This window comes from Quercus lobata, chromosome 3 (genome assembly GCF_001633185.2).
Source record: "Quercus lobata isolate SW786 chromosome 3, ValleyOak3.0 Primary Assembly, whole genome shotgun sequence".
In the NCBI taxonomy this organism is placed as follows: domain Eukaryota; kingdom Viridiplantae; phylum Streptophyta; class Magnoliopsida; order Fagales; family Fagaceae; genus Quercus; species Quercus lobata.
Genome location: NC_044906.1, coordinates 720,338 through 773,464, shown reverse-complemented (window position 1 = coordinate 773,464; position 53,127 = coordinate 720,338). Strand labels below are relative to the sequence as shown.

At 34.5% G+C, this 53,127-nt stretch overlaps 3 protein-coding genes and 1 pseudogene across 3 annotated transcripts; 1 reads left to right on the top strand and 3 right to left on the bottom strand.

The window, feature by feature from the left end:
• Positions 1-16,995: 16,995 nt before the first annotated feature.
• On the bottom strand, positions 16,996-18,393 carry LOC115979309 (adhesive plaque matrix protein-like). The gene has a single exon (XM_031101332.1). It carries the CDS (start codon positions 18,302-18,304, stop codon positions 17,066-17,068), a length of 1,239 nt encoding a protein of 412 aa, XP_030957192.1. The 5' UTR covers positions 18,305-18,393; the 3' UTR covers positions 16,996-17,065.
• A 3,850-nt stretch (positions 18,394-22,243) lies between these two features.
• On the bottom strand, positions 22,244-35,111 carry LOC115982816 (acyltransferase-like protein At1g54570, chloroplastic). Its single transcript, XM_031105536.1, has 13 exons — positions 34,332-35,111; positions 34,030-34,081; positions 33,218-33,273; positions 32,141-32,299; positions 31,910-32,014; positions 30,990-31,096; positions 29,967-30,088; positions 29,756-29,864; positions 26,664-26,797; positions 24,328-24,697; positions 23,384-23,497; positions 22,699-22,784; positions 22,244-22,560 (listed from the first exon to the last, which is right to left on the bottom strand). Exons 1-13 carry the CDS (start codon positions 34,747-34,749, stop codon positions 22,260-22,262), a joined length of 2,133 nt encoding a protein of 710 aa, XP_030961396.1. The 5' UTR covers positions 34,750-35,111; the 3' UTR covers positions 22,244-22,259.
• Positions 35,112-38,212: 3,101 nt separating this feature from the next.
• On the top strand, positions 38,213-40,415 carry LOC115979697. The gene is made up of 3 exons (XM_031101761.1): positions 38,213-38,524; positions 38,747-40,319; positions 40,402-40,415. Exons 1-3 carry the CDS (start codon positions 38,213-38,215, stop codon positions 40,413-40,415), a joined length of 1,899 nt encoding a protein of 632 aa, XP_030957621.1.
• Positions 40,416-42,915: 2,500 nt separating this feature from the next.
• LOC115979696 lies at positions 42,916-46,396 on the bottom strand (annotated as a pseudogene).
• Positions 46,397-53,127: the final 6,731 nt, after the last annotated feature.

Genomic DNA, 53,127 nt, shown 5'->3' with positions numbered 1-53,127 from the left:
TTTTTTTTTTTTTTTTTTTTTTTTTTTTTTTTTTTTTTTTTGGGATAAGTAGGATACTATTTTTCCTTTTTGGTTTGTGCGGTTGTTGTTATTATTATTATTATTATTATTAAAGCCATTAATTATACTTGTTATTCTAGTTTGCTAACACATATCCTTGATTTTTTTTTAGGTCATGGAAACCTCCACTAATGAACCCACTGTCCAAACACCAATTGCTACACAAGCTAATGGTGTTATTCCCACCCAAGTCGAAACTTCTGCTGCTACCGAAGTTGAAGCAGCTGCTACTACTGAGTTGCCCATAGTTTCACCATGCAAAGTGAGTATGACAGTTCCTGTTAGTGGTACTTGTAGTGGTAGGAAAAAGTCAATTGTTTGGAGCCATTTTGAAAAAATAAAGTTAGGAGAGGGTGATACTAGTAAAACTAAGGCTATTTGTAATTATTGCCAAAAATTGTATAATGTTGATAGTAAAAGTTGTGGTACTAGTAATTTGTTAGCTCATGTGCCAAATTGTCCCAAGAACCCTAATAGAGAAGATCTAGTTAAAGGGAAGAATACATTAGCCTTTGAACTCAAGAAGGATGGAGAAGATGGGTTCCTGCTTGTGTCAACCACCTTTTCTATCAAGACTTCTAGAAAGGCATTGGCCGAAATTATTATAATTGATGAGTTTCCTTTTAGGTGTATTGAGGGGTATGGGTTTAAGAAATATGTAACTACCTTACAACCTAAGTTTCATTTAAAGGATATCCCATCTCATCAAACTGTGGCTAGAGATGTGATTGGCATTTATAATAGTGAGAGGGAGAAGCTAAGGAAATCCTTGCAGGGTTGTAGGGTGTGTCTCACTACGGACACATGGACTTCTATTCAAAATTTAAATTATATGTGTCTCACATGTCACTTTAATGATGATGCTTGAAAATTGCATAAGAGAATTTTAAATTTTTGTCAAGCTTGAGATGTCTTTGCATGAGTGGTGTATTGATGGGATATTCACTTTGACAATAGATAATGCTAGCTCAAATTTAACATCAATTAAATTTTTGCAAAGGGTGACTAAAGATTGGAATGGGACTGTAACACCCCGACCCAATTTTTATAATTAAACTATGTGTCTAAGTGGTTAAGTATTATTAATATTTTAAGCCACTTACTTTCTAAAACTAATATAAGAGTATTTAATAAGCATATTATTTTATAATGCCATTGAATGAGAATTGTAAAGATTATAAATAATTGAATGGCCATTTGTATTATATATATATACACATACACTAATTATGTACAAAACTATATTAAGTGGTTAAGTTATGAGATATATATATATATATATATATATATAGTCGTTGGTGTTTTAACCATGTATGATGCATGAGATATTATAGTGGAAATTCCACCCACATGCAATCAATTGAAAATCAACACATGTAAAGCCTAGAACCATGCATGATGACAAACCCCATAGACCAAGACTTGGCCATGCAATCACCAAGCTCCACCTCACCTCTTCCTTGACTTTCTCAAACAAATAGAACATCCAAGAAGCTCCTTACTTCTCCATTTCCTACGGGTAAACACCCAAGTCTGAAATTTCAGCTTACTTTTCTCTCTTTTGTCTTAAGGAAAGTGCTTGGAAGCTCTCTTGAGTCTTCCCTCAAGTCCACGGGTTCACACACCAAAAGAAAACTCAATTCTTCTTCATATTCTCTCTAAGGAACCAGAAAACTCTCTCAAGCTCTCTACCATTCTTTCATGAGTGGTTCTATGTTTATTTTTCCCCTCAAGAAACATAAACTTGGCAAGGGCTCTAACTACTCTCCTCTTAGAATCCATGTTTTCCTTTAAATAATTTTAGTAATGGTATTTGTAAGTCTATATATATATATATATATATATGCTGTTTTAGGAAGCTTTGAAGTTGTGTTGGTGATTTGTTGAAGGTAGGTTAGGGTTTTTACTAATTAGTGATTTTATATGATTAAGGAAGTAAGAAAAATTTAGGATGAGTATTTTTGATGCTGCTGCTGGGATTTTGGTTGTGTGTATTGTTACTCTAAATGGTTAAATGACTATGTATAAGTGTTTTATAACATGTCTTATGAGTGTATAAAAATCCCCATATGAAAATACCATTCTTTGATAATTGTTTGTGAATTTACGAGAAAAACGTTGCAAAGCTGTCACTGTGACAGATTCTGTGTTTGTGTATGTTAAATTATGTATTAAATTGTATATAGTGAATTTGGATGCTAGAGAAAATTACTATCAAACCTAAGACACTTGTGGTTGTTATTGAATTGGTCTCACAGCATTTGGATGAACATAAAAATAATGGTTTAATTTATAATTTGCATGAATTTTTGACAGGACAGATTTGAGTATGCTGTGTTTTTAGTAAATCATGGGTCTATTCTTTGACTCCAAAATTTTTATGGTATATACTGGGCATATAGGGGAGTAGTTCTGTAAAATTTCATGACAATTGGATGTGTTTCAGAAGCCCGTTTGTATCTTACAAATGGAGCCTATGCTGCTGGAATAGAACAGTGAATAGTAAGGGACATGCCTAACTTTGTGGATTTAATTCTCAAGTTAGGGTGAATGTTTTGAGCTATAATTTAATATACTTATCTTTTGGTATGTCTCGATCATAGATTAATTTTGTATAACTTGTTTTGAGGCTTAGTACTCAAAGGAAGGGGTTCTAAACCATGAGACGGTTGTACGTATGAAGCTGTTTTGCCCAACGTGTTGTATGTTATCATATGAATGTATATAGTTACATGATCATGCTTAAAAGATTTTATATTTATGCATGCATTATTGCCCTAACCTTAAAGCACCTTTTGAAATAAAGTTAGCTCTTCTAGAGATATGGGATTAATATAAGAATGTTGGTTTCTCTAGGATTTTGTACTTGTTAATGAATGTATTTTTGTTTGTGGAAACCTCGTTGAGGTGGGATTAGGATTTCCTTGATTCTAAGAAATAGGCTTTGAGATGAATGTGTGAGTCTATGAAAAGGAAATTATGGATAGTAATAAGCTTCGATTTATGGTTTAGGTGTTACCAGTATCCAAGTCTAAGCTCCTTCGACTTTAGGCTCTCGGTTCCTCTGCTTTCAGGTAAGGGATAAGTTATATGGGCATTTGGTAAGTCATGAGGTTTTTTTAAAGTATATTATGCGCTAAAATGTTTTTGATTAGAGATATGGCATGTAATCATTATTCTGACAAAGATGTGTTCGTGCATTTTCGAAACTCTATGTATATGATTTGAGCATATTGATGCCATTACTAATTTTTACGAACATGATGTTTAAAGAAAAGAATGGAAATGTTATTATCATGAAATGTCATGCAAAACAAGAAATTTCAGTATGATGTAAAGTATAAAATGTTTTCGGGTTATGTCCTCTGGTGATCTGAACTCTACTAGTAGGGGTTAATTACTAGCTTTCCATGGAAAACGTTATGTGATTGGCCATTAAGTGGGACTGGCTCTGCTGTACCCGCCCCTTGTTGGTTACGACCAACTTGTGGGGGAAGCCAACCTACCCCCATGTTTGGAAGATATGTATTATGATGTAATCCTGGGAATACCTGGCATTGTGGGGAATGCTGGATGCCTAGCACTGTGGTGCTAGAAGCCTCCCAAATAAGTACAGAATTATCAGATAGGGGCTAACCAATAAGTTATTTATGAACAGCTATGTTATGTTATCAATCATGAGAGAATTATTTTGTTTAAATGCATCGTGAAAAGTGAAAACTCTCATGGCAAGAAGAAGTTTCTAATGAAAAGAAAAGCTGTTCATTAAAGATAAAAGTTTCTGAAGTTCTGTTATGCTATAAAGGTAAAGTTCTGATGAAAGTACAAGTTTTGTTTAAAAGTTATCAGATACCTGTTCTTTATGAAATGTTAAGTTTTATGACTATGAAAGTTATAATATTTTTGGAAAGAGGTTTATAAAGAAAGGTTTTCTTATTAGTCAAGATGTTTCTAGCTTAATACAAAGTTGCCGATTATCTAATTTAAGTTAAAATAATTATCTTGTAATGAAAATATATGTATGGCGACTTTGTAGGAAGTGAAAGAAGTTTAATCCGAAAGGTTTTGGTAATATTAAACCGGTAAGAACAAGGAGAACAATTATTTTCTATGATGAGCGTATAAGCTATTATTATGAATAGTATAAAATACTATGCATGAAAAGATATTCTCCTGTTCGAATATTCATAGAATGAAATGATTTGGTTACATGCATCCTTATTAAATTCTCATATATCTTACCTTTACTGAGCTGTGTAGCTCACCCCTTCCACTCTTTCAGTTAGCAGGTTTTATTTTGGAGCAGAGGGAGCCTTAGTTGAGTTTGGAAGGAGTTGGTTTAGTTTTATATGTATAGATCCTAAATTAGCAATTTTATGTTTAGTTTTGTAGCATTTTTTATTTTAGGATCTAATGAAAGTGTATACCTTAAAGTATTAAGAGATGTACTATATGAAATTCCGAATTTGAACAATTGGTGAATTATGTTATTTTTTGGAGTACAATTTAGATGCTCTGAATGTCAAGTGAAAGGTTATATCATTTTAAGTAAAGAAATAAAAATGAAAAGAATGAGGAAAGCTTTTGTAAAAGTTTTCAAAAAGTTAAGTTGGTTCTTGTTAATATCAGGTTTAGGCTTGATATTAGCATGCCGGTCATGGTCACAAATCCGGGTAACTAGGTTTGGGGCGTGACAGGGACAATTTTAGGAAATGAGTTCATGCACATGAGGTGTTGTGCCCATACCCTAAATCTCATTGTGGGGGAGGGTTTGAAAGAGATTGATGCATCTGTTGCTAAGGTGCATGAAGCTATGAGGTATGTGAAGTCCTCACCCAATAGAAATCAAACTTTTAGGAGTTTCATGGAGAGGTTAGGTATGGAGTCCAATAGTCTTCTTTGTCTAGATGTACCTACTGGGTGGAACTCGACCTACCTCATGTTAGAAACTGCTGAAAATTTTGAGAAAGTGTTCCTTCAAATGGATTTTGAAGATGATGGTTATTCATCATACTTTAGGACCAAGGAAGATAGTGGTGGTTTGGGATCTCCTTGTATGAGTGATTTCCAAAATTGTAGGGCATTTGTGACTTTCTTAAGGCTCTTTTATAATGCAGCAAAAAAGTTCTCTAGCTCTTTGTATGTTACTTCAAATGCCTTCCTATGATGAGATCTTTGTTATTCAGGAGAGTATCTCTAATTTAGTTAAATCCCAAAACACTCTCTTGAAAAACATAGCCACAAACATGCAAACTAAATTTGAGAAATATTGGGGGGAAGGGGAGAAAATTATTCCTCTTTTGTATGTGGTTGTGGTTCTTGATCCACAGAAAAAATTGAGGTTTTTGAAGTTTTCTTTGTCTAAGATTTATGGGAATGCAGTGGCAGAAGTGACGGTTGATAAGGTGAAAGATCTTTTATACAAGTCGTATAATTTTTACTCTTCTATTCATTCACCAAATGTGCAAGAACAAAGTGGGAGTGAGAGGACAGAATTGGAAATTGATGCTAGTGATCCATATATGATGGTTCACTCTGATACACTACAAGAAATCTGGGTTTAGGCAGCGTTTTTTTTAGTGACGTTTTTAAATTCGCCACTATAAGTGATATACTGTGACGTTTTATAAAAACGCCACTAAAGAGTGAAATTTTAGCGATATTTTTTTAAAAACGTTGCTGTAACTCAAAACAATAGCGCCGCAAAAAATATAGTTTTAGCAACACATTTTTGGTTTATAGCGACGTTTTTTGAAAATGTCACAATAGTTATTAAGGAAAATGTGCTCTATCTGTTATTAAAAAAGAAATACTATATAGCGACATTTTATAAAGACTCTATAGTGATGTTTTCAAAATGTCGCTATATGTTCTAAACTTTTGGCCACTTTTTTTGGGTTCCCTCACTTTTTTCCCCTTTTTTTTTTCCTTTTAATCAACCACTCTGTGTCCCACTTTTTTCTTTCTTCAGTTAAACTATTCATTGTCCCCTTCTTTTCTTTTTTGTGTTGTTTGTTTCTATTGTTTCTTTGTGACCCACTTTCTCCAACACCACCACACATTTTGCCTTCCACCCACTGCCACCACCATAGCCACCGCGGCCATCATCGATCTCCACTAAGACCCATTGCCACCACCATACTTTTTTCCCTCTTTTTTGTTGTTCAAGTTTCTTCAGAGTGTAAGTCTTTGTTCTTGACTTATGGGTTTGCATTGATTGGGTATTTCTTTAATGGGTCATGGAGTTTTTGGGCTAATTTTTGCTCTTTTTCAGTTTTTGTTGGAATCTTTTTGTTGTTCAAGTTTCTTTACAGTGTTAGTATTTACTTTTAACTTATGAGTTTGCTTTGATTTGGTTTTTCTTTAATGGGTCATGGAGTTTTGTGCTAATTTTTGCTGTTTTTCTATTTTGGTTGGAAATTAGTAGAGAAAGCTCTTATTCAGATTTGGCTTCTTGTGCAAAAGGACTTGAGGATCAAGGGCTAAATCATTGTAAGTATTTCTTTAGAGTGTACATATTTGTTTTTCAATATTATACCTTCTAGCAGTGGCAAGGGATGGATCCTTATCAATAGCTAGGATGCTTCTTCTTTTTTTTCAATATCTACAGCAAAGTGTCTCCTATTAATTATTTTTACACTGGGTGTTTTCCATGCATGTGGAAAAAGTGCCTCCTAATAATTATTTATACACTAGGTGTTTTCCATGCATGTGGAAAAAGTGAAAGCTTGATGAAAACATAACCAAAAGGGGTCCTAGACTTCTAGTTGATGGCAAGTTTAGTCATGATGAACACTATCCAATTCAACAAAAAATATTTTCTAAAAAATCATTTATTGCATTTTCTAATATTTAGTAGAGTAGAAAAATCTAGTCAACAAAAAACTTGTAGTCTAATCATTGAAAAACAAGGGATTTGAGGTGGGGAACATTTTCCTTTTCTTTTCTTTCTTTTTGTTATCAAAAAACACTTTTAACTTTTAAAATTAAAGCTACTAGAGTTAAAATAGTTTCTGTTTTGGAACTATTAAATTAGAAAAAAAAAATTAATAGATTTTGAATGTAGTGGGACAACACTATGCAAATCTTGGTGTACTTAATAGTCAACCACATATACACTATGTGGGACGGTTTTATTAATAAATTAATAGCCACTAGGTGTACTTATTAACATAGTGTTGTCCCACATATACAAGATTTCGAATGTACCCACTATAAGTCTGTTTTGGGACGGTTTTATATGTGGCTGACTACAAGTTAAGAAGTACTATGCAAATCTAGTATTTTTTTTATTATTTCTACTTAATTTTTCTATACTTTGTAGATTTCGATTTTTTTTTTTTTTTTGTTATTAGTTTTGTGGTTTAGCTAACTTGAGATTAATTTTTAAAAAGAGCCCACTGCCCACTAATGTCTACAAGGAGATTCTTCCATTAGATGAGGATTTTTGCTTAAAAATTATATCTTCAATGTGTTATCATTATTCAACATGTGTGTGTGTGTGCGCGCGCGCTTGCTTTAGTTTTGATTTTTTAATTGAATGTAGTAAAAGGCTGTTTGTGACTGTATATAGAGTTGATTTGGAGCACCTATTTCAGTTGAGAAATTTAGGCATAATGGGTAAGTTTTCTTATGTGTAACAAATGACAAAGTTTGGAAACAATTAAACTTCAAATATTATTTGCAAAGTAGTCTTTAATTTTTCTGCCTAATTGTACCAAGTCCCGACTCATTAAATTTTTTTGCAATGATACCCTTATTTGCCTTCCACATCATTTAAGTGTCCTCTTTTATTTTGCAGGTTAACCACTCACTTATTGTGATAAATTTGGAATTTTTATTTTTGGAAAGGTGCGTGCTTCTCTTGAGCATAGTAAGTAATTTTTGCTTAAAAATTTGTACTTGAAATGTTGATGATTGTGTTGGGGTAGATTGTTGAATTGAAGCACGCAGGTGGCTTGCATGGTAGTATAAGGCGGTTTACATTCATATTGGAAGTGTTTATTATTTTTTGAAAATTTGGATGGATATTTTTGAGTTATATTTGTTGATTAATTTTTGGACTTCAATACTTGTAAGTATTTTATATTTATGATTATGATAATTATATTGGGTGGATTGTTGTGTTGGAGCAAGCGGGTGGCTTGCATGGTGTTATAAGGTCATTGTAATTGATATTGGAAGTGTTTATTAAATTTGGAAATTTGGATGGATATGGTTGACACTTGACTGAGTCTTTCTAGCATCTTTTAATGAGAAACAAAACAAGGAATAGAACTACTACCAATTCCAAATAATTATTATTATTAACAAATTTCAATTCAATCAAACAAGAAAATATTGAATATTTCTAACGTATGTGTCTAAATGCAAAACTTATACTAATTACCATGACTACAATTATGAACTAATACTCATTTGTCACAAATTTGCAAAAGTTATAATAATTATAATGACTAACAATTATGAACAAAGATTCGTTTTTCATAAACATCTTTTCTACTATTGAATACTTTGGTTATTTGCAAAACCCACCTCATCCCTAAAATTGAAAAATTATGCCAATAGTAAACTCAGTCAATGCTTCACATTTCAATGTGATGCTACTCATGGATTAGCTAGAAACATTTTTCAAAGAGACGAAGATAATAAAATCTAAATTTAGTGACTAGCTACATTTTTGTATTAGCATCATCGGATAGCGGTAGCTTTATCATATAATTATTGAAACATTCTCTCTATAAATAAAATTTCTTTTTTCTTATTAGTTAAAAAGAATATAAATATTTCTTTTTGAGTTTTTTACCTTTTAGGTTGGGGGGGGGGGGGAATAAGGAAAACATGACTTGAAGTCAAATGGGTACAATTAATCAAAACTTCATCAAATATTCAGCATAATTACATTGCATAATCAAAACAATATCAAGTTGGCTTTAATTCCATTTGTTATTACCTAAGGGAGCGTTATATCTGCATTATGCCCCAAAGCATTAGTTATAATTGGGGCTCATCTTAATCACATGAATAGCCTAAATTGATCTATAGTACACGTTAAATGTGAAACTTAGGACATGTTGGTTTTGCATACACTCGTACAATTCAATCCCCACAACCTGGAGTATCACAGCAACTCTATAACAAATTTTTATTTTTATGCTACCTTGATTTCTTGAACTGTGACTTCCAATTTGATGACACCTCAGCACTACTAGTTACAGATCACGGCTTTAACTATTTCACTGATACATTTATTGGGGAAAAAAAATTTAGTAATTAACAGGTAGCTTGTAAGAATTCACCTTATGAAATCTGGTTTCAATATATAAGGCATCTAGTTCTTTCTCTAGTCTTATGACCTCTATCTAGTTCTTTCTCTCTTTGTGTTCAATTTTTTTTATTTTTTATTGGTGGATTTATTAAATTTGGAAATTGTATTGGAGTTATATTTTTTTGATTAATTTTTGGACTTAATCTTACATTCTATATTTGTGATTATGATAATTGTGTTGGGGTGGATTGTTAAGTTGGAGCAAGCAGGTGGCTTACATAGTGCTATAAGGTGGTTTACATTCATATTGGAAGTGTTTATTATTTTTTGAAAATTTGAATGGATATTTTTGAGTTATATTTGTTGATTAATTTTTGGACTTCAATACTTGTAAGCATTCTATATTTGTGATTATGATAATTGTATTGGGAGGATTGTTGTGTTGGAGCAAGCGGGTGGCTTGCATGGTATTATAAGGCAGTTTACATTCATATTGGGAGTGTTTATTATTTTTTGAACATTTGGATGTTATTGAGTTATGATTGTTGATTACTTTTTAGATTTCAATACTTGTAAGCATTCTATATTGTTATATTGATAATTGTTTTGTGGTCGAGTTTGGTTTAGGCCTTAAACCAACCCGGTCCGACCCATGGACAGGCCTAGGTGAACGACTCTTTTGTAGAGATAACATGGTGGGAGGCTGCTGAGTCAACGACCCAGTCAACATCTTTTTTAGCAACATGCTCACACTTTTGCTCTTCAAGAGAGAGCATCAGAACATCCTCATCAAACATAACTGCTATAGTATTCTTCTTATTATCATTCTTTTCATCTATATCTTCAATTTGTTTTTTATTCAAATGCCAACAGTTTCTTTTTATGTGACCCTTTTTCTCACAATGGAAGTATTCTCTCATCTCTTTAAACTGAGATCTACCTTTTGATTGTGACCTGTCATTAAATTTAGTCAAATCATCAAGCCCTCTGCTTCTATTTCTACCTTTGTTCTCTATGATAAGAGTTTGATCTTGTGCATTATTTATACCCGCATTTCTTTTGCGAACATCTTCACTCAAAATCAAATCTAGAATATCATCATATTTAATTTTGCTTTTTCCTGCAGAATTGTTCACTACCATTCTCATGGCCTCCCAACTGTTTGGCAAAGAAGCCAAAACAATCAATGCACAGATCTCATCATCAAAATCAATTTCCACAAAGAACAATTAATTTGTGATGGTATTAAACTCATTCAGATACTACACCACAAGAGTACCTTCCACCATCTTCAGATTAAACAACTTCTTCATCAGATGCACCTTGTTATTAGTCAAAGGCTTTTCATACATGCTATACAAAGCTTTTATAAGATCTACTGTGGTCTTCTCCTTCACAATGTTGTGTGTAACTAATCTTGTTAGAGCTAATCATATAATTCCTAGCACCTGTTTATCAAGAAGACTTCATTCTTCTTCTTCCATACTATCTGGTTTCTTCCCCAAAAGAGGAAGATGTAATTTCTTCCCATATAGGGAATCTTTGATCTGCATCTTCTAATAGCCAAAGTCAGTGTCATCAAACTTCTCGATTCTTGACGTCTTTCCTTCTTCTCCAACCATTACTCCCAATCAAACTTACACTCTGATATTACTTGTTGGGAAAAATTCTATATAATTGTGAATAAATTTTAGTAAGCACAGCGAAAGCATAACCACACTAAAATACAAAAATTTATGTAGAAAACACTTTCTTCCTTGAAGGGAAAAATCACAGGACAAACTCTGAATAATTTCACTATATTAAATAGAAATTGCGATACTTAGAGATACAACTTGAGTAAAAAAAAAAAACTCACTTTTTCTCACTGCTCTTTTCCTCACTGTGTATCTCTCACAATATTCTCTTGCTCTCTCTATTTTCCTCTTCTCTTTTGCTCACTCTCACTCACGCAGTTCTTCAAGACCATACCAGTCCTCACACTCTAGGACTTTTCCTCACCCTTCTACACCAAATGGCCGAATGGCCTCATTTATTTATTATTCAACTTTTCTTTTTTTTCTTCTCTAGCTTGTAGGACACGCACATGACAATTGATACATCCTTCATATATATGGCTTGACTTTTGCACATAAAAGCTAACTTTATTTACTTCTTGACAAGCTTTTCTCACAAACTCATTTAATGAGCTTTGACAAAGAGTGTGGGCTAGACTTATGGGTGTCAACACCAACACAATGAGGGTGAGAGTTGGAACCTTAAGGCATACAATCACCAGTAAACATAATACAAAACTAAGTTGAGTTTGGAGCCCACAGACCAAAATAGTAGCTCTATCCTATTCAGTTTTTGCACGTATTACTCAGAGAAAAGTCATTCTTTAGAAACACTGCTTGATTTAGTGTCTGTTTGGCAAATATTATTTTTGCCAACTTATTTTACTAATAAGCTTATGTTTGCTACTATTAATGGGTCTCATTACACTTTTTGGTACTATATATGAGTCCTACTGTATTATTTTAGCTAACTTTTACGTAGGTATATGGTTTTTTCTAAGTGTTTTCTAAATTGTCAGACCGTATGCCTTCCCAATCCATCCAACAACCAATTAGTGAAGGATGAGGAGGCACAAATCTTTTATAGCATTCGATTGCAAACCAAGCCCATTGGTATTGGAGCGAATTGTGAAATCCCTCACAATGTGGCTCCAACAACTTGAACCTATGACCTTGGCTCTGATATCACTTGTCGGACCGTGTACCTTACCGATCCATCCAACGACCAATTGGTGAAGGATGAGGGGGCACAAATCTTTTATAGCATTCGATTGCAGACCAAGCCCTTTGGTATTGGATCGAATCGTGAAATCCCTCACATAAATGACTAGATATTAATAGATAGTTTGTGTTAAATTAACGATTCTCTCAAAAACTTAGATTATTAGAAAATAGTGAATTTAATTACTTAACAATAATTTTAATACTCTTCTTCACATGCGAGCCTAAACTTCCCTTTAATAAGTGGGTCCTAAACTCTCCCTTAATAAGTGAGGCCCAAGACTTTGGATCTTCAATTCTGTTCTGATACCAAAATTAATTACTAATTCTCTCAAAACTTAAGCTATTATGAAAAAGTGAATTTGATCACTTAACCATAATTCTAACACTTAGCTTCACATATGGGCCTAAAATCTTAAACTTTTGGGACAATTGATAAAATAACATGGTATTAGAGTAGGAGATCTTGGGTTCAAACTTTGTCTCCTCCACCTACTCCTCATTTTTAAATTCTAATGGTTGGACTTCACCTATTAAAAGGGAGTTTGAACCAAAACTTAAGGATAAGTATTAGAAGCATATGGTTAAAAGGGGGAATAAACAATCAATAAGAGAGGGAGATTTGTTTTATATTCTCTCGGGTGACAAGGTGGATGGTGGACACTTTTATATCATCCTATAGAAAAATTGAATGATTTATTAAGAGTTCATGTCTTCAAGTTGCGTACACCACTTTCAATACAGTCTACTAGCCTAAAAGCAGGATACGCCTATTATGGCTGGGAATTGCAAAATGGTCTTGAGTCTTGAGGAATGAGTTGTTGGGCTTAATACAATATGCCAGTCATATTAGTTGAGATTGGGAATTTGGACACAGGAGACCGGTACAAAGTGAAGTGTCTACCATAGATAAAGATGGTCCTAAATATTGACACACACATGAAAGAGCCTTTACTAACTAATTATTGATAATTTATAGGCTCAGGCCAATGAGTTAAACCCGTACCCAACCCATTCTTCACGGTTGGGTTTTGAGTTGACGCATTTTTCACGGGTAAGAAATCCCTTTGTCAATAATTAGTTTTTCAATTCCCTTTAGATTCGAAAAGATTGGCAAGTTTAGGTCTAATTTTTTTTTTTTTCAAAACTAGAGACTGGATGTTGACATTTTTAAGGCCAGCCCAAACTGTTACCGGAAGAGATGTCCATTCTATCAAGGCACAGCGGTTGGGAGAGAAAGATTCGGACCTATATGATTATATTTTTACAAACTTTTTTTTTTTTTTTTGGCCATGAACAGAAAATTGTTTTTAAATTCACAATAATTTAACACTGTGTAAGAATATTATGAAACATGTTTCGAAATAATTATTAAAATTATCATTCACAAATCTAAATTCCATCTTATGGGTAATGGGCTATAAGCCTAAATTTTAATTTCAAGTTAAATGAAATAAGTTTATTTCAAGGTTAAAATTATATTTTCTAGATTTGGTAATGTACAAACAACCACTTATGTGACACTAAATACATCTTTAAAAATTTATAATATTTAATCTAAACAATAAAATAGATCCACTTCAAAAATGAGAGAATCCTACAATAGAATTACGACTTTTGGTTTTTGTTGTGATAATCTACAGTGCTTGCCCATTGCACCCATTACAAAGATGATTTTAACTAGAAAGATGACACAAGACAGGACAATGGATCATATTTGGACTCTATTCAACAGGTTTGAGTCATAATTGAGTTGATATCAAAAAATTCAGAATTTCAACAAGTAAAAATTGTCTTTTAGACTCATGGCGAGTCAACTCAATATTAAGTCAAACCACAATTTATCTATTTTATTTCCTAAACAATAAAAATAGATTAATCGGTTAATTTGTAATAATAAAATATCAAATATCCTAGTTATTAGGTGGTCTATTATTAGATCAATATAAATCATGACCATTCAAGTCAAATAAATACAACAAATTACAACAAAAATGAGAAGTATATATTGAATAATCACAAAAATATAGTTGTAAAAAAGGAGAATCATATCAAAATTGATTTTTCTTTTCTTTTTATGTATCATATATTACATAAGTTGTTACATACTTAGGATACATTTAATAAACTATTTTATCAATACCAAATTAAAAAATCTAACTAAATAAATGTCAAGGGTCTTATAACTGAATTGACACCTCTTCATTCACAATATTTAGGAATCTAGGGAGGAAATGGTTCGAATTACAAGGTTGGCAATATATTATAATTATTTATAAAAAAATAAAAACAAAAACTACCATTTTAAAAAACAAAAAACAAAACAAAACAAAACAAAGCAAAACAAAAACTAAGTCAACTAGAAAAGTATTTATAATATCAACAATCAAATTGATAATGCTAAAAAGTGTTCTTAACATACATATCAATTTTTATACCAATCATATATTATTTTAATATTTGATACGTAAACTCATCTTTTATATATTATTTTTAACTACAAAAACTTAAATCTATATATATCTAAAAGCTAAGACATAAAATTTAATGTTGCTATATTCTTGTTGAACCACCTTATCAGCCACGTCATACTTTAAAAAAAAAAAAAAATTCCTTTATGATTTTTCTATTTTATTTTATATAAAATAATCAAATATAGTTCATGAACAAACCGGTTAATGCTTACTATTCAACATGTTACTATTCATTTGTTTTAAATGCAAATATTTTACTATTCAGCTACCCAAACTGATTTCAACTTTTCGTTTTCTTCTTTTAATTTGAAGTAATTGTTAAAAATGAATAATGTATTATCTTTTTAATGGATATATGCACATGTTTGATTATTCATTAAATATGTTAATATTCATTAGATACAAATGTTTGATTATATTCAACTACCCAAATTAATTTCAAATTTTCGTTTTCTTCTTTCTAATTTCAAGTAATTGTTAAAATTGAATATTTAAACTTTTCATCTTCCTATTCTTAAAAAATAAAAAAATAAAAACTCTTCTTCTCTTCCTCCAACCTTTCCCCTCTCTCTTTACCTCTTTATCTCCCTACTACTCTTTACTTTACCGTTAAACTTCCTTTATCATTTCCTCTTTCTTATATTTTGACTCTTCTTCTTCCCATCTTATTTTTTATAAATTTGATATCACTTGTTCCATTCAATCCATATTTTTTCTACACAAAAATTGTGAGTACTCTCTCTCTCTCTCTCTCTCTCTCTCTCTCTCTCTCTCTCTCAATTTTTGTTCTTTCTTATAACTCTAATTTAGGTTGATGGTTTTTTTATTTAAATTTTTTGTGTTGTATTTTTCAAATTTCCCATCACAAATCACTCTTATAGCTTTGGTTGAATTTTAGCTTGGGTTAATATGTAGTTTTTAAAAAAAAAAAAAAATAGAAATTTGAGTTTATACATGGCTATGAATTTGAATGTGCCTACCAATGGACTTTCACTAAACAAAGATATATTTATAATGTTTTTAGCTTCATATACTTCTTTGGTAATCTGAATTTGAGAAAGAGAAAATAGTAGGCAAAGGATGTATGATCTTTTATAATCCCCTATGTCTTGATGAAAGTGGAGGGCCTATTAGTCTCCCTTCTACTGGAATTTTGTATAGAAAACATTTTGCTATAAGTTCCTTGACTTTTTTTTTTTTTTGGTCATTTTATTACAAATAATTAGTATCTCCACCATCAAATTTTTAGTTAATTTGAACTTTCTTAGTAAGCTTTTACTTTGCTTAGTTGATCATCTTTACTGAAAATGCCAAAAAGAGAATAAGATAAAATATAATTTACTCTAGAGCATCATTAAACTATTATTGTTTTTATGTATAGATACTTAAGGAATTTTTTCTTTTTGCATTTTATTTTATTTTATATTTTCACTTTATGATATATGATTTATTGATAATGGTCTATTGTATAGTTATTTTTATTTACTTTTTCACTTAGTTTCAATTGCGAGGAAAAAAGAGATGTGGATCTATGTTTTGTATAAAACCGTACCCATTTTTTTTAATATTTACACTTTCTCCAACATTTCTCATTCCTTTCACATTTTCATCTCCTCACTACCATCTACCTTAATATCACTCTTCATCTTTCCATTTCTCTTCATTTATTTTGTTTCTTCTTAGTCTTATCATCTTATTATAAAATTTTCATTATCTTTTCTATGCTATATTTCTCTTCATTTATGAAATAACTCTAAAATAATTATCATGCGCAACGCGCGAGTCTGCAACTAGTCATAAACAAAGTATACTTAGTTACAACTTGGTCTAATAGTTCTCACACTATCAATTTTTTTTAAAAAAAATTATTGCATTGTGTTTTCATACATATCTCACCATATATAATACCTGACTACAAAAAACTTCTAATTTAAAACATAATTTGAAATAACACATACTGAACTTTTAAAAATATGCAATCTAATATATTAATTCAATAATTATCTAATAAAAAATAATCATATCAAATTTTCCCGTATATCGCGCGAATCTGCTACTAGTTTAAATAATTTATGACGACATGTCTATTGATCTTTTATCACTTTAAAATTTTACAAACATAGAAAATATAAGAAGATAATGCAATCTAACATTGGATTTGTCAATTCGTATCTAATTAAAAAATATTAAGGGATATTACTTAAAGTTACACTAAATATAACTTGAATTGAACCATTTACACGCGTACACATAATGCTCAAATGATTTGTGTGCATAAGAAAAAAGATTCATAGATGAAAGCGGTAAGTCTATTAGACATGCATTTTACTAAACCTTATTTTAATATCGGAGGTAATACAACATACTTATAAAGCCACATAATAGTAATTGGGTAAATATTAGGGAAAATAGACTGATAGAAATATAGAATAGACGGATATCTCCAAACAAACCTTCCCAGCTAGAAGCATATATTGACTTGAGGCTCAATCAATTTTTGCACCACCATACCGCCTTGCAGCTTCCTTACTGTCAATGGTTGTTGAGACTGGTACTGTGTACCGAGAAGGAGGAGTAGAGAGATATAAAGGTTTCAATGCATCCTTCAAATTATCCACAGCTGTGCCAATATCAGTGGTGGGTTTGCCAAGAGTGGCATCAGGATGAGTTGGTGGTGGTGTAGACCATGTAGCACGACTTGGCCTAACCCAGCCTCCGGTATTGATCATTGCTGGTTCCATAGCATTGCCATTCTTCTGGTGGTAGTCATCATTATTCTCGTTCCGAATGGTATTTCCACTCGGCTTGAGCCAGTCTTTGTTGCCAGAGTTATTGTAGTCACCAGAGCCAGTATTGCCATTATTCTGCCTGTTTGACAGAGGAGCTAGGGGCCAGTTTGATACACCTGGAGGGCTAACCCTTCTGGGTCGGCTAGCTTCAGTCTGAACATTGGTGATGAAATCCTCAACTTCTCGCGGGCGATCGTGAGCATATTTATTATCTTTCATTGGCTCGACCTTACCATATTCTTTTACAGGCTCATTCTTGTATGTATAGTCTTTCATAGGCTCAGCCTTATATCCATAGTCATTTGCTGGCTTATATGTATAGTCTCTCATAGGCTCAGTCTTATATGTGTAGTCTTTCATAGGTTCAGCCTTGTATCCATAGTCCTTCACTGGCTCGGCCTTATATCCGTAGTTCTTCATTGGCTCGGTCTTGTATCCGTATTCTTTGACTGGCTCAGGCTTATATCCGTAATCTTTCATTGGCTCGGTCTTGTATCCGTATTCTTTGACTGGCTCGGGCTTGTATCCATACTCTTTCACTGGCTCTGGCTTGTATCCATACAGTTTCACTGGCTCTGGCTTATATCCATAGTCTTTGACTGGCTCGGCTCTATATCCATTCTCTTTGATTGGCTCGACCTTGTATCCATAGTCTTTCACTGGCCCAACTTTTGGTGGGGAGCTATTTCTGTATTGTATGACCAAAGGTACACGGACGTGCTCAACAGCCGTCTCAACTTTTGTAACATAGCCCTGTGCAGTGTAATTGGGAGTTGCCAACATGATTGGCATTTTCCTCCCCTCAGCATCGACGATGACAGGCCGGCTCAAATTATCAGATTCAGAGACATAGCTTTTTTTGATCCATTCATCAGAACGAGGTGGAACTCCACTGTAGGTCGAGTTTCCTCTATAAGCATAACCATACCCGGCCATCACTAACTTTTGAGTGGAAGCTTTGTTTTGTCAAAGAACTCTTTGGACTTCTCTCTCTGCTTCTATAGTTGTCACTTGATCATAACTCATCCTTAAATAGAGAAACAATGTTCCTACTTGCATGATAATTGATAATGGTACTAGATTCAACTATACTGCGAGTGGGAAAAGTGTATACTGTTTCTCATGCACCTTGAGATTCCTTTCATGTCGTTCCATAAATGACAAAGCGTTGAAGAATCATATTCTGGCCATCTATTGATTGTGGTCTCCACTAGCTAGCTTTCCCTAGAATAAGATCTTGTTTCTTCAGGGAATAGTTGGTTTTGCTGTCTGTGCAGACTGCCTCATGAGTCACATCCACCTTAAGAGAATAAATAAAAGTGAGAGAATGTTCATGAAACCTAATGTGAACCCTTCCTTTTCAGCACAAGGCAAGAATCAGAAAATTTGATGCCCAATGAGGATGAGAGTTGGAACATAAAGGCATACAGTCACCAGTAAACATATTACACATCTTAGTTGAGTGTGAACCTGCATACCAGAACTAGCCCTATTCTATGTTGTTCCACCACGTATAACTCAGAAGGAAAGTCATTCACTAGAAACGCTGCCTGATTTAACTGTGAAAATTAAGCACTTCCTGCTGTAATTGCCCAAGAACATGCTGCTCATGTTGGAAACTCCATGATTTGTGTTTATACAGTTTCCTACTATATCTCTGAATATAATTTTTCGTCATTTAGAAAACTTAACCGGCTAGAACGTTTTCTATATTGTTTTTCTTCTATTGATACAAAATTTCAATCACAAGTTAACATAGACTTGACATACATTTTGGTTGTTTCACTGCTGGAATTGGGAGCCAAGCTGCATGGGCGGCTCTAGTTATAGTTCAGGGGGTTCAAATGAACCCCCTAAGCTGGGCCAAAAAAAAATTTATATATAATTTTCTAAATTTTTTTTATTTGACCCTCTTAAAATAAAATTTTGAACCCTCATAAACCTAAATATTTTTTTTAAGCGGATCTAAAATAAACTTGAATATGATCATCTTGACAATATTTTGGTCTTTTTAAACAAAAAAAATATATATATATATATATATACCAATTTGATCTAAAATAGCGGGAAAAACTAGTAAGCCTAACAATAAAAGTATAAATTTGTTCATCTTAAATCTTTAAAAAAAATAACTCATTTAGATCCGAACAAATTTGAAATAAACTAAAAAAATAAAATTTTATTATATTTAGATTTCGTTTGGAGTTAACTTAAGAACAATAATTAATAAATTTATTATATTTAAAATAATAGATGATTTCAAAGATTTAATTTTAGCAAGAATAATTAGTATGTTCATTGTATTAAGCAACAATATGCAATGAACTTATAGTTTGTCTTATATGAGAAACATCATGTTCATAACACTTTAATAACAAATCCTAAGTGGCAGATTGTTATTGATTGTTACTGATTGACAAAAAAGTAATTTCAAGAGTGAGTTTAAATTAAAATAATAACAACTTATCATCTAAGATTTATTGGGAAAGTGAAGTAAAAATGTTGTGAACGTAGCATTTCTCATCTTTTATTCTCTTCTTAGTACCTATTATGGACAAATTTATAATAAGAAAATCACATAGACCACAAAATTCATTTTTTATTATAAAAAAAAAAACACATCTTACCGACTCCTCTAAAAATATATTCAGGAATTGTCACTGCCAAGCTGGCTGTTCTCCACCCATGTCACTGGAACTAAGTTACCTGGTCATTTCTCCAAAAGATCTATCAAAGATCAATTCTACACTTTTCTGAAGAATCATATTCTGCATACTCATTGATTTTGACCTCCATTACCTACATGACCTATGGTACATGAACAAATCATCCCTTCTTTCTCTCCGAACAAATCGTCCCTTCTTTCTCTCTAATCTAGTTTTACCAAGAGATCTATTAAGGATCAATTCTACACTTCTCTGAAGAATCATATTCTGCAGACTAATTGAATTTGAACTCCATGACCTACATGAACAAATTGTCCCCTCTTTAGTCAAATTAGTTTTGTACGTGATGTGCTCTCAGCAAAGCCAGATTAAAAATAAGGTCCTTTATAACACCTTTTTTGGGTGTTCACTTTTTTTTGGCCAGCTATGCATCATTCTTTTTCAAGGCTATTGCTGACAAATCATTGTGTGGCACAGACGGTTCACTTTGTTCTGCATGAGCATCTATGCATACAAAAAACACAATGACACCTGATTACAGTGACCAAAAGCTAGCAACAGTAAATTTTGCAAGCTTTATTCCAGTATATCTCATGATAGAATAGCAGAAAGAAACTCTAGTAATGAAACTATTCTTCGCTCATATAAGTGTACTTTTTCTTTTAAATATCTAGGGGAAAAATTAAACAATTTAATTTGAAAAAACACCCTCCTGAACACCATAACAGCTCTATTTTGGTGCCTCTGTCTGATCTAAGGTAGACAAGAAATGTGCCGTAGGCATGAGTAATTGAATTATAAATTGGGATTTCATTTTGAGCTCCATCTGGCTCATGAAGCAGCAATTAGCTTTGTTAAGGAAACATTTCGTCAAAGTAATGAATAGGAACTCTAGGAATAGGGGTTTCAGGAAGACGTTTTAACCTTCATATATATCCTTTTCTTAACAGATCTGCAACAAGCTTTACAGAACAATGATGAACTTTAGAGTTGTAGCGACAAAGTAATCGACATAACTCTCAATACAACTCTAGTTTCTTACTTTGAAAGGATCTAACTTTGTATTAAATTGTCTATTTGAGACAATTAACCCAACTTTTGGCCGAACCTAAGACTCTTGATTTGAACAAATATTGCCCTTGAACTTTGACAAGAGTTCCATTAGGTTGAACTTTGGACTTGTGAATTGAACAATTAACCCCTGCATAGGTTTTGACAAATCAAACCTTCTACTTCTATTTTACGTTCAAGACTCACATGACGTTCACAAGGTTTCTATCACATCATCAATAATTTTGCAATGTTATTATTACCATATACACATTAAGTTATTAAATCTGTTTCGCTTTAACAGAAAATACTAACAATAGCTTTGATTTGTCATAAATATAATGTGCAGGGTTAAACATGCAAATTGAAAATTCAAGAACCATATTGAGACTCAGGTCAAAGTTTAAAGATGGCACAGTAAAAACCCTCCATCTTTTAACTTCATTTATTCCAAGTAATGGAATTTTGCCCATCTTCCATTAATCAACCTTTTGAAAACTTTAAAATAAATAAATAAATCCGGTTTGCCTCACATAATTTTCTCTCATCCATTCTCTTTCTTAACTTGAATATGCTTTCATGGATTCATATATGATTTTCTGGGAAAGAAGTGCAACTATTGGTAAACTCATTCAATAAACCCCAGCTTTCAAATCAATAATTGTAAACACCTAGACATGATGTTCAGATTTGATTTATTAGATATAATTACCACTCTGGGAAAACCAAAATTGGCTCTAAATTCAATGTTAGCCAGAAGGAAAACCATCACAACTACCTATTCACATTTAAGCCATATGATCTGTTCCAAGAGTGAACAATGAATTTCAGAAAAGTCTTTGTTAAAAATGATTATAGATAATTTTTGAGATCTGACAAGAGTTTTGTTGATTGTGTTGAGAAAAAATGTGCTGTACAGACACTCTTCAATTGAACAGAAATCTATGCATCCTAGAAGATGTCCTCTCAGGTGGCGTGCAATTGTGCTTTGTGCATGGAGGTGTGCTCCCAAACAGCCATAGTACGGTCAACCAAATTTTCATTCTATTTTTTATCTGCAGGATGGTATTATAATGTTATACATCAGACTGACTGCGACTTTTATCTTTTTCTATGAACAAGGAGATGATTGAATGAATTTAAGACGAGAACAATGTACCTCTCAAAACCATTATTTAGGGCTCAAATGCTGGAACTTCATGTGAAGGAGCATAGATTGCCTTATACAATGTTCTATCAACAATACTCCTATAAGGATCCTCCTGCCGCTTCTTAATCAAGAATGACATTTGGCGTTCAACCTCAGATTTTACCTGCAAGTACAATTGGTTTGCAACTTGTTTGTCCTTCAGGATGTCTTCCCTTCCCTTTGTTTTTATTGGCTTCCCAAACAGATAGTAGAAGCGACCAGGTATTTTGGGCATAAGCAACGGAATAAAGATCTTTTGGCTGGCAACCTCCCCACTTGCCTCATCCCTGAAAATACAAGCATATTATGCCATTAGAACTTGAATCCAATTTCCTATAATATAAAAGTGGCTAGAATCTCAAGTTTTTGAAATTTTTACAGGAGAGCACTTGAAAACAATCATATATTGCTCGGAGAGAAAGTACCTCACTCTTATTGCTTTTTCATTGGCATCTTTCACAAGATCATTAACCACCGGGATTTTCATTAGGTCGTTGTAATCAAGGACCAACTGCCATGGTCAAAAACATAAAAGCACAAACCCAAATCAAGTAGAATGTTAATTGCAAAATCAAGCTCAATAAAAGAGGGGGGGAAAAAAAGAATATTTTTCAAAATTAGCTTTTGCAAAACAAAACAAACTTATGAATGTGAGAATTAATTATGTTTTATTACTTTTTTCCCCTCATAATTATAGTACTAGGGTGTATTTACATTAACCTAAAATGACAGGTTATATTGATTTATATTTGAATACTGTCCATGATTATACACCTCACTGATCATGCCTTTCACTACAAGCATTATTAACTTTTCTGTTGTGAGCATCATCTTAATCCCATTAGTTAACCAAAAATGAGCTCACTCTGCATCTCTGGAATTCGAACTCCCCCCACCTTCACTAGAACTCATATAAACCTTGAAATTAGCATTAAAAAACAGCCATTTCTCTAAAGTAAAAATATATTTAAAAAAATGGAAGAAAGAGAGAAAAAAGGATGATATAAACAAAAGATGCAAACATATTAATATTTCACCATCAGAAAAAGAATCTTATACTAAAATCATAGGACTTGATAGATAAAAGTTAAAACAAAAGCACAAGCTTACTTCCGCTACATCGTCTTCACCCACAACTCCAAATGGTACAATGGTGGCCCCAAACCGTGCTGCCATCCTCACAAATTCCTGCTGATCAGGCCAAAATAATTTGTATTCTTCTCCCTGGAAATATAAAAGCACCATAACTGCTGGAAAACAACGTTTTGACAGATAATAATAAATAAATAAGATTTAGTGCAACAAGGGCCTCTAACAACCTCTTAATCCTCTCCCAATAACATAATTCTCACACAAACAAAGGTTTGAAGGATATATCAGTGTATCAGATATTAAAAAAAGTTCATCCTTTGAAGTGTTCAGTCTAGTGCAAGGTTTAAGCCTAGTTCTCATCACCACTTCCAGAGACCGCACATTAATTATGAATTGCAATTTTTATATATGATCCTTTTGAATTACCTTCACCATTATAACAAATAGCATATGCAAGTGTCTCCACAAAATTGCATTTCCTGTAATAATCTTAATCATTGTTTTGGCTGTATAATTATTTTAATGTAGTGATGCACTGATGCAACACATAGATTATTAAATTATAACTAAAACTTCTATTTCACAAACTACCCTCAAGATTTATCAAATTAGTTCCACATTTAAATCTACCTAGAATCCAACTGAAAGCTAAAACATAGAACCATGGCATTAACAGAGTGCATATAAATTATAACTAACAAATGGATTGAATGTCCCAGCAATCTGCCTTGCAAATAAGATTCAGAAGTAAATAAACTGACATAGACACAACCAATATTATAAGTGTATGAGCTGTTGGAGACTACTTTGTATAATTTCACCTGTACAGGCAAGACAAAATACAAAATTTGGAAGTAAATAATAATTGAGCAGATTTAGGAGCAAAAAAATTGACAGTCACAAAATTTATGGTTCTATAGTTGTAAAGTAGTTGAAACTAAACACAAGGAACTTTGACAGACCTTGTAATGCAGAGCCTCACGTGAACCACCAGGATAAAGAAGTACATGTGATTTTGTTGAAAGCAATTTGAAAATATTGCTTGGGGTAACAGGCACTGCGCCAAACACTCTCATCCAATCACTTAAAGAAAAATCAGAAGATGAACTCTCGGCTGTCCTCGAAAACAACATGGGATGTGCTAATCCACGAACCATAATGTTCTTTTCCCTTAAGAATCCTTCAGCAAGTGAAGAGAGTTCAACTCCCATCAACATGTGATAACCAACTAATATCACAGGACCTTCATTTGGAACCCCGGAAAGACCCTTCACTATCTTTCCATCTTCCAAAGTTGAGAACAGTATTGAACCAGAAGCCAAGCGAAGCAACCTACCATCAATGCAATTCTAATATCAAGCTTCATTTTCACATGGTGATAGATATCAGAAGGATACAACTTAAACAGGCTGGAGAGCAACCAAAGCCTTAAGAATAGGAATATGAGAAGCAGGCTGCAGGCTGCCCAATCAGGACTTTAGACCAAGGTTCTTAAAATCCATACTTGTTTATCAACAAGTTGGTTCAGAAATTATGGATTCACTGGCAAATTACACTGGGGATTTCTTTGGTCTGTTAAGATCAACTACTCTCAATGTGTGAGATCATGTCATCACATCCAAAAAATAATAAAACGAATCAGCATAAATGGAATTTAATCATTTGTGTACTTTATAGAAAACTAAACTCTTTTTGTCAAAACAAAGATGAACATGATTGTGATGAACAATGGGATAAACACAATAAATGTTTGTCAAATCTCAGACATGCCATTTTTGCTCTGCAACATTAGAATTAAAGTGAAAATTAGTGGAATAGGACTATAGGAGTTACATTCCACATAAAGCAGAAAGAGGAGGGATGAGTAAGAGAATGGGAGAAAAAATTGTTTTCGATCATATGTTGGACTTAAGATTGTGGGTATTTCTGATGCATGATCAAAAAGATTGACACAAAAGTTTTGGGGTTACATGAGGGGGTCGGTGAGGGCCCCATGACTGCAATAGTTATAGGCTTATAGCAGACATGCTTTATCATTCACTATAACTAACCAAGAACATGAGATGTGAGTTTACAGTATTGTCCTAACCTCTAACACCTATACATATTCACAAATTTTGTTATGCTCCTCAACAAGCATTTTTTGGTATCTCTAAAACTAAAAGATGTACAGTTACATACATTGGTGATATATCAGAAGTTTATACTTGCAGTTAGACCAACATGAACTAGTTGATTATGCAATAATTTGTTTTAGAAAACACTTAGAAGACAAGGATAAATCTATAAAGTTTTAAAAGAGCTCTACATAGAAACAACTTAGGACATCATAAGTGAAAATAAAAATAAAAAGGAAAAAATAATCCTTACATGGAATGGGTTCTTTGAAAAGAGAGAGAGAAAAGAGTAATCAAAATTTGTTTCGTTTGGTAAGAATTATCAAAACTTAATAAATAAGCTTATGGGAACATATCATGCTTTCTGCACGAATGTATCTCTCTCTCTCTCCCTCAACCCTAAACCCTAAAATAAAAGAGCCCAAATCTAAAAGATTCCACCTGCTGATGCCACCCAACCAGTGAGATTAATGCTCAGAGGACGTCCAACCTTTCAGCCTCCAACTGTAAGTCTCTAGTGTCAGCAGTGAAGCTAGGCGTTTCGCTATTGGGTGGGAGGGCTAATTAGGGACAGAATTGTGTGTATCTATATATATATATATATATATATATATATAAGATAAGATAAGAAAAGTAAGTACATTTTTGGGGGAGCCACTTGTATACATAATTAAACATTATCCTCAAATGTAAAGGAAAATTTAAAGCATTTAGAAAATCTTGGGGGAGCAATGGCCCCCTCAAGCTATAACGTGGCTATGTCTGTCAATACTCAACCCATCGCACCTAGCCAAGAGGCCAATGATACCAGGATATCAAATTTTTACACTTTGAAGACATAAGTACAAAATAAAACTAAATAAAACTTCAATTGAAATATTGAAGAAAAAAGGTAACACTAAATGAAACAAGAAAGTATCACTAGGTTAAAATGATATAGACAAATCTTGAGACAGCGACCTCATTGTCCACCTAGCTACACCTCAGCATGATATTAAAGTTCTACAAATATAATGGTGTAATGTACTTGTATAGCAACCCTTGAACAGGATCTCGATTAATTTGCATGCCCAAAAAAGCATCATAATAAGGAGAGCTGGGGGGATGAGATGTGTGTGTGTGCGCACGTGTGCGCGGTGTGTTTGTCTGTGTCAGCATGCCCGCGTGCTCCAGTGACTTACCCGATTATTTGATCACAGACATAGTTGAGTTCTGTCATACTAGGAGGAAGAAAATCAGAGGCAAAAGAATGCCTCCTTGAACGACGAAATTTGCAAGTACCCTTAATAACCGTCATCAAACCAATTCCATCTTCCTGCACCATGTCAGAAAACAGTGCAGTCAATTTGTTTTCCCACAGTAAAATAGCATAATAGAGTGAGAAACATAACTTTGATACCAAGTTAGAAAAGGTAAAACATAGCTTTTCATAAAGTGCATAGGAAAATATGAAAACAAAAATAAAGAAGAGAACGAACGCAAAAAAGAGAGAATGTAGGGAATTAATGTGGTTAGGCCTTAGTAGCCTACATCAACAACAAAAATTCCTTAATGGTTATATCTTTACTATTAAGCTCTGTATATTTTACAATAAACCCATTGAAGGATAATTATATTCGGATAAATCTTGAAGTAACCCAAGAAGTTACAATAATTGCACTACAATTAGACTTAGGATTACTTTACTTGCACTCCAAGATAATTAAATGCAATGAACCTAAAATAGAGTTATATAGCAGACATGAGCCTTTAACCAAGATTAGATTGTATCTTAATATTTCTAACTCCCCCTGAAAACGCTTGAAGACAGCTTGAGTTTGGAAAGAAAGTTAAATCTTGAAGGAAATCGGGAATGAATTAGATGTGGAGCGGATCAAGCGGAATTGAATTCAATGAAGCGCATATAACAAGCTAGAACAAGGGCCAGATGTGCACAATGATTGAGTATTGAATGATAAGCACAGTGCAGATCATACCTATGGAAGCTACTGATGAGAGGTGTGATCCGAAAAGCTATGCATGAAGATGATAGAGATGTGTGACCAGAAATAAAGTCAATAAAGGCTTCCAAACAGGGGCTTAGACCAAGTAGCTTGAAAATGATAAAGACGCATTACCAAAAAGAAAGTCTGTAAAGGAGGCTACCAATCAACGTGTTTTATGATACTTGGCCAACATGGTTGAGGATGCATGAACAAAAAGAAAGCCAATAAAGGTTACTAATCATAGGCATAGTCCAAGTAACGCAATCTGAAGATGATAAAGATGCATGATTAGAAAGAAGTGAATAAGGAGACGATTGGTGGTCTGTGATACTCGGCTAAGAAGGTTAAGGACACTTAATAATAAGGAAATAGATTTGGATGAGCCCTGCAGAGTGGCTTGTAGCAGTGTTAAGAGAAGAATTCTGGATTTGACAATTAAAGATCATATAAGAAAAGATAATACGTAACTCTAAACCATGCTAGAGAAGGCAAGACATAGCTTTGACAAAATGATAAAGTGTATAAGAAAATATGAATGAGAAACTAATGAAGTTAGAGAGAGAAAACATTGAGAATTAACATGGTTGAGAATTAAAGGCCTACATCTACGCCAGAAAGCTCTTGATGACTACATATTTACTATTATGTTCTATGTATTTTACAGTGAATCCATTGAAAGATGTTTATATTAGGTTAAATCCTAAACTAACCCAAGGTTACAATACTTGCACCACTAGTAGGCTCAAGACTACTTTGCTTGCACTTCAAGTAGGATAAAATACAATGAACATGGACTAGAGTTCTATAACAAACTTGACCCTGTTGACCAAGATTGAGTTGGGCCTTAATATCTCTTAACAATTTGTATGAACATTCCTAAAGGCACAGAACACAGCCAACAAGTATGACTAGCCCGAGATTAAGCATAAAAGGCCAAGACCAATTGAATCATAAAGTTGTTTTATCACAATGAAGCAAACAAGTAGTTAATTTACAGTTCATACACAATTAAAAGAGGGCATGAAGCTTTAGTGTGTGCTTGATATGCAGTCGGTTATGTGGCTTATGCCTAAAACGGTAGTTGATCTAAAGGCCTGTTGGAAGGGGCAGTTTTCTAGGCACCATATTGTGAAATTTGGAAGGCAATCCCTCTGTGCATCAAGTGGATTATTTTGAAGGAATAGAATAACCAGACATTTGGAGGTCTTGAACAATCTACAGTGGATATCAAGATGATTTTTTATGCACTCTATATGATTGGATAGCTACTTTAAGTGGCCATTCTTTCTCTACTTTGCTGGATTTTCTTGATTGTTGCATTTTTTACAAATTTATGATGCACCTTTAGTACACAACCCGTGTACTTGGAGACACCTCTTTTTTCTTTTTTTTCTTTCAGTCAATTTTTACTTATTAAAAAAAATAAATTTAATTTAAAAATAAATAAAAAATTGGCTAACTTCCTGATAGATTAAGGTTTTGGACTTTGGTTCTCCAACATAAAGTACATGACCATTTCATTCATCCTAAGCATAGGAGAAACCAGTATCACTACCATCTTCTCTTTAAACCGAATGGCAACAGTTTATACATGGCATGTCTTTTGGTTTGCCTGATCCTCAATGTTAAGTGTCCGCTCAATCTTTAAAATTTCTAGTTTTTGCTCTGAATTGGTTCCTTAGTGTGCAAGATTTTCAATTAGAATACGATTATCATGGAATAGAAGCCCATTGACACTTTAAAAAGTTAAATATTTTGAGATAACTCAAAGGTGATATGTAATCATAAATTTTAAGAAATTCTAAAATACATCATCTAAACATGGTCCGGGGCTCCAAGTAGATGGAACCATTTACAAGAAATTTTGAAGTGCCAAGAGCCTTGTAGCTCAATTGGCACCTCCTAGTGTTTCCAAAAGAGACGTCCATCCCCTCTCCTCCATTGAAACTATTGAATTATCCAAAAATAGAAAAAGAAATTTTGAAGCAATTCAGTGTTGGCACCATACATATCAAATGAAAAAAGTAGTCAACCAATGTTCCATTGGACAAACAGAAGCCAGAACAGATGGAAAGGATGTTAGTAGACTTGGGATTCAACCTGGTTGGATTAGGTGATTTTAAACCAATGCAACGAAAGTAACTATTTGGCCAATATGACTGAGAGTAACAATCTAAGGAAGTCAATGTTCATGAAAATCTAGGTGTCATCAGCAGCTTTACTAACGTGAAAGTGATGATGAGAGCTAACCATGAGATTATATGATAGATTGACATATTCTCACTTACCAATAAAAGGGTATGCCCATTGTCCTTGAAGTGACGAACAACACAATCTTGTAATGAGTTCTTAAGTCGTTCAGCTTCATCTCTACTAGGAAGCATGTTATCCTTGCCACTGAAATGCAAATACTTCATCAATCTTTACAATCAATTAAGATTTACCACTTTAAAAGTAAATTCAGTATCTCAGCAAGTAAAATCTAGAGAGAAGAAAAACCTAGCCAAGACAAGAACTTCGGCTTTAACAGCATGGAGACGGGAATTGGCATAAGCAGCAGCTGATTTAAGCAGCTTCAGCTTCCAAAGAAGAGTGTCCCTTGGTATAATATCATCAAAACCCTGACAACAAAATGGAGTGATGCAAAATTCATATTGAAATCTTACTATAGTCCTGACACCACAAATATTAATTGGGCTGCTTCAATAAGTAATTTAAACTATAAACAAAAATTTAAAAAAAAAAAAAAAAATACACATTGTAAGGCAAATGAACTAAGGTATTAACTTAGACTAGACAAAATAAAACCCACCCCGACCAGCAATCCTTCTGTACGCACAAGCTAGTGTTTTTACCAGCAACCTTGAACCCATAATATAGGTGATCAAAACTTGAAATGTTCTGGTAATACAAGTGAGACACATTGAATAAATGTATCTCATCAAACTCTTCAACTCTAGGACTCAATAGGCTTGGTTCCCCAGTAAAGGAGATTTGCTGAATGTGCAGCAAAAAGAGGGTTTTTTTCTCTTTTTTTTCCTTCTTTCTTTTTTATTTATTATATTTTTATGAGACTACTCCTTCTCATTGTGTATGTCAAGTATTCCATTTTTGCTGTCCCAAAATAATTCTCCGTCATTAATTACTGACTCCCCAATATAACCCTGTTCTTTATTTTATTTAAATTTGAATTCTGAAAAGTTTACAAAAGAAATTTTGAATCTTATTTATTTTTATGTGAGATACAAAATATTAAACGATATTCTCTTAGAAAGTTTGGACTTTCTAAACTGGAAAGTAGATAAAAGATTTTTGTGGCCAGGCAGCTAATAATTACAGAAACTTTCGTAAATGGAAACTAAAGAGAGTACAACTAAACCATGCCAAAAATACAAAACAAAAGGCAAAAAGCAAAAAAGCAAAACTAGTTGAAAATAATGGAAATTGAAGCAGAAGGGGAGAAATTAATCTTTGAAAACACAAAATAAAAAAGGGGAAACCCAATTTGCTAGCATTCCATACAGAAAGATATGGTAACAACCCAGTGAGGTTGCGAGACAGCCTTTCAAATCTTTGCCCAGGAGGAAAACTGCTTTCAATATTGACTGCAGCCATCTTCACTGGATCACCTGATGTCAAAATAGAAAATTATATATCAGAAATAGAGGAATTTGTGACTGCAAAAAGTGACACAGGACAAAAACACATCTAAATTTAAAGGGAAAATAATAATGCAAATCTATTAACGCAAAATTCAAAAAATAAAATTTATTAACAAAAATATGACGTTTACAGTAGAAGACAACCTAGGTCAAACTATGATAAGCAAAGTGTAGAAGCTTGCACAAGAGCAACAGTTGGAGAAACAAAGTCTGCAGAGACAAATTATATGTAAAACATAAACATTACATTATCATATACATTAATGGCTGCCAGTTCACTAGTAAAACAAGCATTTACTACCTATTAAATAAATTAGGTCAGTAAGGATTAAAAAGCAGTTCAACCAAATAGACTCAAGTTGTTCCCAGGGTTTGTTCAACTGTGAGTATAGATAGTAGCAGTACAAAACTTATTGTTATTAAATATACATCTAAAAGCACTTCATTCAAATAAATCATTTTTAAGTTGGCCAACAGACAAGATTCAAGGTTTCACTCAGGGTAAGAATACAGAAATAAACTAAGATAATCAAATTTTTATGAACATGCTAGCAATAATATTAAAAAAGAATTGATATCAAGTCAAGCACCTAAGAGCAGCAGCACCAAATATCACAGCAACTGAATCCATATTTCATACACCATAGTAGCTAATTACTTGGCATGAGGTATTCCTAAGACTAAAGGCACAGTGAATTCGTTAAATTAGCAATAATGTATCCAATTTTTTCACACGTTGAAGAATTCCACAAGTAGACTTGAAGGGGACAGATTAGGTACCCATGATAGAGCTAAGAAGATAGGGAACTGCGCTATGGAGTCCATCAGGCATAGCCTCCAAGACAGGAAACAATGGTTGCAGCTGAGACCTGCCAAATGATGTCGCTGAAACGAAATACCCAAAGATCAGGATTTCTCAGATGATCAACCATTGATCATCAAACAGAAACATACCAAGATTATATTTATAAGAAAAAAATGAACTGCATATCAGGAAACTAGGAAACTAACCTGGATTTGATAATATCAGAACTAGGTCAATCGCAGGATTACGAGAAGCAACAGCAAGTGCTAGGCATCCTCCAAAGGAATCCCCAACCAAATAAATTGGCTTATGTGGAGATAAAGCATGTTCAAACCTGACAGTTTCTTCTACAAGTTTTACCAGCCCTTCATACAACAAAATTCACCAAACTATAAATTATCATATCTTGTGTATTAAGGGATAATACAAACCCACCTACATGTGGGAGAAGCATGCACATAACAAATTTGCTAAGGACATAAAAATATTTGATCACTGCAAAGGAAATTTCTAAGATTCTGTTAAAAATTGATCTCAACAATTAATGAAATGAATTTTATAACTAAAGTAACATAAATATAATAAATTTCATTAATTTAAATTCACTTGGAAGATGCCAACCTATTTTGGTTTCGCACTAGGGAGCCCATAGGCAAGCAAAGAAGTACCTAAACAACCGACAAGCTAATATCATACCCCATTACCCACAAACACCCTTTACACTTTTAAATTGAAGAGGGCATGTACAGCCCTTAAGGACTTTTAACTTCACTAATTCAAGCATAAGCCTGACCCCAATCCATCTTCTTGAGGATCTATAGCCTACTCTGATGTTTTGGGACTAGGCTTTACATCAATAGTCAAAATCTGTTTAACTATTGCTAACTCATATGACCTTACAAATTTTGCTCAAAATGTACCAACAAATTTCTTAATATATTGTCAGCATAATCGATTCAATTATAAGTAATTGGTAGAGTCCCTATTATTCATGTAAGGAATAACAGGGGAAAAAGTATATAAACATATAAAATGGACAGTTTGGAATGAAGGGTGCAAGCAATAAATGAATAATGGTGGCTTAGGTTTCTGTTCAAAACAGAATTTACAATGTAATAAATCATAGTTGCATTTCAAATTAGTTACAATTACATATGATAGTCAAATAGCTACAAGAAGTACAGACATAATCTATCATTTCAATGAATCAACAATGCAATTGAACTTCATGAAAACCTTAACAAAATTTTTATACACACAGATTAGTATTTAAAGATTAAGACCTTCAAATGGTGTACGATCGTGAACAGGGATATGAAGGCACCAAACCTCAAAAGCCCTGCATTGAAGGAATTAAAAATTGTTGCTAACAACTAAAAAAATAAAAATAAAAGAAAGCAAAAGCATGAAGTCCAATAACATAATATTATCCTAGCAAGGAGAAGAAGCAAGTTTCCACAAAAGTCACTGAAAACAATGCACACCTGCAGATGTAGAACGCAAAAGCAACCAAAAAAGGAAACCAATAGAGAAAACACTTATTTCCATGAGAATCACAAACTGAGAAAAACTTCACTTTAGTTTTGTCCTGGAATTGGAAGGAGACCACATGGTTACAAACTATTTACTGATAATAAAGCACTCTTAGTTCAGTTTAGTAGTGTGGGTCTCCAATACCCAGTGTTGTTGGTTCAAATCTTTCAGAGAGTGAATCAGTTCTTGTTATTCTTAGGCTGACTTAAAAGCCAAGCCTTCTAGAAGTGAATTCATTGCCAGAAAAGAACTGATAAGCAAGAAAATCAATTTAGTTTTTTCCCAAATAGAAAAGGGTCATCTCATAAAAAAAACCTATAAATTTCCTAGGTTTGACATGCTATGGGCATCTATTTTATGTTCCTGAACAAAAAAGTTTAAATTAACTTCTATTCTCACCTTTGAGATGCTTCTTTTCTTCTTCTTTTTTCTTTTTTGATAAAAAATAATGAATTTAATTTTAAAGTGATTACCATTGAGATGTTTAACTTAAGAGGTGATAATCCAATTAAAAAATAGAAGCAATCACATTCATCATACACACAAGGGTAATATGACTTACTTCCCAAGAGCTTTATGGTGCAGAACAAGTCCCAAACCAGTACCATCCATCCCTGCATACATTCATACCAACAAAGTTTCAACATCCAGCAATTTTAAATAAAAATAAAAACTGACAACAATATACCTAAAGTTTTAACCCACCAAAAAGCACATTAAACATCAAGGAACAAAATCACTTAAAGAAAACCAAGAAACATATCCACTGAAATCTAGCATCTACACATATCTTGTAAACACAAAGCACAAAGCAAATTCAAAAATCATCTTTGAGCTGATCAACCATGGACAGGCATCCATTACCTGGCAAAAAGAGAAGAATTGGAGAATCCTTCAAAGGGCGTCCGCAAGAAACGGGGCAAAACCACCGTGGGGGCCCGCCATCATGCTTAACAATGTCTTTGGCCATATCAAAGAAATCTCTGACAGTCTCAGTCCCATATCCATCATTCCACAAAGGCTTCAAAGTTTCCAAAGCTTCATCCTTTACTCTCCTCTTCTCCTCAACTTTAGACCTTAAATGCCCATTTCCTTGGTCAATTGAAGTCCCACCTTTCCCTCTCACCCCACCTATTGAAGTTCCATTCACCACAACTGAGTCTGAGGATAACAATTTAGCATCAGCATCACCTAAACTCCTCACTTGCACTCTACTCCCATACTTATTCTCAGAATTTGACACAAAAAAGGGCAATACCCGGAAACCTATAACTGATGCCATGGCCTCTAAATGCAATGGCAGACTCTTTTTCAAGACTCACAACGTGAAAAACTTACCAACTCTTTTCCAAGAACACACTCTTGAGTAAAGCTTAAATAAACTACAATTTTTTCAGTTAGAAAGTTCCATAAACCGCTCTAACTGAATCACTCACACCAATTATGTTTAGCACAGACTATAACAAACTGAAAAAAAAAATGGTTTTTTATATGAAGCTATCTTAATTTTTAAAACAAACCCAGAAATCAAAATGTACTAAATAAGCTCCAGCTCATGTATTGCTTCAGTTCTTTACTTCCTACCCAACATGAGAAATAAATGTGGAAAACAAGGTAAATGTGGAAGTGGAACATTAAACGTGAATAACATTCATGGGCAAGAACAGAGTTATGTAATAAGTAAAAAGGTAATCATAAAACGACAGTAAAATATGAAAAGGACAGCACTGATTTAGTTCTGGCTTCATTCTGAATTACCTCATGTGAGTCCACACGGTTCTGGGGAGAGAGAGAGAGCCACAGACGTGTGGGTCTGGTTGTCCATAGATTTTTTTTTTTTTTTTTCTTTTTTTCTCTCTTTTGTATTGGCCTACATTGTTCTTGGCTTATGCAGTTATTTGAACTGAGAGAGACTTTATAATGGGGTCTGGGCCGTAAAAAGATTAAGCCACCATCTGTGGTATATTGCGTGAATGCCCTTTGTTTGGCTGTTTCTGCCAGTTGGAAAAGCTGAGAACACTTCCAAAAAGGCTTGGGAAGCCCAGCTTCACATGCCGTAAACATCACAGAAAGGCCTCAACTTTCATCCAGCGTCCTTGAATTGGAAGAAAAAATTTAGTGCACGGCCAAATTCATACTCATCTTCACAATTATACCATGTAATTGCAAGTAAATTGCCCCGTGAGCTTCCCAAAAAATTGTTTACAGTAGGACACTGCAAGTACAGTTTTTTTGCCTTTTCGCTTTACCAAAAGTTCCACTCAGAAGTTATAAAAATAAAAAATAAAAAGTTCCACTCAAAGGCTAAAAGTAATATATTTACTTATTAAGTAAAAAATAAAAAAACTAAATCCACAACATTTACTCAATAATTTTACAATAAAATTTAAGGGGAGAATTGTTAATGGAAATTAAATAATAATAGAAAAAGTAATATTAATAATAAACTTACATGATAACAATTAGTAGCTTGTTAATTAAGTTTTACAGTGAAATTGAGGTATTGTGCATATCAGATTCCTTCAGCCATTCAAAATAGTAAGTTAGGCACGTTTTCAAACAATTAAGAAAACTAACATCTCGAGTTTTTGAAACTCGAGATTCAACTTAAAAACCGACTCTTATACAATCGCTTTCCATTTGTTCTGCACTGTTGAGGTGGCAAAAATTGCCTCGCGGATCTCGAGTCTTTAAGACTCGAGTTTTGCCTGGCACAAAACCGAGTCTATAAGACTCGAGATTTAATTAGAGGAATAAATAATTTCAACAGATCTCGAGTCTTATAGACTCGAGTTTTGCCTGGCACAAACCGAGTCTATAAGACTCGAGATTTACTTATCCAAACGGTGTTCTAAATAAACTTTGAACAGAACTCGAGTCTATAAGACTCGAGTTCTGGTGGAACTATTTTACTAATCCGTTCCGTCCACACTCAAAAACAAATAGCAGTAGTTTTCAGAACGTGTTCCTTGGACTATATTATTTAGTCCACACTCAGTATCTTCAAACTCTCACCCAAAAATAGAGCATCCTCAACTCTCACCCATACACTCAGCCTCACTAACTCTCACTCTCACACACCACATTGCCTCTCTCACTACTCTTCCCTCTCAAGAATTTCATATTTCAGGTATGGGTTTTTTGATTTGATTGTTATTGTAGTTGGGTATTAGTTGTGTATGGGTTTTGTCACTAAGAGAACTTCCCAATGACTTTATGGGTTTTCCAATGACTCCATGTTTTTTCCTAATATAAGATGTTCTTCTTGTAGTATCCCACTGTTGTTGATTTCAATTCCGTGTTTTTATTGGCTTGCATGTCATTTGAGCTATATATTATTTGTTATATTTTCTTTGATTTATTACTAATTCATGTGATTAATCTTAACCATCTTGATAAAAATATGTTTTTGCATTAGCCATTTTGGTGAAATAAAAAAAATTCTGTTCTCATTGACTTTATTCTTTTTGAGGTGTTTCCCTGCATTAATTATTCTTGATCAAATCTGCCAATTTTAAAGAGAATGAATCTTTCATGAATTAGATTCACCAAATTCTTGTAGGTTAGAAAATTTTATGAAAGATTCATAGCAATGTACGTTTCCCTTGTTATCTGATATGTGGAGTGTTGCTTGATTGTGGAGTCACCACTTTATCTTGAAGGAGCTAGTGGATTGTTTGAATTTATTGTTAAAAGACATAAAATGGGCACATGGTTATAGTAATTGTTGAAGTTACAAAACTTCTTCTTGAAATAATGCGTACAAAAGACTAGCAGGACATGAGTATGCAGATATCTCAGGGGATTTAGGTGTGGATGCTAGGATGTAAGTCTTGCTTTGGAGTTGACTGTGTTGTTTGCCATGCCTGGAAATTGTGATCATCTCAGAATATAGTAAAAAAATAACTTGGAGAGGATTATTTGTGTAGTTACTAAGAAGTACTTTAAGGGCTGCCTAATATTTCCTTCATTTTGCTTTCTGACATGGTGCTAGAGACATTAATGTAATTTTAACTGCTTGAGTTGCCCCTTTTCAGTTTAGTAAATGGTAAACGTAGCACTAGAACATGACAGTTCCTTTATTTAGGAATTGTCTGCCTCTATAAAAGATGCAAACTTAAGAACCATTGATTTTGTTATAGGTAAATCATGTGGACTTTTACATTTTTTTTTTCCAGTGAAACCTTTAAAGTCCCTAAAACTTTTTATAGTGGTGTAGCAGATTGAGTTTAGATGTGTATAGGTTAGTATAGGTTAATATAGGTTAGATGTGTATAGATGTGTATAGGTTAGTATAGATTAGTACTGGTTAATATAGATGTGTATGTGTGAACAAAATATTATGGAGCAGAGGTTCTCTTATTCATTTTTGAAGGGGCTTTTGCAATTATTTAGTCCCCCATTATCTTTTGCAATTTTGTATGTGTTAAAAAAAATTGCGTTTGCAATTATCTTTTGCTTTACATGTGTTTACCTCTCATACCATGTTGCTGTAATTAGCCTCTTGTATATAGGAAGGATAGATGGATTTGTATATGTTCAATTGTTAAATATAGTCGTACTACACTAAGAAATGGCACGAAAAAATGTTCAGTTTGTATGTATGATGAAAAGCAACTTATAAAAGTTTCTCGGCCGCATCTTTTTATTAGAAAGTTAAAGACCTACTAAAAAGTTTGTTTTAGATTAGGGAACTTGAAAATGTTTGTTAACTAACATAGTAACTTGACTGTAACAGGTTCACAATGCCTGAAATTGATATAATCATATACCACGGTGGTCCGTTGAAGAATGCCAATGCGAACAAGGGATTGCCATTTGAAGGGCCGGGTATAAAGACCTATTATACCCAAATTGATCGTAGGTTGAAGACCCTTGACGAATTGAAGATGATGGTTATGGAAGAGTTGTGTGAGAACCCTGCTGTGCACAACATACACATTACTTATCGCATGCCAAATGAAATCCTGAAGCACCGGATTAATTACAAGTACATGGCGATAGAAGCAAACAAACATGTGAAGATCATGTTTGACAAGTTGGAGAGAATACCTAAAGTAACTAACATTGAGTTGTACATACAGTTGGAGCCACGTGCAGAAGTTGGTATTGAGGAAATCCAACAAACACAAACAAGTTTACAAGTTACAGTTCCAGATGCTCAATACTAGTATTTTACACATGTAGAGCATGCTGATGTTCATGCCGATGAAGATGTTCATGCCGATGATGATGATGATGAGAATGAGGATGAGAATGATGATGATTATGATGATGAGGATGAGGATGATGACTATGTTGATGAAAATATTGCCATTAACGGTGAAGATTTTGGCGATAGAGATGAGATTGAAGACATGATTGAACAAGGGGACTTTAGGGACTTTGAGAGGGACATTGATGACGATGAGACATTGGACGGTAGTCAACCTGATGCATACAATGTTCTTACTGTCCAAAACATTACAGACACAATCCCTGTGTACTCACCACCTATTGAGACACCATTTGTGTCTAGTTGGAGAGAGGGGATGAATTTGTGCAAAGGCTTGACTTTTGCCAATAAAATGGAGGTGCAACGCGTATTAACAAAGTGTGCCCTCAAGGAAAACAAACATTTTATGATCAGTAGGTCAACCACGACAAAACTTTGTGCGAAATGCGTTGATGAGTCATGCACGTGGTATGTCTACGTAGTCATGAAGCCCAAGTTCCACAATCTATGGATGATCACCGTGTACAAGGGTCCTCACACGTGTATACGGACTGGGGTGCGAAATGATGGTAGAATGATGAGTTGTAAATTTATTGCAGATGACATCCTTAAGAAGTTATGTGAGGATCACACTACCTCAATTAAGCATCTCAGATCTATGATAGAGTTGAAATATGAGGGACAAAAGCCTTCTTACTACAAGGTGTGGGATGCGAAACAAAAGGCGATTGGGAAGATGTTTGGGAATTGGGAAGAGTCTTATCAAAGGTTACAGAAGTTGCTAATGGCATATATTGATCAGGATCCGACTACGCAGGTGTTCTATCGTACCACATCCACCGGTGAAGATGACACAGTATTTTTGAATTATGTGTTTTGGTCTTTCGGTCCAAGCATTGATGGATTCAAATATTGCAAGCCGGTTATCAGTATTGATGGGACCCATCTGTATGGTAAATATCAGGGAAAGTTGTTGGTTGCAATGGCAACCGACGCTAACAACAAGGTATTCCCTCTTGCCTTTGCTATTGTGGATTCTGAGTCAGGGTCTAGTTGGAGGTGGTTTTTACTATGCCTCAGAGATGCGATTGGCCGCGTGATACCTAACGAAGGCATTTGCATAATTTCTGACCGACATCTCGGTATCAAAAACGCCATTGCAAACTGTCCTAGAAGGGATGATGGAAGAGCACTGGTATTTCATAGATATTGCCTTCGACATGTTGCTAGCAACTTTAGCACACATTTTCAGAACTCGACTCTGAAGTCAGCGGCGTTGAAAGCCGGATATGCTAGTCAGGCAGTGAAATTTACCTCCATAATGGAGACCATTAAGCAGGCGGATATTGAGGCCATTAGAAATAAGAAGAAGTTGACGGGGAAGGATGGCAAGGAAAAGAATCAAGATTATCTTCCATACACATACCTAATGGGTGAGTCTGTGGATATGTGGACCCAGTCACATGATGGTGGGAGACGTTTTGGGGCAATGACAACCAATATATCAGAGTGCTTCAATGGTGTATTGAAAGGTGCACGGGGCCTTCCTATTGCCGCGTTGGTTGAGTTCACTTGGAACAAACTTGTCAGTTATTTCCACGACCGTCGCAAAGACTACCTTTTTGAGTTCTCAGAGGGTAAGAAATGGAGTAAATATGCCTTCTCCAAGTGGGATGAGAATAAGAGTAAATCTGAGAAACATTATCTCAAGCCATTTAGCAATGAAGAGCTGATATTTCAAATAGTTACCCAACTCAACACGTGTAGTGTAGGAGGGGGAAACCACAGTTATGAAGTTTGGTTACAGGAAAGAACATGCAGTTGTGGGAAATGGCAAAACATAGGGATCCCGTGTTCACATGCAATCAGAGTATGTGACTATTTAAATATTGATTCGACCACATATATTCACCCGTGTTATGGTTTGAACAATGCCATTAACACTTATGAGCATGCATTTGTGGTTCCTAAGTCTCCGGCCTTGTGGAGGGATCCCATAGGGCCAAAGTGGTTGCCTAATCCAGCATTGTTGCGGGCCAAAGGTCGACCAGTGAAGTTGAGAATAAGGAATGAGATGGATGGAGTGAGGAATAAGGATCGAGAACCGGGATGGCGGAGGGAGGATGCAGATTTGATAGAGAGTCAGCCCAAGCAGACATGTGGACTGTGTCATGCTTCTGGGCATAACCGCAGAAAATGTCCGCAGTCCCGTGGCGCTTCCACAAGCGGTCATGTTCCACACTAGGTAGGTAGATGGCAAATACTTATGCATCGGTTAAATATTTGTTGTTCATTCCATGTTGACCTAATGTTTACTATCTTTTCTCCTAATGTGATTACTCTACGTTTTTCAGGCATGCTTCCAAGGACGATGTTTTTGTTGTGTGGACAACCGATGTTAGGAAAAGTGACTACATTGTATTGGCTCTATGTGAACTTTTTGGTTTTTGTTGAATGTGCTTGTAAATCTCTATTCAATGTATGCCTACGAAGATTGTGATTTCAGTAGTATGGTTAGAACTGCAAATTATGCGTGGTTGGGCATGTTTAGAATGTTGATATTGAGAATGCCTTTTCTTGCGATGTAACTGCATTTTGCATTGTAAAACCATGTTCATACAGAGAGCGTAGAAGTTTCAGTAGTTTCGTTTGATGTAATCTACGTGTATTTACATTCTTAGCTTCTTTGCCTCTAAATGAGTGTTTATGGATTATATTCGTAGTTTATCTATCTTTGCTTCTCACCAGGTGCATGCACACGTTTCAGTTTCTGGTTTGTCTGCATAACCAGGAAAAAAGAAAAAAAAAATCCCCAGTCAATGATTCCTGGAATGAGCAGAGGAAAACAGAGCAAAACAAAAAAAAATAAAAAAATTTCCAAAGAACTCGAGTCTATGAAACTCGAGTTCCACTGGAAAAAACAGAGGAAAACAGAGCAACCCTCCTGGACCTCTCTGAGTAAACAGAGCAAAACCAATAAAAAAAATTTTCCAGTGGAACTCGAGTCTATGAAACTCGAGTTCCACTGGAAAAAACAGAGCAAAACAGAGCAACCCTATTGGACCTCTCTGAGTAAACAGAGCAAAACGAAGGAAAAAAATTTTCCAGGGGAACTCGAGGCTATGAAACTCGAGTTCCACTGGAAAAAACAGAGCAGCTTATTGGACCTCTCGGAGTAAACAGAGCGAAACAAAGAAATAAATGAAATCTAGAACTCGAGTCTATGAAACTCGAGTTTCAGTATTTGATTCTCGAGTTTTATAGACTCGAGTTCCCCTGGAAATTTTTTATTTTATTTATTTAATTTTGTTAAAGAAAGGAACTCGAGTCTTATAGACTCGAGTTCCATGAGGATTGAAAATTTTTTTATTTTATTTATTTAATTTTGTTAAAGAGAGGAACTCGAGTCTTATAGACTCGAGTTCTATGAGGATTGAAAATTTTTTATTTTTTTTATTTAATTTTGTTAAAGGTGACAATTGTTGTTCTTCTCTAGAAATTAGCTTTTTAGAACTTTTGAAGGGAAAAAGTTCTGTTTATGTTTTGTAATTTTGTTTTTAACCACTTGGCCTCCTTTTATGTGGAGTAGATGTGTACACTGGGATTTTTTTATTTTTCTTTTTCTTTTTAACTTTAATTGATTGAGCTCCTGTGTTACCCAAACCCCAATGCCAATACTATTAACTCTAAATTATATAATAAATACATGTTTCATAAATGGTCCTCCTCATGGAAGTAGCTTTTGCCGCACTCAGTCTTCAATTAATTGGAATCACCGGCTCCTATATTGTTATGCCTTCCAGCTAGCATTATTGCTAGGTTATATTTAGATACTTTGCATATGACTGATCATTTTAAATTCACATATACTCTATATTCGATTATGAAATTTTAAAATTTTTATGTGCATTGTAACCTGTAGATGCATTGCATTGAATAAACTATTCCACTCCATAACACCAAATGAGTGCTTTTGACAATATAGTGAAATGATCTTAACTCCAAATAATATGAGACACAAGGTTTTGATCCAAAAAATGTGTCAACTACATAGTTCTCTCTATACAAAACATAAAATTCCTGCCAATCAAGGCTTAAATATCCACATCTCAATACATTGTTCTCACTATACAAAATTTGCAATCACACTAAGAAATGGCACGGAAAAGAAAGTTATCCACCCTTTTAAGACGGTAACCAAACCAAGATAAGGTGGCAATGACAATGTTGGTCTCAAATCCCCCCATTCAACTTCCAACTGTCAGGCATTGGAGATGGCTTGAGAGAGTCCTTTGAAATCGTCATGATGGTGCCTAATACAAATCACAAACAGAATTTTATCACATTTCCCATATAATGCAAAAACAAAAATCTATCATTCATATATTTATCAATTTAATTAATTATATAGTTTTTGCAAACTATTTAGTTTCTTTACAAAGAAAACGAGGCCAAGAATACTAGCTAAGTAATAGAAAAAAGAAATAAATATTTGCAAGAGCCTCTTTGAAATAATACCATCATTCAGTATTGCGATTATCAGAAGCATGAAAGGTGGGAACTTATCTTCCCATATCAAAGCTAGAAGCACAAAACCAAGCTGCAAAAAGGTTGCGTTAACGAATTATAAGAAAGTTGAAACCAAAAAGCAAGAATTAAACCTTTAGCCAGCCCAGCTAGTGAAAATGAACTAAACAATATCAGTTTTAAATGCAAAATACTCCTAGCTTACCAATGTCCTTATGGTTATGGAGACAGCATATATCTGTATATTCATGCAAGCTAATTAGTTTTACCATTAAACAAAAAATATATACAAACAAAACTATGGAAAAAACACATGACAACTTATGTGTAACAATCATGTTTGGTACTACAAAAGTTTCTGATATATTTTGCATGCTTATTGCGTAGACATAAAAATGACAAGTAACAACTTCAAGTCTAGGAATCAACCTTCCAGGGTGATATTGAGAAGCAAGTTCTTGTTTGAGATTATGAAATGGGAAAAGCACTTGCTTTTCAGCGTACGATCCTGAATTTGAAGGAGGTTCACACTTTAGATGGATATCAAATGTAAATCCAACTTACATTATTTATGTCTTTATCAATTTTTCCCTGGTCGATGCATCTTCTGGCGCTCATGCATACGGTGCTGAAGCAAATGCATCTTCTGCATCGAATGTTGACAAGCTTCATCAAGAAATCTCAGTTCGTTCAGCAGTAGTCATAATTCCATTGATTATTGTGTGGACACACACACATATTCCTTGGAGTATTTTCTAGAAAATCCATAGAGGAGGTACAAGAGAAGAAGATGTTGCTGGAAAAGCTACAAGTCAGAATGAATGAAGCAGAAGCAAAGGCCAACAAGCTTAAAGTGTCATTGGAGAATCTATGTGGTATACTAACAAGGTTTTTACATTTCATATTTTGTTTTTATTATAAATAATTCCAATCATTGAGGACATTTTTCTTCCATAATAATATGTTAGAGCTCAATCAGACGATGGGAAATATCTATCGTAGGAAAAAGCAGAACATGATCTGATAAAGCTTGAACAAGCCCTGCATGATGAAGAAGCGGTCTGCCTTCTTTTCCTGGACTCTTCACCTTCCAATGCTTCAAGAGGTTTGATATAACAGTGATATCTGTGCCTACAAATAAAGCAATAATTCTAATAAAAACCCAATGCAATTGAAATTTTGAATATGTATGTCATAATAGTTTTTTTTTTCAAAACATTGAATGTAATATTTGCCTAAAACGAGTATGTTTCTCAATGAAGGAATACAACTGGCTGCAACGTCGTAGTACTAAGTGCACAAAACTTAGTTATATTTGTGGGGTTTTTCAGTGGTTAAGGTTGAACCCACAACTACTTTTGGTGAAAGGCACTTGTCATTGCAACAAGGCTTGACCACTAGTGCAACTGCTAATTCAGACCACTAGAGCAAGGCTTGATTCAAGGCACGATTTATATGTGCAACTGCTAATTCTCACTCTTAACATTTTCAAAACGCATTATTAAAAGAAATTAATTTTAAAAGCCAATCGACCATACCTTAACCCTTTTCAAAAGATCTTTTGCATTATTGTCATGCTTGAAGTGTTCTCTTACACGCTACAAATAGACAGAACAAAGATGGTAGAGCACAGAATTTAGGAATTTGATGATTTATAGGGTCCCTTGAGCATACTTTGCAATAGCCTCATAGTGTCCAAAAATTTACCCTATGTTTGGATGGGGCAGTTCCAAACATACCCTAAAGGATGTGGGCCAATCAAATTAAGGTCCTACCAATTTAATCATATCAACATGGTAATGGGTTGCAGAAGTCCAACATCATTTATCCAAAATGTGTAAAGTAGTGGCATGACTCCCCAAAGTGATGGGGAATCAATCTACCTAAGAGGCATTAATTAGAGCTAAATGGATAAAAGGAAACAACATACCTCTAGTATTTTATTGAAAGCCTTTGCCAAGGCTGGTTTAATATCAGCTCGATGTAGCTTTCCACTTTCATAGTAAGCAACCAATTCTTCAAAGCTTTCGAACCTCTTGGATTGTAGAGAAAATTTACATTGCAAGAAAACAATCTGAGTTACTATTCCCAATGGAAAATGATTTTGGAAAAATGGCGCAAGCAACTATAGGTCTATTCTTAAGGAGCACGGACTTTGAACAAGATGCAAGGGTTGACATGCATGTGAAAAGGCAGATGTCGTACCATTAACTAAATAAAATAAGTAAAGCTTTCATAATAAAATCCTTATGACTTACTTGTCACCACCATTCTTTGCACTGCGCTCTACTACAAACTTTTTAAACCAAGGTAAAATGAGGTACTTCACATACTCCAAGCATGGATTCCCTTCCACAATATCTGGAGGACAGTATGCTCTCTTTATCTTCAAATTTACTTTCGCCTACAACATGGAGGCAGACTAAATCTAAGGTTAACCTAGTTTATAATCCAGTATCATTATGCTATGCGCAACTAATAAAGAAAACACTATGTAGCCCCCTATATGGCAATTTGATACCCCTTCCATAAAAGTTGAAGATAGTGGATCACTTTTCGACATCTTCTCCTGACCTTGTTGTAAATTGGGTAACATGTTTGTAAATTACCAGTAAGCAAAACAAATAAAGACCACACATAAGCACATTGCATGCATGGGTAGAAAATTTGTGCTGCAGTGAACTCGTCCTCATCACTTCGACCCATAATGTGACCACACCTGCAGCAAAATATAATAGAAGTAAAAATAACAACTACATCACCAGCATATTAAAGTAATAATAATAATCATCATACCATAATTCACGTTTATATCCTTGAAACCGTATTCCTTTGTGCTATATCCATCACAAGAGGCTAGTGCTCATGAGCTTGATTCGGTTTATCTCGTTCGACGACCGCAGAAACTCCACCTTCCCTCCATCAGTATCCATCCCAACGGCCTTCCAAATCTGAATGAGGTAGCGCCCAACAACATCAATTTTCTTCAACTGACCTCCCAGTAGATTGGTTAGCTGGGCAAACCAATCTACAATCCATATTTTCACTCTACACCCAGCAGATGTCAACTTGTTCACATTTATTTATAATAAAAACAAAATATGAAATGTAAAAACCTTGTTAGTATACCACATAGATTCTCCAATGACACTTTAAGCTTGTTGGCCTTTGCTTCTGCTTCATTCATTCTGACTTGTAGCTTTTCCAGCAACATCTTCTTCTCTTGTACATCCTCTTTGGATTTTCTTGAAAATACTCCAAGGAATATGTGTGTGTGTCCACACAATAATCAATGGAATTATGACTACTGCTGAACGAACTGAGATTTCTTGATGAAGCTCGTCAACATTCGATGCGGAAGATGCATTTGCTTCAGCACCGTATGCATGAGCGCCAGAAGATGCATCGACCAGGAAAAATTTGATAAAATTTAAAGGACCTGCATAGTCCATAACAGACCTGCAGATTCTAGCCCATAAAGGACCTGCATTTGGGAAGTTAAAGGAATAAAGTTTAAAACAAATTTATGCAATAGGTCTTCCATGAAATAAGAAAAATCAAAATAATTTAGTTATTACATAATAATGCAATAAGTATGGGATAAAAATTATGTTATGAAGAAAGTAATAAGCAATAGCCACTGTAGCACATACACCAATTATGTTAGCGAACTCGTACAGAAATGAAGATTACAAAATTAAAAACATCCTCTAATCCAATCAATTGACAAGTCGCTCATCTAGGAAGTTGTACTGCACATAAGGAAATAACCTAAGGAATAACACCTAAGATACAATATCTGGAAGACTAAAATTTTGTAGTATTTTTGTATTTTTATTTTTTATTTTTTACAATTCAAGCCACAAACGAATCCTAAATTTTAGGATTTCAGATTCTCTACTAATGGCCTACTAACCAGCACAGTTTCCCATTGCATTGAAAATAAAATAAATAAATAAAATGTTTTAGGATTTTAGAATCCTAAATTATCTTTGTGTTTTACATTTCTTTTTTAACATTCGTTATTATGTTCCACGGTTGAGATTCAGGATTTTGGATTGTGCAATATTGTTAAGGATAAATTGCTATGTTTAAGGATAACAATATCCAATAGAGTTTTGGTGAAAAATAAATGCATTACTTTTATTGTTTCAGTTAATCAATTGTGATCCTTGAACGTTGCGTTGATAATTTTTTTACAATTTCAAGCAAAAAAAAAAAAAAAAAATTTCAAAACCCATGTTTAGGTAATTTTATTCCTAAAAGTTTGCCTATTATTTAGAAGCCATTTTGGCTATGATTTTATAATTATAACTTTAAAGAGAAGAGGAAAAAAAAACGTTTTTACATTTTTACCCGGTATTTTTATTCCTAAAATTTTGCCTATTATTTAGAAGCAATTTTCTCCATGATTTTACAATTTTATCTTTAAAGGAAAAAAATTTAAATAAAAAAAACCGCGTTTTAGGTTTTTACCCGTAAAAGTTAGTCTATTCTTTACTAATAATTGTTCCATTTTTATCTACTTCCGGTGTGCCTATTGTGGTGTATTTGGAGGGAGCGTAATTGGCGTACTTTTGAGGATAGGGACAAGTCCGAAGACCAGTTGCTCGCTTATTTTAGTGGCTCTCTTTTTGATTGGTCTAGGGCTTGGGGACTCACCTCTAGTGATTCTATCCCTATGTTCTGTAGTTCTCTTCTCTGTAATTAATATGCTCTTTGTTGTCTCCGTTTGTTTTCTTGTTTGAGTTATCTCATTGTCTCTCTTTTTTGTTTGTTTCCTTCTCTGTATTGTCTGTTCTGCCTTGTGTTTTCATGAGGTAGCTTTTAATATATATCTTTCTTACTTATCAAAAAAAAGAAATAATTGTTCCATTTTTCTCAATCTGTGGCAATTTATTTATTAAATTTAATTTTTTTTTTACAAATCTATTAGTAATATGTATATAATGGTCAATCACTCTCCTTTGCCTATATATTGTATGCTTCGAAATAGAGGTCACTGCAATATAATTAATTGATACGTGCTACTTATCCAAATTGCACAATTTGTATTTGTTGTATACAAGATCATACTCATCCAAATTCCACAGTTGTTGTCTTATAATATTGTAATCAAAAAAGTGACAGTAATATTGCAATAAAAAAGAATAAGAAAAGCAATGACTAAGCTTTAACCTACAATAAAAAGAGGAAGTAGTTGATTTGGAGGGAACATTACACCTTCGCCCAGGCTCTTCCTCACCAAATTCTTTGCGAAATTCCCTAAACAACTTGTCTTGAATTCTTTTTTGTTTTCAGACTTGGAACCATCACCCATCATGCCGTAGTCGATGAATTTGACTGCACGACTGGTAAATACGTGGTACAATTCGTCCAGATTGGGTTTCTCCATTCTCTTCTTCTGTTCAAGATAAAACCATTAGCGAAGAAAAGTTACCGACCTTAAAATGTCAAATGCTGAAGAGCATAACTAATAGAAACATATTAGCACATTCTACAAAATTGCATTATAAGGCTATTACAAGTCCAAAACACGTAAGGTAAGAAAACTTAACAATTGTTTTTTCCTTCTCAAATCATAACTGCTTTGAATTTTTGCTCAACCGAAATTGTTTGGTATGCACTTTTAACTTCAGCTTGAACCCTCTTGAACCCAATACAAAATACACCTCATTTCAAGTATTGAAATACAAATCGATTGATAAAAAAAGTACATGGAAAATTGTCCTACAATTAGCCAATGAGGCAAAGATCCTAACAACATGAAAACATGAAAAGGCAAGGGATGTATATAAATGTAATCCCTTTGCTACTACATATCAAAGAGGTTCAGCTGTTCATGTGCTAGAAGGCCCAGAATGAAAGATTCCAATACCATTACAAACATGCCTGTTCGTTTCCTATTCCATACTCCAGATCAGACCATCAAATGGCCATAAACTCAACAACATACAGATTAGATGACTTAGTTGTTGATTAAACAAAACCCTAAACATAAATGGATTTGGTTCAATGAAATTTCAAGAAAAAACAAGCAAGACCATCCAGAAAAGATGGCCCCAAGATTCCGAAGACCAAAACAGCATATACAGAGTCTTGTGTCTGAAGGAACTGATTCCTTTACTTCCTAGGATTTGACAAAAGAATAAAAAAAATGATGTTAACTAAAACAATAGTTCCATTTCAGTAGTTACCAAAGCCTTCTGTGTGAGTCCAATGGAACAGAAGATGTGACTATCAAAAGTTGAGCCCCAATAGGAGCAATGTATACACAACAAAATACAAAAGAGGTAGAGGAGGAAAACATCCAGTGTTTTCAGATATAAAGAAAATACATGTTCAATGGGAAGTTGCTCATCTTCACATGTTTACTTTATCCTACTAACATCATGCTGGAAACTGTTACCCAGTCACCTTCACGTGTTAATGTTCTTCCTGAGCAGCACATTTGTTACCTTGGACAAGGAAATCAAGAAACTCTCCGTTTTTATGATGGAAAATTTTGAGACAGTAATATTACAAACAAAATAAGATAAAAGGGGAAAAGTTTGGGATAAAAGGAAATCCAGAAACTCTCCATTCTTATCTTGCTTAACCTTATTTTGATATCTACCAAGAATATCAACCAATTTTGTTTAATATTCAGATGCAGTCAACAAATGGACAAAATTAATGCAATTTAAATATCCAAGAGGATTCAAGTGCTCTAGAAAATCAAAAATTTGGTGAAAATGACTATATACAATAACGGCGAACTGAAGACAATAATCAAGAAGATATGTTGATGGGGTTGGAAGAATCAAAAGCTCATGAGTGGAACAAATAAAATAAAAAGAGATTTTTTTTTTATAAGATACCTCCAGCTGTGGAAAAATTTTTGACATGGCATCCTTCACTCTGCTCACCTGCACATTAATCACTAAATGAATATCGCAATAGGCATGCTGAACCAATCCAATCAAAAGACAACAATATCAAATAAAAGGAAACTCATGCAATAAAATTTCAGAAAATCCATATTCAAATGATGTGCATTACATATCCTCATTTTAATCAAAGTCATATACTCACATTTGAGGGCAACAGTTCTTGACTGTATTCTTCATTCTTAAACCAATATATTATATTTTGGTAAGTGTTCTTAAAACAATATACTACTGAAAAGACATACAGAGTTCATTCTTCTATTCCAATATCAGTTTTGTATTATCCTTGCCACTGTTAGTGTATAGCTTAGTCTAGTTTAGTCCATTGGGCTTAGCCCAATATACTGTACTTGTACTTTACTTATTTTACTTGTACTGCACACATACCTAGCCTATATAAAGGCTCTCTATTGTACATTATTTTACACATCAAATATACAGACTATTCAGTCTTTCTCTCTCACTTTACATTGTTAACATGGTATCAGAGCCATTCCTCTGATTTTCTGGTTCCTGTGGACATCTCCGGCGTTTTTTCGCTGCCCTCGTCTTCGTCCAGTGGTCACTGCAGAAGCGAGTCACCGCCGTCACGCCCACAGTACCTGCAACTCTCGGATATCATCGTTCTGCTCATCCAACTGCCAAAGCAAAGGCATAAAGTGACAGAACAGCCAATTCCGAGCAAAACCCAACAAAGAACGGCCAGAAACTACATCACACGCGCCCCCACGCGCCGCCAGAAGTTTTCAGCCTCACGAGCACGCGGTCCACGCGCCGCCACGCGCCGTCTGTGACACTCACGCGCCACACGCGCCAGTTCCACGCGCCTCACGCGCTCTTCACGCGCCACACACGCCTGCTCCGCTTCACGTGCTGCCACGTCAGCCCTAGAGTGACGTCACACTGCCACGTCAGCACACGTCAGTCGTTGACCGTTGACCGTTGACCGAAGTCAAAATTTTTCAACAACACCTGTCTTGCTCAGTTTTTCACGTAGATTCCGATTTTGAGCTCCGTTTCTGCATTTGAGGTCTCTAAATCCCATTTTTTGGTCATTTTCTTCATTATGGCTCAACAAAATGATCGAGATATCATACGTCCTATCACTGTTATGTTGGATGGTCCTACTAGTTATCATGCGTGGGCTCAGAATATGACTATCTTTCTCAAGGGTCGTAAACTGTGGAGGTATGTGACTGGTTCAATTCCTAAGCCAGTACCAAACCCTAAGTCCAAAGCCACAGCTGCTGAAGAGTCTTCCAAGACTGCTGTTCCAACAGATGATTATAAGGAACGTCTAGAGGAATGGGAGAGTATTCAGAGTAAGATCTTGTCTTGGTTTATCAATACATCTGTTCCCTCCATTCATAATCTTCTTCCTCGTCTTGAAACTGCTGAGGCTGCTTGGAAATTTTTGGCGGATCGCTATAATTGCACTAATGATTCAAGCTTGGAGTTCCACATTGAATCAAAGCTCTATCAAATGCGCCAAGAGACAGGTCAGCCCATTTCTGATTTTTATTCTCAGACTTCTACTATGTGGGAACAACTCTCTGCTGCAGATCCTCCACTGGTGTGCTCTAAGGACATTGAGCTGTTTGTCAAATATCGGGATCGTCGTAGATTTATGCACTTCATGATGGGTTTACGTGAGGATTTTGAGCCTACTAGGGCTTCTCTGCTTAGCCGGTCTCCTACTCCTTCTCTTGATGCTGCAGTCAAGGAGCTCATTTCTGAGGAGAACCGTCGACCTACTTATCACATGTCATCATCTGATCATGTATTGGCTACACCCTCTCCACAGCCTCCCATTGCTGCATTCACTGCTCCTCCACGAATAAACTCTGGCATCCCAATTCTCAGTCTTCCAAAGGCACTCGCTGCAAGTTTTGCCGTGTCAAAGGCCATGACATCTCTGTTTGTCACAAGCTGCAGAAATTTGTGCAAGAGCATAATAAAGCTTCTCTTCCTCGGGCAGCTGCTGTATGTCCTTCAGATCCATCGGTTCCTACAGGTCCATCTTTGACTTCCTCACTTACTACGGCTGATATTGAGGCAGTTGTTCAACAGGTTTTATCCCGTACTTCCACTGCCCTTTCTGTAACCTCAGGTAAACAACCTTGGTTTTTTGATACTGCATGTTGTAACCATATGACTCCTGATGAATCCCAATTTTCTGATAAGGCACCCTTAGAACATCCAATCAACATTTACACTGCTGATGGAACTCCTATGTCTGTTAGTCATAAAGGAACAATATCTTCTCCTAATTTATCCCTTAGTGACACCTTTCATATCCCAAAGTTATCCCTCAATTTGCTTTCTGTTGGTCAACTTTGTGAATTAGGATTAGATCTTCTGTTTACTAATCATGGTGTGGATGTGCAGGATCCCCGGACGGGTCAAGTGCTTGGGACAAGCCTTAAAGTTGGTCGCATGTTTGAGGTTCATGACTTGAAGATTCCTTCACAAGTCGTTTCTGCAGCTGCAACCACTGCCACCTCCTCCCCTGATCTATGGCATGCTCGTCTTGGTCATCCATCCTTATCTCGTCTTCAGTTGTTAGCTTCTCAAGGTCATTTAGGTTCTGTTCAGTTTCAAAAATTTGATTGTACTTCCTGTCATTTTGGCAAACAAACAAAATTGCCTTTTAATAAAAGTGACTCCTTTTCTTCTGCCCCTTTTGATCTTGTTCATTCTGATATTTGGGGCCCTGCACCTGTTCCCACTGAGGGGGGATCTAAATATTTTGTCATATTTGTGGATGATTTTTCTCGATATACTTGGATTTATCTGCTTCACCATAGGTCTGAACTTGTGTCTATTTATCAAACATTTCATAAAATGATTGAAACACAGTTCAATCGCACTGTCAAAGTCTTTCGGTCAGATAATGCCCAAGAATATAATGATAAATCTTTCTTATCCTTTTTAGACAGTCATGGTACTCTTCCTCAGCGGTCTTGTCCCTACACCTCTCAACAAAATG

What these genes read in the sequence shown, in the direction of transcription:
- LOC115979697 (XM_031101761.1), top strand. Translation starts at nt 38,213, where the DNA reads ATGCCTGAAATTGATATAATCATATACCACGGTGGTCCGTTGAAGAAT. An exon ending in AGTTGGAGAGAATACCTAAA is followed by an intron (nt 38,525 to 38,746) that starts GTAACTAACATT and finishes TATGATGATGAG; the next exon opens with GATGAGGATGATGACTATGT.
- LOC115979309 (XM_031101332.1), bottom strand. Translation starts at nt 18,304, where the DNA reads ATGGCCGGGTATGGTTATGCTTATAGAGGAAACTCGACCTACAGTGGA.
- LOC115982816 (XM_031105536.1), bottom strand. Translation starts at nt 34,749, where the DNA reads ATGGCATCAGTTATAGGTTTCCGGGTATTGCCCTTTTTTGTGTCAAAT. An exon ending in TCTGATATTATCAAATCCAG is followed by an intron (nt 32,015 to 32,140) that starts GTTAGTTTCCTA and finishes ATTTCGTTTCAG; the next exon opens with CGACATCATTTGGCAGGTCT. An exon ending in GAAAAAGCAATAAGAGTGAG is followed by an intron (nt 22,561 to 22,698) that starts GTACTTTCTCTC and finishes TTGTATTTTCAG; the next exon opens with GGATGAGGCAAGTGGGGAGG.